Below are 66,345 nucleotides of genomic sequence, written 5' to 3' on the forward strand. Positions count from 1 at the left end.
TTTAAACCCCCCAGGCGTGCAGTCATTTTTACCATCTATCACCAGGTTGCTATCAGTTGAAAGAAAGTTGCTTTTGCACAAAACAGTTTGATAATAAATTGAATATCTGTTAAAGTGAGCCTTTAAACAGACAGAATTTTTTTGTTTTTGACGTAAAGTAATCTTCATAATAAGATTTTGCTGTTCAAAGTCAAGATTAATTTGCTTTATATAGATTTTCTGGTTGTTTTTGGTTTGATGACTTGAGATACTAATCATGTAAAGTACAACGTGGGGTCCACTTCTGTGGTATCGGTATGATCTCAAACTGCACGGGCTTTAGGAGCATTTTAACAGCATTTGGACATCGTAATAAGATATTAAAGTGAGATTAAAACATTTGTTTTCTACAAACACTCATTCAAACAGTAAAGCCTTGAAGGCCTTTCTTAAAATCTGGTCATCTGGGTTAAACAAAAACAAAAATTTGAGAAACTTCCTATCAAATTTGCTCTGTTTGTTTAACTGAGATTCCATAAGAAATGGTCAGTAAAAAGTGAAACGTTGGATAATTAACAAATATTCTGTCATTTATTACATTTAAAATGATTCGTTTGTATCAAATCAATATTTTGTGCCAATGGTTTTCGCAACTCAAACATTTAATTAGATAAAAACTCATATTTTTTAAGTGTTACTAATTATAGAAGTTTTGTTAATTGATCCATCTTTTCACCTTTTACAGTGTAAGTCAGAGTAAATTATTGGGATTGTTGTGTTTTTAGCTATAGTCGGAGTACTTTGCAACCCTGTGGTTTATGATGCCAAAGTAAGCACACACTGTGGATCGTGCAGTGCTTACGTATTGATCCGAAACAGTTTTTTTAAAGATTTTGAATATTTGATTTTGTTTCAAAGAAACTCAATTTAAAACGTCAGTATTTACACAAACCTGAGAATAATGACTAGCAGTTTTGAAAGCAATGTGGTACAAAGCATTCTAGTTAATAAGAGGAAGTTTTGTTTAAGTCTTAACACTTGAACGGTTGATTAGATTGCATTGACCTCTGTAGCAGGTTACTTCTTGTCGTCTGTAAGACTTCTAAACTCCATCCTTGAAGACTGTAAAATCAAGAGAAAAGGGAAAATAAAATGGCTATCCATCTTTACTTGCAGCTTTTGCTACAATACTTATCATTTTGCTTTTATGAAAACTATTTTAAACACATGTCAAGCCAACACTGCAAGCATTGATTACAATTTGTACAGAGGATTAGTAAAACTGAAAGGGCTTGACTCTTTTTTAATTTCTGCACATCATCAGTGGATCTCCTGGGTTTCCATGTATCTGTGTTGCCCTGACATCATCCTCCCTCTGAGCTGAGGTTGCGGCTGCACATGTTGCCAGAAGGCATCGGTGCTTTACCCTTCTCCCTCCTGTAATGTCTGTTAACACAATAATAAAACAACTTTTTGCCTTCGTGAATCTTCGATTTACTGACAGACAACAGTTCCTCACTTTCATCATTGCAGCAAATTTCCTGTCTTTTTATGTGTTTGTTCTATTGTGGTCATTTGGCTAAAACGTGAACTACTGCTTATATGCTGAGTGCAAGAAAACTGGTTTGTGTAGCACAGGGGTGTCAAATTCATCCGCACATGGGGCCAAAACCTAAAGCACACCTTAGGTCAAACAGGATAAACATTTATTGAACTTAAAAACCGTAACTTTTTAACATTATTAAGAACTAGATATTAACCATTACCTGTGATAATGCGAAATCCAGAATAATGTTGGATTTTAAGTTTATGAACTAAAACAGAGCTGAATGCTACTTTCACCAGAGTAAACAAATCTTCGTGTTGGTGATGCTTCCTGTTTTCAAATTAAAACTAGAGAGTGCTTTTTTTCTCCATTTAAAAATTATACTGAAATTCCGCTCACTGACATAAGGTCTAAAAAAATGAATTTATCACCGGAGCGTACATTCTTTTGGTTTTGGTAACTCTTTAACAGTTGACGCAAATAACGTAACTCCAGCGTATTCTGAAGCAGAGAAACGCAGTCTTGGGCTGATGTGCTGCTCTGCACAGCTAAAGGGCGGATATGGTCAACGTAAATCAGCTGATTCTGTCACGGGAAAAAAGTGGACTTTTTATGCTGGATTTGCACCAATATGTAATGCTTAGATTATAAAGTGATGCAGAGCTTTGAGGATGGAAAAACTGTGGAGAACATTTTCAGGATTTGTAGTGAAATGATCAAAAACAACAAGGATTTTTAATGTTTTTATGCTGTTTATGTTACCACTGAACTTAACCAGAGGGTTGACAGACAAAAAAAAAAGAAAACTTGTTTAAATTGACAAACACCATTTCTTTCTACTTAGTAGTAGAAACCCCTAGTAGATAGTGATTTGATGATATAATTTTAATTTTTTTACATCTAGTAAAAAGACATACCCAAAGTAACAAATATATTAAAAAGTAAGAATCGTGGTTCGATTTCCACCTAAGAAAGAATCCACAGCCCTAGTCTCCTCTCTTCGTTACCCAGGATCCACACTGAGTCCACTGCTGCTCCTCTGTCCTGGAATAGCACTTAGAACTCTATCTGATGCTGATTGTAATAAAGAAAGGGGGATATGGTATTCTTGAGCAGATTGTAAATTTGACTTATTTTTATAATTGTATGTTCTTATGTGTGCTAAAGTCTCTTGGCCAGGTCTCTCTAGAAAAGCGGTTTTATCTCAAGGATCTACCTGGAAATAGCAGCTGGATGGCTCAGTTGGCCGCTTGTGGGACTGGTGCATTAATACTGGTGGTATCAGGGTCAGAGTCTTTGTGCGGGTCTCCAGCCCAGATAAAACACAGGGTTGTTTAGGAAGGGCATCTGGCGTAAAACTTTGCCAAACCAAATATGCGACTCAGTGGAAACAGTTTCACTGTGGTGACATCTGAAGGGATAAGGTAAACAACAACATCTCAAGAGACTTCATGATACAATAAAGAATTTTTTTTTTATTTATAAAAGCAATTTTAAAATATGACACATGAAGAAACTCGTTACCTTAAACAGAATAGGTTCTCCTCTTTAGCGAGAACATGGCTCTGAATCAGAAAGGATGGAAAGACTGTAATACAACTGCAAACACTCCAAGTGCCCTGCTGTAAACACGGTGCACCAAAATAACAGGGAATGAAGTTTTGATGGGTGACTGAGTGCAGCCATTCATCTGTCTTGGAGGATACACACATACTCACACACACACACACACTCTGTAGTGTTTTTTCCCCCCGTCTGACCTTGTGGTCCTGATTTTGGAATAAACACTGGCCTTCCATACCCTATCCAGGGATAAACCCTGTCATTAGGAACCCGGCAGTGCAGTGTGCATGATACACATTTAGGTGAAAGCTAAGCAGACAGAAAAAGAAACTTCAGCATCTCCGCCAGGCTGTGGTGGAGTGGGCAGCAATGTTGGAGCATCGGAGCCAGAAGTTCAAGGGAGTCGAAGCATCTTATAAGAAGAGCTGTTCTGTGCCTGAAACCTCATGGACAACACTGCACTTCTATTGCGCACTGCACAAAAGGAACCACAAGACTTTTTTATATACTTATTCCTTTTTATACAAAACATGACAAGTATATAAAAATGAAAAGATTATATAACGAACATAACATAAAAAATAGAAAACAAACAGGGGAAAAAAACAGAAAGAAAGAAAAAATCTCAGTTCATATATTTGTTAATGAATAGCAGTAAGGTATTTGTATATATATATGTATACATAGATTAATCGCAAGTTAACTATGGACAATGCGATTAATTGCATTAAAAAATGTAATCGCCTGACAGCTCTAATATATATATATATATATATATATATATATATATATATATATATATATATATATATATATACGTATATATACTAGAGAAATACAGACATAAACAACTGTCAAATTAGAAGTAATATACAGAAAAGTTACAATTCAATTCTAGAATAGGTAAAAAAATATAATATATTATAAATAATGATATAATATTATAATAATATAAATTAATATTATAATAATATAGTATAAATACATTAAGTTAATGCATAAAAAGTTAGCGCTCAGATAAAACTTAAAAAATACTTGAATCCAAATGTTAATTTTAATTTCAAGTGAATAATGTACTAATGTACTGTTTGCATTGAATAAAGCTGAGAAGAATAAAAAAACAAACAAATGAAAAAAACTCAATCACAATTTTAGATTGTAAGAAAACCTTTTCAAACCAATAATACACCAGTTTCACTTCTGGGCAAAGCCTAATTGAAGAGCACCTTTCATAAAATATCAGTTCTATCTCCATGATGCTGCTCACATGAAATGTAGATTACTAAATCAAAACTAAAGTTTTTGCTTTGCACTACATCTCTATTTTAAAACAATCTCCATAAATATGCATGTCTGAAGTTCAAAATCACTTGAGTGGGTCAAGCTTTACTCTCCTCTTTAATTCGATGAAAGAAAGTTCATCAAATTAAGTGCAGCTGTTCTGTTCCTGGTCATAGTGATTCATCTCCTTTAGCTCTGAGAGCTTTTTGACACAAGCCTGGTTTGTAGCATCTATTCCATAAGTATATGTAATATATATATATATATATATATATATATATATATATATATATATATATATATATATATATATATATGAATTGATGTCTTGTCAAGTTTTGAAACTATCAGGTCTATGGAGTATTGGGGGCTGATTAATTTTTTTTTTACTTAGGCTGTAAACATTTGATATTCTTGACACAGATAATTTTGTCTCCTTGCTTGTTGTTATATTTTCAATGCAGTGATGTTACTATGAGAGACGGAGTCAAACTGGTGCAGTGCCAAAGTTGATGCTTGCACATAAATGAGTTTACCATTAGAAAACCTCGCGCCATACGCTGTTTTATGAACTCGCTCTACGCTGTTTTATGAACGCGCTCTACGCTGTTTTATGAACGCGCATTACGGTGTTTCACGAACGCGCTCTACGCTGGTTTACGAACGCGCTATACGCTGTTTTGCGAACTTGCTAAACGCTGTTTTACGAACGCTCTAAATGCTGTTTTATGAACGCGCTCTGCGCTGTTTTATGAACGCGGTCTACGCTGTTTTATAAAACCGCTCTACGCTGTTTTATAAACGCGCTCTACGCTGTTTTATGAACGCGCTCTACGCTGTTTTCTGAAGGCGCTCTACGCTGTTTTATGAACGTGCTCTACGCTGTTTTATGAACGCGCTCTACGCTGTTTTATGAACAGGCTCTAATGCTGTTTTATGAACACACTCTATGCTGTTTTATGAACACGCTTAACGCTATTTCATGAACGCGCTCTACTCTGTTTTATGAACGCGCTCTACGCTGTTTTATGAACGCGCTCTACGCTGTTTTATGAACGCGCTCTACGCTGTTTTATTGAACGCGCTCTAGGCTTTTTTATGAACGCGCTCTACGGTGTTTTATGAACGCGCTCTACGCTGTTTAATGAACGCGATATACGCTGTTCTTTGAACACGCTCTACGGTGTTTTATTAACTTGCTCTACGGTGTTTTATGAATGCGCTCTACGGTGTTTTACGAATGCGTTAAACGCTGTTTTACGAACTCACTAAACGTTGTTTTACGAACGCGCTAAACGCTGTTTTATGAACGCGCTCTGCGCTGTTTTATGAACGCGCTCTACGCTGTTTTATGAACGCGCTCTATGCTGTTTTATGAACGCGCTCTACGCTGTTTTATGAAGGCGCTCTAAGCTGTTTTATGAAGGCGCTCTAACTGTTTTATGAACGCGCTCTATGCTGTTTTATGAACGCGCTCTACGCTGTTTTATGAAGGCGCTCTAAGCTGTTTTATGAACGGGCTCTATGCTGTTTTATGAACACGCTCTATGCTGTTTTATGAACACGCTAAACGCTATTTCATGAACATGCTCTACGCTGTTTTATGAACGCGCTCTATTCTGTTTTATGAACGCGCTCTACGCTGTTTTATGAACGCGCTCTCCGCTGTTTCATGAACGCGCTCTACGCTGTTTCATGAACGCGCTCTACGCTGTTTTATGAACGCACTATACGCTGTTTTATGAACTTGCTCTACGCTGTTTTATGAACGCGCTCCACGCTGTTTTATGTACGCGCTCTACGCTGTTTTACTAACGCGCTCTACACTGTTTTATGAATGTGCTCTACACTGCTTTATGAACGCGCTCTACGCTGTTTAATGAACGCGATATATGCTGTTCTTTGAACGCGCTCTACGGTGTTTTATGAACGCGCTCTACGGTGTTTTATGAACGCGCTCTACGCTGTTTTATGAACGCGCTAAACGCTGTTCTATGAACGAGCTCTACGCTGTTTTACGAACGTGCTCTACACTGTTTTATGAATGCGCTCTACACTGTTTTATGAACGCGCTCTACGCTGTTTAATGAACGCGATATACGCTGTTCTTTGAACGCGCTCTACGCTGTTTTATGAACGCGCTCTACGGTGTTTTATGAACGCGCTCTACGCTGTTTTATGAACGCGCTCTACGCTGTTTTATGAACGCGCTCTACGCTGTTTTATGAACGCGCTCTACGCTGTTTTATGAACGTGCTAAACGCTGTTTTATGAACGCGCTAAACGCTGTTTCATGAACGCGGTCTACGCTGTTTCATGAACGCGATATACGCTGGTCTTTGAACGCGCTCTACGCTGTTTTATGAACGCGCTCTACGCTGTTTTATGAACACGCTAAACGCTGTTTTATGAACCTGATCTACGCTATTTCATGAACACGCACTATGCGGTTTCATTGTTATGGTTGGGTGTTTTTTCCTTTCTTGGTTCTGGTTTTGTTTCTTTGTGCTTGTTTTTTCTTTTTCTTTGTGCTACTACAGGGTGGCGAAGGGCAGGAGGCGTGACTTCCTCTACCTGGTGCCCTTGGACACCTGCTTCCCATCTTTAGTTTATGCACCTATAAAAGCCTATCCCTGGCTCCTCCAACCTCCCACGTTATTTTCGTTCAGTTCGACCTCTTCCTGGTTCCAAGTAAAGCTTTTGCTGGCCTAGCTCCCTGCCTCCGCTGCCAGTCTTCTTCACTTGGTCATTTTTGTAATTGTGAGGCTAATCAACCATCACTGCTTATCCATCACATCTGATTCTGCTCTGGGATCTGACTACTACTTACCTTGACATTCAGGAACACACTCCACGCGGTTTCATGAGCATGCTCTACATAATTTCCATAACAGCCGGTGGTGTACACACCGAACCAGCACCAGACAATCAGGTTGCCGCAGGAACGGTATTCTTCTTCTTTTGTGTTTTTACTGTTTACTAGCGCTCGTCCGCCTGTTACAATTGGTCATATTATTCCGACCGGGCAACAAACTGCAATTATTAATTTCTCCTTTATGATTATGTTTACAACACTTGGCACTTCCATGTTTTAAAGCGGACATCACTCACACGTCACTACCAAACCCGAGTCCTTGATTGGTCACAGTGACAAGTTGCTACAATTAAGCATGAAAAAGTCAGTCTGACAAGCACTTTTGGGATGTGGTGGAACAAGAGATTGTTATCATGGATGTGTAGCCGACAAATCTGCAGCAACTGTGTGATTCTATCATGTCAATATGGACCAAACTCTCTGAGGAATGTTTCCTTGTTGAATCTAAGCCACCAAGAATTAATGCAGTACTGAAGGGGAAAAGTGGGTCCAACCAGTACTAGCAAGATGTACCTAATAAAGTGGCCGGTGAGTGTATTTATATTCTTTTGTCACATTCTACGTTCTGTTTTATGTCTTCTAAGAAGCTCCAAAGACCAAACAATCTGATTTTGTTTAGTAAAATCAGCTTCCAGTCAAGACAACTTCAGCATGGGTGAAAAATGACTGCGTTGGCTGTGGCAAGGCCTGCCATTATAGTGCTTTGTTTTTCATGAATCAAACATTTGTCAGAAAACTGTAAACCTGCAAAGAAAGGCTGTCTGGAAGGAAGGGTGGTGTTTTGCAAGTTCATTGAACCTTTCCAACATTTGGTTTAAAGTTTTCATAGAATTAAAATGAGTTTTTGTGGAGTCAAAGTGAAAAAAAAATACAGTGTAACACTAATAACAAAAGAGTAACTTAACTGACTTGTCAAAGGCTGGTAAAACTGATACAACTAAACTTTACTGTTACATTTTAAAGTACAAATAAAGAGTTTTTAAAAGACTATTCAAATATTTAAACTAAAAAATAATGTTTATTTAAATATGTTTAAATAACAATTGTTTATGTTGCTCAATATTACCACATAAACAGGATTCACACTGGTATTTGTCCAATAACATAAAATCATAAAATATGAACAGTAGTTGGCTGATTGCTAAACGAAACTCAACAGAACTAAACTAAACTGGGCCTGCCTGCCTTTAGACCACATGTGTCAAAGTCAGGGGTAATTCTAGATCATTTTATGTTATTAATGGCCCAATGTTATCTTGCACTTATTTCCGACTTGTATAATTTTGATCAAATATATTTTTGTAGAGAGTAAAATCTTGACGATTATTTAAGATTTAAGTGGATTTATTCTGGAATAATATTCCTGCCTTTTTATTATTCACAAATATGTTAAAAAGTTGCGGTCTAAAAGTTTTAAAAATTGTCATTCAGCTAGCTTTTTGGATTATTTTATATTTTCTAAGATTTTTTAGGCCACTCTGGAGTATAGCTAGCAGTTTTTGGTAATTTAGGCTTTTTTTTTTGCAGTTTTTTAAGTTTTTAGGCTGATTTGGAGTTTAGCTAATATCTATGCACTAGCTGTTTTGGCTAATTTAGGCTTTTTTGCAGTTTTTTAATGCTATTTTTTCAGCTACATGCTAGCTGTTTTGGCTAATTTAGGCTTTTTTTGTTTTTAGGCTGTTTTGGAGCAATTAGCAATTAGCAATTTTATCAGCTACATGCTAGCTGTTTTGTCTAACCTAAGTTTTTTTATTTTAGTTTCTTTTAAGCTATTTTGGCATTTATCTAATATTTTAGCTTGCTATCAGCTTCAACATTTCAGCTATCAACTTCAGTGTTTTCAGCTTACAGCATTCACACTAGCATTCTCTCAGGTAATGATATATATCTAGTTTATAATTATATTAAAATGAAAAAAAATGTTTTAGCGTTCAATAAATGTTTATCCTGTTTTTGGATTGTGGATTTCGGATTTAGACCCTCCTTCTCAGTAAGGAAAAGCTCCTAAAAAAAAACCAACCAAACAAAACAAAAAAAACATTTCTAGGAGAAAAAAGGAAAAACCGTAAAAAAAATTAGACATGTGTCTCATTTTTGTTTTACAGAATTGGACAAATAATGAGTTCTTTTGTTGCGCAACCTTTTTAGTCAATAACTGATCAAATTCTTAATGTTGGTGAGATGTTTGTGACTTCTACGGGTCCACTCCTCATGATCAAACTGCTCACACTGTCTGGTTTGAAGGGTGTCTTCTGTAAACATTTTTAGATCAGATAATTTTAGATAATTACTGACTGGTATGATGATGATGTCACCTAAAAACCAACATAGAATTAGTATGTTTGTTATGAAGCCAAAAAGCTTTTTAGCTTTACATTTCTAGAGAAGTTTTATTAAATTGTGATACTTGTGGTCTGTTTGTGTTTTCAGCTTTGTATTGTAGTTGTAGAGTCTGAGAGTGAGAGAGTGACTGACGGTACTCGCCCTCTCCAGACCTGAAGAGTTTGTTTCTGTGTTTTGCGGTTGATGGAGGGAACTGTGTCTTCTGGAGCCAAAACGCGATAAATGAAGATCGGATGCATCTGTGCCTTCTCTCAGGATCCCTCTGGGTGAAAACTGATGAACCGCTCGGTGTTGTTTGCAGGCTAGCACACACACAGCTGCAGCTGAGTCCTCCCCTCAGACTAAAGCTGACACCCCCCTCTCCTCCCTGTTTTAGGTTTGGTGCCAAATGAGATTGATAAGTGTCTAAATAAAGATGGATGGAATGGCGTTTCACTTAAGGATCGCTGAGCATCCTCCTCAGGCTGAGTCATCTGTCCTCTGCAACACTGCAATCCATCTTCTGCTGTCCAAAGCACACTCACCGTTCCTGTGAAATATGGAGGACACCTCACAGTGTGGGGGGGTCACGGTATCCAGGCCAGGAAAGGGAGTCTCTGCTGACTTGTTTCAGGTACCGGGAGTTTACTGATCACTGTACTTCCCAATGGCCGGATTATTTCTCTCAAACATAAATCGATTAGTTCAACTTATCAGCAGAACAATAAAATCGTCTGTATGACCTTAATGGTGATGCTTCTATGTTAAGGTCAGCCATGTTTGTCTGAGTAATGCTTTTATTTCAGATGATTCAGATGTAAGAAGGTGAAGGGCTCCCTGGAAAAGTCAAAGTAACTTTTGCTGCCTCAAATTAAATCAGATGATATTCAATCAAATTACAATGATTTAAATTAAATGAAATTAAATAAAACTAGATCAAATTAAATTAAATCAAATTACACTGAATCAAACGAAATAAAATTAAATTAAATTAAATCAATTTACAGAAAATTAAATTAAATCACATCAAATTACATTAAATCAAATTAAATTACATTGAATCAAACTACATTAAATAAAATTACAATGAATAAAATTAAATCAATTTACAGTAAATTACTTTAAATCAAATCAAATTAAATTGAATTACATAGAATCAATATAAATTACATTGAATCAAATTAAATTATATTGAATAAAACTACATTAAACTAAATTTAATGTATTTTAAATTAAATTACATTAGACTAAATTAAATTAAATCAAATGGATTTAAATGTAATTAACTTAAATTAATAAATAAAATACATTAATTTAAATTAAAATAATTGCATTAAATCAAACTACATTAAATCAAATCAAATGTAATTTAATTATATTACATTACATTCATCAAATTAAATCAAATCCATTTACATTAAAATAAATCAAATCACAGTGAATCAAATTAAATAAAATCAAATTACATTTAGTTTAATCAAATTAAATCAAATACATTCAATTTTATCTAATTAAAGTGATTTAAATTAAACAGAATCAAATTACACTACATTCAATTAAATCAAATCAAATGTATTAAAAAAAATCAAATTAAATCAAACTCTATCAAGTCAAAACAAATGTATTTATTGTCCCAAAGGAAATTTGTCTTGGACTTAAAGTGTCAGTGGCTGCAAACCACGTTTGCGCACAACTCTGTACAACAGCAAACAACACGATCATAAGTACACAAAACACATTCAGGATATTGGATGTGCTGTGCTGGAGTTACACACCTCAAAGAAAAAGTTTTTCACAGTAGTTCAATGTGACAAAAGACAAAAATAACAATAAAGTCTGAAGGGGTCAACTAATATTAAAACTCCTGCGCAGGTTAATGCATCTGGTATTAAAAAAGAGAGCTTATTTAACTTCAGGAGACATCATGAAAACTGCTGAGCAGACAGTCAGACCTGTGAATTTATTAGACTCAGTGGTCTATTTTACTTCAGTTTTTGCTGCTTTTAAACTGCTGAATGTGTCACATTGACTTCAGCCATACAAAAACAGTTAACAGATGAAGCAGCTATTGTTTTCTGCAACACTTTTACAGAGGAGACTCATAAGTGAACTCCTGACAGGCCGCCCGGACTTCCACTCCACATTATGAACCTGTCTGGATGACTTAGGTGTTGCAGCAGTCGTGAGGTGTGGGGGGGGTTGAGTTTCACAGCCACAGAGGTACTCGGTCGGAAAACTGCAGGACGAACATTAACTCTGAAAAGAGCTTTTGAGTTATAAGATCCAAATCAACCCAGTTAGAGAAAAAAATGAGTGAACAGCTGAAATGAATGTTTAAGAAATCCTGATGTGCTGTTTCCATAAAGAGACCGAACAGCTGCAGAGACTTGGTCCTGCTATCATTAGGCGTTGCTTGTTTTTAGTTTGTGTGGATACAATAGTGAATGCATCTGTTTGCTACTGGAAAAACACTTAGAAACAAGATTAATCATGTTTAGACCATTTAGAATCATATGTGTCAAAGGAAATTAAACTATTCTTATACTATAAAACAGCATTAGTGAGCAGAGTATCTGATGTCTCAACATTTTTATGCCTTTTAGGCTTGAAAATGTAAAAATTGTTGCAGTTATCACGAACAGTCGCAATTAAAACCGACCATTGTGGTAAGGACGCAATACGATTGATGCAATGGCTGATCGCCATGAGGTCTAGACATAAGGACACGTCATAAGTGAGTACAACGTACTGTATGTTAGCCTTACAAAAACTTCACGATACACTTACTATACACGGCAATACTAACTTCTATTTTCAATGAGGCTCAAGGGTAGGTCCTAAACTTCAGCTTCCAAACAGTCCAGCAGCCGAAATGATCTGGAAAACGCAGATCAAACCCACGTTTCACAGTCCTGCACATCCGCAAGGCGTTATCTCGCACTTTGTCAATTTTACCTCGTATTCTTCCGGGGCATAGGCGACTGCCTATAGTGCCGCCTACTGGAAGGGGCGCAAAATTACAATGATTATGCCATATATTTATGTTTTTTTTTTTTTTTTTTTTTACTTTTTGACACACCATTAATTTCCTGTTAAATGAATAAAAAAGGTAATAGCTGAAAACAAGAATAAATTAATTCAAAAAATTGACATACTGATTTTGCACTCCTTCCTGCCTGATACTGTCACCGTCTAAGCTAGTGGGGGGTAGTAGGCCGTGTTGTCGCTGTTGGTACTTCTTATAATCGTTAAGGATGAAAAAGCAACAAAACAAACCCTCGTGGACAGCTTTAAGGCCAAAAAAGAAAGGAAGAGGAGAAAAAACTGACTTAATTTACATTTGATTACTTGGAAATTCACCCCTTTCCTGCATTTCAGTCGAAAAATACTCTCGTTTTTGGTTGAAAGTATAACTGTATAACTGCCGATTTAGGTATTTTTTCTTCCTATTTTTAAAACCTCAACAACATAAATCTTCAAACCTTTAACACTGGAGGTGCCTCCAGCAAACCTACCACACAGATGAGTGTGTGCGTAGTGGTAAACTCTTCAGCCTCTCTATGTAAAGGTTGTTGGTTCACATACTGCTTTAGGGGAGTACTATGCTTAACAACTTTAATTTTGTAGAATAAATACATATTATCGCAACATATTCCAGGATTCTATGTTGTTTCTTTTTCCCAGATTGAGAGGGGGACAACAAAATTCCCTTTTCGCCTAGAGCACCATGCAGCCCAGGGCCGGCCCTGCTTTAGGCCCAAAGTTTCTGCTTTTTTTACATTTTAGAAAAGCTGAAGAAATGCTTTAAAGTTACCTCGAGTGTAAAAACTTCTCATTTTGACTGTGCTCATTTCCAAACCTTCATAAATTAAAAAAAATTAAAAAAGATGATTTAGTTCAACTATTTTTTCTGAAAACACACAGATGCATCCTGGGAATTTTATTTTGACTATGACTATGTATCTATCAAATACCTGCTGGGACACCAGGTATTGAAGTCTTTGATTGTGACCCTGTTCACCATCGTATCCCTGTACTCCTCAAATGAGTGAGTTTATCCATGACACTTCTACTATTAGACTGTGGTGTGTAGAAACACAACAAAACATATGATTCGTATATTTTTTATTAACATTTGTTTTATTTAAAAAAAAGGAAATATTTCTTGGCAAGGCAAAATGATCAGAATTGCAAAATTGTCATCAAAGTTTCTTACAGATACAGATTTTTGTTTTTTTTTTTGCATTGTTGATTAATAATAAGAAGACACACAGTAAACGTACACACTTTCCAAAACAGTTTTGACAATCTCATCATTTGGATTAAATACCCCCCTCCCCTCTAAACTTGTAAATGTTCAGTCTGGAAGACATAAGTGCCAACAGGTTTGCTGTGAAGAAGAGAGCTCCCAGCATCCTTCATAATCTGACTCAGGATCCACCAGCAGGTTAATCATTTGATCAAAATATTAAAAGTTTAAAAAAAAAAAAAAAAAAACAGCAGATATAATATAAAAGTCATGACACTTCTTTATTTTATTTCCATCAGTAAAGATCATTTGGCTTTTTTTTTTCTCCTCCGTGTCAAAAAATATAATAGTCTCCTGAGGCGTTGAAGAAATGCTTTGACTTTGGTCAAAAAAAGATATTCAGATTTCCTGTCACAGCTTTGCCCCTTAAGACTTAAAAAAAAAACAAAAAAAAAACAGATAAATGGGAGAATTTGATATTCAAAGGAGTCTGAGGTGTCACTATGAGCAACAGATCAGAAACGCTGACTCAGCAAGACACTTTAATCATGAAAAATAAAAAGTGGCTATAACAAACTTGGAAAGATAATTTTACTATTTTTATGGTTCAAATTAATCACAAACTGATCTGATTTGAATGTAGGGGTGCTTTGAAGAATCTCCTGCTGAAATTACACTTTTGTAATATTTTCATTATTAATAACATTTATTTTTTAAGAGTTGACTGAATTAAAAGATTTTATAATCCATGAGAAGTTTCCTCCAACCTCCATCTAGTAGATGGGGCCTGTAGAATAACTAGTATTCAATGAATAGAGAAGCGCTTTGGTGTAAATCGTATACACTTGTACCATACAGAACAGATAAAAGAAAGCTAAAATAAAGTTTTTTTTTTCACGAGATGAAAAAAAATAATACAAAGTTTGGGTTCATCTGGTTAGCATTCTTCTGGTCAGGAGGAGCTAATGTTCCCATCGTCCCTGAAGGTCGTTTCAGTCGCCCACGTCGCCGTCCTGGTCCCCGATCAGCCACAGGAAGTGGAAGCTGAGGGCGAGCAGCGCCGTGCCCAGCAGGTCGCCCAGAGCGGTCAGGTACGGAATGGAAAAGCTGTCTGGATCTTTGCCGCTGCGCCACATTGAGTGAACCATCCAGTCTGCTATGCTTAGAAGCAGCAGCACCTGGAAGAGAGGAGGTTCAGAATACAGACATGATCCTCACCAGCCACCGTTTGTCTGCAGACTAAATGCAACATGATCTTTTAATCACAGACAATGTGAGGACTATCAGTTTTTATGACAAATATGGGGTAAAAAGGTATAGATTTTATACCGACTCTAATAGTTTGTCAGATTCCGTACCTTCCTTGCCACGTAAGAACTTAAGCACGCTTTAAGCAATTACTGTAATGTACTTTTGCCATTCACGTCTTTTATGCAATTTAAAATTTTACGCAATTTTTTTTCACAAAATTCTTTAAATTCTTTGTGCACTTTGAACCTACACAATATTGGTATCAAAACCTTCAGAACATTCAGGACATGAATGCTACTGAGGTTTTAAAGGCTAATTATCTAATATTTTAGCAACATGCTAACGTTTTTGGTTAATTTGGCATTTACTGATGTTTTTAAGGCTAATTTGGAGTCAATATAATATTTTCACAACATGTAATGTTTTTGGGTAATTTGGCATTTAATTAGGTTTTTTTGTCTATTTTTATGTCAAGCTAATATTCTTGCATTAGCTAACATTTTTGGTTAAATTGCATCTACCAAGTTTTTTTTTATTTGGCTATTGTTGAGTGCAGCTAATATTTTAACAACAGTTTTTTTTTTTTTTTTTTTTGCTACCATGACATCTACTCTGGCTTTTTTAGGCTTTTTTGGAGTTAAGCTAATATTTTAGAAACATGCTAACATTTTGAACCAACTTTGCATTTAATGAGATTTTTTAGGATAATTTTAGGATCATTTTGAGTTTGGCCAATATTTTAGCAAAATGCTAGCATATTTGGCTAACTTGACATCTCCTGGAGCTTTTTTAGGCCTTTTTGGAGTTAAACTAATATTTTGGAAATATGCAAACGTTTTTGGCTAGTTTTGCATCTACTGATGCTCTTTAGGCTAATTTAGAGTTAAGCTAATATTTTAACAACATGCTAACGTTTTTGGCTAATTGGACATCTACTGGGGCTTTTCTTAGGCTTTTTTTGGAGTCAAGTTAATATTTTAGAAACATAATAACATTTTGAACTAACTTGGCATTTACAGAGATTTTTTAGGATAATTTTAGGGTCATTTTGAGTTAGCCAATATTTTAGCAACATGCTAACATTTGTGGCTAATTTGGCATCCACTGATGTTTTTTTAGGCTAATCTGGAGTTTAGCTAATACTCTTGCACTATATTGATGTTTTTGGCTAATTTGGAGTTCAGCAAATATTTTAGAAACATGCTAAGGTTTTGAACTAATTTGGCATTTAATGAGATTTATTAGGATAATTTTAAGTTCAGCCAATATTTTAGCAACATGCTAGCTTTTTTTGGATAATTTGACTTCTAACAGGGCTTTATTTATTGAAATACTTAAGCAACTCTTAAGAACTCTCTAGAATTTTTAGCAAATCCCCTCAACAATTACAGCAAATTACTTTAGTATCCTATGGAACCACAACGCAACATTTCTAGTTAAAATAAGCATTTTTTTTCCCTGGCTGTTCTCATAAAGTCCCCCTTCTATAAAATGAACACGATAATGTCAACACAGCATAAATATGCCTCAAACAAACAAACCTCAGGAGGCACCTGAACAGCTGCCACCTGCAAATGGATGAGATGGAAGTAAAGCTTTTTCTGTTTGTCAACCAAATTTGAACTAAACTTTATGGAAATTAAGCATCCAAAACGTGGATAAAATTAACGTAATTAAACGAATAATTAAAGCCACGAATGGCGCTAACCAGCCTTTAAAGCGGCCTTACATGCTAAGTAGCTTTTAGACTGACCCAATTTTACAATTTGATTTAAAAACAAAAACAATTTTTTTTCTAAATAGAGTCTTTTCTGATGGTGTCATCTCCATAGCAACCATTTTATGCTTTGCGCGCCTGCGGATGCTGAACAGATCTTTGAACGTTTCAGAAGAATCGGCCAAAGTAAACTTATGGATTTCCTTAGCAACGGAGGTAATTTGATAACCATGTCCACATTCCTAATATGATCCTATACTATGTTATTTTTTCAGCTCTAGCCTGGGATCCATGCATTACATTTTCACAGTACTCCATTAGAAAATGTGCGAGTTACAGTAGAATTCCACTTTAGCGAGCTAGCAATGAACACGTCGTTAAAATCTACAACTTCTAATTGCAACATTTTTTCTCCAACTCCTTCCTAATGATGTCAAACGATGATTAGTAGTTGGTACTAAAGATGTTTTTTTTTTAATTCAAGATGGCGGCCTCTTCTCGAGGTCAAAGGTTAACAAAACTCCAGAGGTCGTTGTAGACTTCACCTGGGGGTATATGTGTGAAATTTTGTGACAATCACTTGAGCAAAAGTTCCATATTCATTGCAATCCCATCACTGGGACACAGTTCGCTGGATTCAATGTGAATTGCACTAAGCCACTGTTCCCTAACTTCAAAGTCCACTGGAACGTTGTGCTAGCCGGTAGATTAATTTGACAACTGAAGGCAAAACATCTACAAGTCATGCTAAAGCTAACATGGTAACGACCGACTGTTACAGATTCAAAGATGGGCAGGGCTTCTATTGGAGCTGCAGAGCATGATGACATCAAACTTCTGGGACTTGCACCAGTTGACCAATCACAAAATTAAACTGTAATATCTTAATTTAACCTGTAAGGGGCAGCACACAGACTGTTTTAGACTATATTTTTGGGAATTAAATTGTCAAAAATGTGGCAAGGACAGACAGACAGAAGTTATAAAGGTCAACAGCCAAAAAAAGTTGATTTAGTGTTTGGTTACCCTTTAAGTTTTATCATAGCTTTAGATGGGTTTCTATTCTGTAGTTTTATATTACATCAAAAGGACTTTTTGGTATAAGAGACTATTTGGGGAGTTGAGTTGAAGTGTTGGGTTAATTTTAGCATCAGTCCAAACTTTGGGAAAACTTTTTTGAAATGAAACATCCGTGTAAATGAGGACGATTTAAAACTGGAGCGATTCCTATCAGGAAAAACTCAAAGGTTTGGTTTAATGACACTGCAGAGATGGGTATCATGAAGCCTGTGGTTACACGCTGCCATAAACAAAGCTGCAGACTTGTTTTGTTTCCCCTGAAATAGACTTAATAACGGCTATTTTGTTGGTTTTGAAACAAGCGCGTCCTAAAACGTTTCATTTGCGTTTCCTTCACTAATTACTTGGAAACAGAAAAGAATCAGATATTATTCCCTTTTGGGAGTAAGTAGGAAAACTTTGTATTGTTACATCTGAATGAAGTTACTTCTATGAAACTGTTGCTCAGACGGCATAAATACTTGAGGAGCATATGGAAAGCTGAGGGTTTTATCATTCGAGCATCCACACATGAAGGGAGGAGTGTCCATAGAGAAGCGGAGCTTATTACAGACAACAACTCCTTCAATTAAAGGGAAATGAGCTGCTCAGGTTCAGCACTGCAAAGGAAAAACAGTTTATTTTCAGGCAAGTAGAGAATAAAAGATGGAGGCCTGTGTTGAAAAATCTCAATGTTTGTGTTTTGATGGTGCTGAGAGAGTTGCTGTCTATGAACACTTTGTTTTTTCACATCCTGTCAGGGAACGGTTAGCTGCAGTTTTATTACCAATCCAGCTTTAGATCCAGGGTGTCAGACAGGAACACATTGGGTTTGTCTTTGATTGAACTGATGGTCTTGTCTCTTGGTAGACACTCTTCCGTAGACGCCGAGTAAGACTTCAGCTCCCCTCTTGCTCAGACTACAGGATCACGATCAACAACCAGAAGAGAATTCCTCTGATCTCGGTTGGCCTCTGAAGGCCTGAATCACCAGATCTGACTTAATCAGTCAGGTTATCATAGATTTCATCTGAGCGTCTATGGCGCTTTTAATGAATTGTTCACTGGTCATTTTCCAGTCATTATAAGAGAGATTGTGGCTCCAACTCGTGTCTGTGGATCTAACCAGGCAGATTTGACACCTTGGTTGGCTGCGATTTTGCTGTGTGCTCCTCCTCCTCCTCCTAGGTACAGTGGCTTGAGCTGACGGAGTAAAGATAAATCTGCTCCTTGGATGTCGATTCCTCATCTGCAGAGATAACGCTGATAAAATCTGACAACCAACCTTGACTGCATAATGAGATTCCAGCTTCAAAGATGTTAATGTTTGCTGAAAGTGCCTTTAATACTGTTATCACTGATCCATATAATGACTTATGGACATTTAAAGTTTGCATACGATATCTGAGAGTTATGATCCTCGTTGATGTTCAATGAATATGCAATTGTGCCTCCTGTCTTCAGAAGATGGCGTTGTATTTTCTCCGATGTGTTTGATTTAGCTTTGCACTGACTTCTTTATTCAAGATAACACACCATGTAGCCACGACGGGGGGCCTGGCCAGGGATTTATTGCGCCGGTGCCAAGCCCAAACAAGGACATCAAACATAAAATCTTGTGCAAATCCGATATCAGATACCGGATCAGTCAAGGCAATGTCCACTGACAGGTGCCGGTGGAATTTGGACTACCATTATTCAGGGAAGGAGAGGAAGAAGTCAGGTTTGTAGGAAAAGATAGAAGAGGAAAGTCTTGAGTGTTGGACTGAGAGTAGAGACGTTGAAGGTATACAGGATGTGTGTAGAAGGTGACCATAACAGTGGACGTAGAAGCACATAGACTACATCTTGTCTCGACAGTGAGTACAGGGAGATGCAGCGTAAGGTGGAAGTAGAGGTATCAAAGGCTAAACAAAGAGCTTATGGTGACTTGTATGCTAGGTTGTGTAGTAAAGAGGGAGAGACTGACCTGTACAGACTAGCAAGGCAGAGATACTGAGATGGGAAGGACATGCAGCAGGTTAGGGTGATCAAGGATAGGGATGGTAATGTGGTGACAGGTGTCATTAGTGTAATGGAAAGAATACTTTGACAAATTGATGAATGAAAAAATGAGAGAAAACAAAAGAAGGGGTGACTGTTGTGGAGCAGGGAGTAAGGCAGTGAGGGCTGTAAGACAGTGGTGAGGTGTGCTGTACGGGTGACAGGAGTTCAAGGTGGAGGTGGGATTACATCAGGGATCAGCTCTGAGCCCCTTCCTGTTTGCAATGGTGATGGACCATCAGCCAAGATGTTTGCAGACGATATTGTGATTTGTAGGCAGTATTTTTTTATTTTATTTTAGACGGTGCCTAAATTTTCTAAATTCAATGAACAATATTTCCTTTTTAGCCCTGCAAATCCTTAACGAAAACTCTTCTTACCTCTTTCACCCAGACAGCTCCGGCTCACCTCTGCTGTGTGTTTTATCAAAGCCTGACCTCTGCTCAAAGCTGTATCGATGATGACACGACAGATGTGTGGGGGATCTGCTCGGCATGTGAATCTTTAATGACTCGAAAGGTTTAAGGCGAGTCAAAGCCCACTTCTACCAGAGAAGAAAACAGACCCACTAGGTTCTTAACATTCCACACGTGAAGGCAGACCAAAGAAGTAAAAGCGGGCATTCATAATTCAAGCAGCTGCTGCATAATTAACCGATGCCAAAACAAAAGACCTACAGAAGTCAGACTCCTCCAGGCAGGGCCCAAAACCACAACGCTCAAAGGCTTTGAAAGATGCACACCTGCTTCAGTGAAGCTTTCCTCACAAGATCCCTATTATGACAGAAATCTGCAGTGTCAGAGTTTAATGACTAAAAACACAATCGGGATATTTTGTAAAGGCTCCAAACATCTGTTTTCTGCCATTAGATGAAGTGGATTTAGGATCGGAATCTCCAATTCTCTTCTATCACAGCTCACTTTTGGAGGTTTAGTGAAAAAAAGTGTCTTTTGAAGCGTTCCCTGATTCCGGCCACACTTGTTGATCTGTCGATGTTATGGTTGTGAAAACACAAATGCAACATTTTATTGCACCTTTCTTTCTGATCAGGAACATGACCCAAATAAAACTACTTGAAAAATTCAAGCTGAAATATTGTTGTTAAGCTACAAAAGAAAAAAATAAATTAAAGAGTATGAAGTTTTCTGCAATTCTAATATAAACTTAATTATTTTCAGCTTAGAATTTTCAGTTTTTATCCCCTTAACGCTTGAATGTATGCCCAGCTGTGAAAAAAAAAAAAAAAGTTGTGTTTTTTTCTTTTAAGTAGATGCTACATTTAACTAATTTTGGAGCTGAAGTGGTTTGTTACACATTTGCAACAACAGGCATTAAGGGGTTTCAAAAGTTTCAAAACATTTTATTTTTGTTTCAAATCTTTTTACCACTTTTAACTCTTTTTTTGAGTTTCAAATCTGAAGTTTTCAGGTTTTAAACTTTTGGCCCCATTCTGGCGTGTGTGGGCGGGGCTAAAACGAAGAACCAATCACAATCAGTGAGGGTGGTACCCTCAGTCCTGGTGCATTCACTGACTCTGGAAACTTGGAAAATTATGGTCAGAAAACGCCTGTAATGTCTGCCCTATGGCGGCAAGAGAAAGGCGTCATTAATTACCAGGAAAGCGACGTAAATATTGGTGCAGTTACAGAGTTTTTTTACGCACGTTTAAAAAAATAGCACGTGTTGTTGCAAGACGAGCGTAACTTCCGAAATTTTCCAAGTTCCCAGAGTCGGTGAATGCACCAGGATTGACCCATTATCGATTTTGATTGGTCCTTCGCGTTAGTCCGCCCCCACATACAAAAATTTGGCCAAAAGTTTTAAACAACCTGAAATTTTCTGGTTCTAAACCAGAAAAAAAAAATGTAAAATGAAATTTTGAGTTTTGAAACTTAAAAACAGAAAATTTGAAGCTAAAAATAATCAAAATTGGATTAGAATTGCAGAAAGTTTCAGACACTTTAATTTTTTCTAACTTAACAACAATATTTTAACTTGAAATTTTCAAGTAGTTTTATTTTATTTGGGTTTAAAATCTTTATGGCCTTAATTTAGCTCCATACATGTCGACTGTCAAGATTAATGTTTTAATTTTAAACGCGGACAGTCTCTTTCTTTCCTAGCACCATTTTTTTTTCACATATTTTATTTTGGACATATATATATATATATTTAAATTTTTCCTGTTGTTTTGCATAGTTTATTACTTTACCTCTTATATGTCTTTTCCTGCTTCTTTTGCTGCTGATTTTCATTGTATACTGTACAGCGATAATAAAGCTATTCTGATTCTGATCTGATAATAATATTGCGATGATGATTTCAATGAACTTCCGTTTCCTCAGCCTCCTGTGCATCTTCTACTACTCTTTGCTTCTAAGGCAGAGTTCTCCACATGCTACAAACGTGTGGATAAACCTGCATCTTTCCCCAATGAATATGGCACCTCTGAAACATGGCAACAATAATTGAATCCGAGCAGTCACTGCGTAAGCCGTCTTTCTGCGACTTCTCATCACTAAGATCAGCTGGAGCAACCATGAGTCTGTCTAGCTGACAAACTGGAAGTATTTAGCGTTCTGTCCTCACAGCAAAGACTGCTTTCCAGCAGCATTAAGTCCTGATGGAACACAGAAAGCAGTCAACTTCACTCTGTTTATGCTGCTCCATAATGCTTCTGTTCTCCGACAACAATAAATATGTGCTTGTTAACCTGCACTCAGAAAGCAAATGTTGTCAGAGCGAATGCTGCAGCAAATACATTCAGTAATGAAATAGTGTGTTTGTGGTGGAACTACATTCAGTTTTAGGACAGCTGACTGGACATCCGAGGCTCACCTGCAGCATAGCAGCGGCCAGGTAGACGGACATGAAGATGGGCGTCAGAGTGGTGTGGCCGCTCTTCATCAGGTGGATCGTGTACAGGAAGATCAGGTGACCAGGAATTACTAAGAGAACCAGCACCTGAGCGGAGCGATGGTTTGCTCCTGAAAGGTCAGAAACAGGACGGAGACGTCAATGCAGAACATGACGGATAGTAAATAAACGTACGACTTCTCAGTGTCAAATATTGTTCTTCGCTTTTGGAGCAGATGCTGCTTGTGAACTGAGGGAGAACACTCCAGTTTCTGAGGTTTTCTGGTTTGTCTCTGACAGCATCTTTGCCAACCGTTCGGGCATTTGGGAGCAAATCAAGGCCAGGAGTTTAGAAAACTGAAATACACCAACTTCAAACTGAAAAACTGGTGTTGAAACTCAAAATACATAAAACCAAAAACAGGCTTTGAAAATGCAAATGATGATTTCTGTAGGGGTTGAATATAACCTTGATTTTTATCTGTTTTGAATTTTACGGCTCATTTCATAACTCAAAATGTATTTTGTAATAGGGCTGCCACGATTAGTCGTTACTTTATATTATATGGAGTCAGAGTGTAGTAAAGTTAAACAAATTCGTGAGCTTTCACCAAAAAAAAAACTTATTATACTTTTTACATATTTGAGTCAGTGAGACCAAAACTTTATCCTTAGTGAAAAATAGTTCCTTGTTTCAGAAGCCAACCTCATTAGAGAGATCAGGAATATACTTCCATCAAACTCATTTTGACAGGTGACCTTTGACCCTACTTACCCTTCACATATAAAACTGATATTAAATTGTCATCTTGAGGGGCGGGGCACCTGTCAAAACAAGTTTGATGGATTGTGTAGGGTCAAAGGTCACCTGTCAAAACGAGTTTGATGGATTGTGTAGGGTCAAAGGTCACCTGTCAAAATGAGTTTGATGAATGGTGTAGGGTCAAAGGTCACCTGTCAAAATGAGTTTGATGGAAAGTATATTCCTGATCTCTCTCTCATTTGATTTAATCTTGTTTAATCAAAGGAACTAATGAAGGACAGAGGCTGAACGATTCATTAGAAGTTTAATAAACTATCATCTTAATTGTCTTTATTTTTAGTCAGTTTAAACCTAATGATTTTTAGCCCCGCCTCCACGTGCCAGAAAGGGGCCAAAAGTTAAAAAAGATTTGACTTGAAAATGAAAAAGAAAAAAAAATGAAGGGAAAAACTGAAAAAAATCTGTTTTTCAAAGTCTGTTTTTGAGTATTTATTTTGAGTTTCCAGACTCAAGTTGCTGAATTTGGGTTTTCAAAACGTTAAGCCCCCATCTGTCTCCATTCAAAATGTCAAAGCGGGGAAGCTGGTACTGACCTGAGCCACAGAACGTGCGGCAGGGGTAGTAACAGCCTTTGGCCTCATCAGGAACTTCCCCAGGAGCGCAGTGGAAATGGAGGTGAGTGGATATCCTGCTGGACTGAATGGCCACTAAATTTCCACCAATTCCTGTAAAAAACAAAAAACAAAAACAAAAAATTAGCATCCAGTAGATGAGTATAGTTCAAGCTGCAACAAAACGACTTCATTCTTTCAGCTTTACAGCTTTTTAAAAACAGTAAAACGAGCAAAAACCAAACAAGAAGAGAGAAAAAATAAGAACCGTTTCTCTCCATCAAAAAGGTTTTTAGATTCTAAATCATGAGGAGCTAAAAAAAAAAAAGCATAAATGCAAACTCCATAAAAAGGCCTCAAAGGATTTGACCCAGCTGTGAGACGAGAGGGTTAACCACTACACCACTGAGCCGAAGCAAATGAGCTCATAAGAGATAAATCCCAAAAACACCTGCAGACAAACAGGTGCTGAAGGAGTAAATTACCCAGCACACCTCAGGGTAACGTCCATTTAGCTCCACTGATGCTCTTCATCAGGATGCGACACTTTGAAGGCGTTAACCTTGTTCCTGATTAGCCTTTAGCCATAAACAACAAATCTATTTCTGCTCTCAAACAAGGACTGAAATGCTTTCAATGTATAAATAAATAGTGGTTATGATTGTCCTTAAGGGCGTCTTGGGTATTTTGGGTTAAAAGGGGAGTTTTTAGAGGTAATTTGAGAGAGGAAAATCTGGTTTGTTCAGGTCACTGAACTCTGGGCTTCAAAATGTACCAGCAGGTGGTGCCGAAGTCACAGACATTTAAAAAAAGAACTTTCTAAATTGAAAAGATGCAGAAAATACAAGCTAACAAAAAGATAATAATCAGTTTTATTAATTCAGTTTAAAAACGAGGGATTTCATTTTTACTTTCTGTCTTCTTTTTCTGGAACATAATTTTCAAACACAAACAAACAAACAGAGAGAGAAGGAAAAAGACTGAGAGCCGAGAGTGACAAACCCCAAAAATAAAAATCTCATCTGTCTGCAGTAAACAAACATCTGCCCACTTCGGAGGCAGATCAAAAGCTTTCTGAGAGCCTGAAACTCAGTTTCAAAAACTAAAAGCAAAGAACATACGGTGATGCAACGAACTGCAGACTCACACAAGAACAAAAACAAAGAGGAATAGAAAATCAAGGACAGAAACGCCTGAAGACATGGGAAATAGAGACAGAGTCCACCTGCTAATAGTGCCGGGCGATATGGAAAACAATTATTTATCATGATATAAATTACTCTATATCAAAATAACGATATATTTAATTAAAGCTTATAGAAAATGATTTATGTCGTGTTTTTTTTTTTACTATCTCTAAACACTAAGCTGTAAATAGTGCAAGAACTGTAGCATCAGGTGTTACAGCTACATAAAGCTAACATAACTGTCAATCATAAATCCAAGCCACACCTCTGCCACTCAGTCCGGCTTCACTAGCCCCGCCCCCCTTTTGGGGGGCATTTTTCAAATCTGGGTTGAGAACGGAGTCAGCCTTCAACTGCCCTGTTTGGTTACCCTTTAAACCGAAGCAGAAGCCTGCCCACTGTCTTCCATATAGCTATTTTTTGTCTTCTCACAGGATATACAGTCATCTGGAGTTTTTCAGACAAGCCTCCATGTTCGGTACATGAACAGTCCTTTCACTCAACAGCTAGCCAAAAGCTGCTCCAATTCATGCCAGTTAATTAGGACTATTATGTTGTTTGTCCCAGAGCTTAAGCAATCATGGATGAGTCTATTTGCAAATAAGACAATGTGGGGAAAAACCCAGAAACATATTTGTGCCAGTGAGCATCTGGAGGATTTTATTTTCCATTCGGAGCTCTTTGCCAATCCATGGAGTGATTATTGGGTGAAAGAAATCCCAAAGGTCTGTGCTGAGCGATACTGTGTGTCCCTGCCATCCATCATGTAAACAGCAACCATCCTACATTAGAAACGTTCAACATTTAGCAGCAAGAATCCAAACTTTGTTTCTGTTTATGTATACAGTATTGCATCACTTCCCTCTAAGGTTTCATCAGACTCCTCTCACCTGCTCCTGCGTCTGGACATCGAGACTGTAAGGGCAGCAAAACGCTAAATATGAAGTAAAAAACTGCAAGACTTACTTTATAAAAATGCCCGTTCAGGCTACATCTTTCATAATGATGTAAGATCAAAGAAGCTGGTAGCTCTCTCTGACAGTGAGATGTTTTTTTCTGTTAATCAAATTTAACAGTTTTCTCCACAGTCTTCTGCCAGTGAGGCTGAAGTGTATCGGATCAGTAAACCGTTACTTCTTCAGCGCTGTAACAGACTGTGGACACAAATGACTGGCATTTAGATCCCTTATCAAAGGGGGCGGGAAACTCGATGCCTATTTTTACACTGGAACTAATAGCTCTTAAACATGTGGAAAATCGTTCTTAATAGCAGATTCAATCTGACTTTCTGTTTAGAATTTGCATAATTCTGCCTGTGACTGCAGCAGGGACCGCACAGCAGCAGCATTTGAGCTTTAAAGTGGGGCTCAACTGTCATTTATGACGGCGAAAAGAGGAGAAAGTGGTGATTGGAGATGACGTGGGTGAAGTGTGCAGACTGAGGGATGCCTCAATGTGGGCGGGGTGAAACGCATTGAGCTCCGCCCACTTTTAAATCTCTCCATGGTGGCTCCTTGGCCAAACATGAAGTAAGTCAGGAAGAGCTCCCCGTAACCAAACTAACTACAGAAAATAAATAAATAAAGCCAGCAAACTAAGACTACCAAGGTTCAAACTAAAATAACAAAACCCAGCAGCTGAGGACAAAGAAGACAAAAATTAAATAAGACAGCAATTTAATTCTGCTGCACAACATTAATTAAAAAAGAAAAATAAAATTTTGAGATGCAAGGTTTTTTTTATATTTTTGCTTTAGTTCATGGCAAAAAAATAGACATAATTCATATTTATTGTTAAAAAACAAAAGGTCATGAATGCAAATCCTTCTCGTTTTTGATCAATAGAAATTGAGCCCAAATGGATCTTTTACTGTTAAAGATTGCAGATCCCTAGTCTAAACAGATCATTAGTGCCAGAAGAAACCAGATCAGCTCCTTAAAGCTGAGGCACTTCGTATTTTTGAAGGCTGATATTAGGTTGACCAGGGGAAAAAATGCAAGAAAATTGATGGAAATCTGTGTGGCTAACATGTAAGCTACAGTGACTATTCGCACATATTTAGAATATTACGTGGGAATAGTCACTTTCTTCATTTTTTTTTTCTTAGAATGCCAAACATACAGTGGGCAGGTATGATGGTTTGCAGCTTGTACATTCACTGTATCTCTCAGATACCTGCTCTCACATGCTAACTGGCATATTATTGTAGCAATACTGATCGATTTTTGGTGAAAAACTTGAGGCGATTGTTCTGCTATTAACTCATCAATGACAGTAAATATCTTACTTTTTAATCTTTCCAATTAATCTTTTAGCTTCGGTTAAATATATCCGAAATTTAATAAGCTCCGTTAACAAATGTGGACTTTTCCCTTTTTCCCTAAAGGTTCAAAGCACATCAAAGAGGGGAGAAGTTAGGACTCACCGTTGATAACCGGGGTGTACACCACAATGCCGACCAGATTGGGGTCAGACACAGTTTTATCCAGAATGAGGCCTCCAATGCTGCAAAACACAAATAAAGACAGATTTCTATCAACACAGCACATAGATGAGCATAGTTAGCGTTAATCTATGAGGCTGAAATGCTGATATTACATGGCAACAACAGTGAAATCACTGCAACAGGGTTATACACGAGAGAGACGCAGAAAGAGGTGATGTAGGAGAACCACATCTCCACAGGATGACTCATCGAGACTAAACACACACCTGCTGATGACCATGGCGGTGATGACCGGCTCCCATCCGGAGTACAGAAGGGTGCGGCTGGCCGGATGCTTGGAGGAGATGACAATCCACACCGGAGTCAGACACATGAAGAAGGCGCAAACCAACGACGACACATATGGATAGGAATCTAAAGGAGAGCCAGTTACTGAGCCTGAAGCTTAAAGACTATTCTTCATGACACAACCGACAATTCAAAAGGTTTCTTAGAAAGGGACACTCCGACTCGACTTAGTTTCTGTTATTTAGTTGTGTGAATACCAGAAATACTTCATTCTAGTAATATTCCGAGCTCACTAAGTGGAAAAATACAGAGAAAACCCTTCTCATTTGACTGAAGGCCTCGTCTTTGCACAAAGATGAAGCCTCTTCACTCCAGCTTTGCTGCTACACCTTCTGCTCCAGCTAAAAAAACAGCAGCATGGTGGGAAAGGAGGCTGCCTGGAACCTTGTTCTGAAGGTTACACATGAAAGGAGAAACATTGGCACAAAAAGTGAGTTTCTGTTTGCCGTTCCCTTAAGAATGCTGTGAATCTGGTTCTGGATGTTGGAGTTTAAAATTGTTTCTTAGCATCTATGGAGATATTCTGACCATCTAAAGAAGCACTAATTTCCCAGAATGTTCCAGAAGTTACTTAAGAGCTGTCATAAAAAAAAAACAAAAAAAACTTTCCTCATCATTTTAAAGTAGGGCCGGGAATCGGAAAAAAAATGAAAAAGGCGATTAATCACAATTAATTTGTTCCAGATTTGCGATTAATTTATTTTTTAAATTGCAAATCTGGAAAAATTTAATCATGATTAATCACCTTTTTTATTTATTTATTTTTATAATATTTTCCAGCCACTTATCTGCAAATAATTATAATATGAAATCATATGCAAAATTGTACATTTAGAACTTTTATTAGAATGTAAAACTTAGTTTTTGTCTGCCTTTGAATTTTCTGTATTTTTTATTTAAAGACTACCTGCTTTCTTATTTGGCATCATTTGAATCAGCACAACCTCTCCTATGCAACACTATCTTTATTTAGTAATTATATTTAGTAGTTATATTCACCCACTAGACATAAAATAACGCAATAAAAGAGAATTCCATCTGGAAAAATTGGATTCCTTTTGCTGTGGAAACAACAAAAATGTTAGTTTTTACAACACAGAAGGACAATTTTAGGTGTAATTTAATAAAAACAACAAGAATAAAGTTTGTCAACAAACTAATAAACATTTTTTTATTTGACATTTTTCCTGGAATTCTTATTTTTATTTTTTTTTATTTTTTTTTAGTATTTTCTTTTTTTCTCATTAATTGTTTTTATTGTGTTTGTGAAAAATAGCAAAACATTTTGTTGGGAGACTTCTGATCCAGCTGGGTTTCAGTTCGGCTCGGAAGGAGTCCGCTCTCAGGTGGGGGCGTGTCCGTCTATTCTGAACTCCTAGCCTTCCATGGCGTCGGTGGGCGGGACTTTCGCGGTGAACCGTGGAGTTTCCGCAATTTTTAGACAATGCCGGTACTTGTTATTGTGGAAAATTCATGTAGGTCCCCATCCCAAAATAAAATAATAGTTGGTTTCCTCGTTGGATTTCTCATAGCAGACAGCTCGGTTTGGCTCCGCCCCCCTATAATTGTTGCTGCATTACAGCCGTCAGATTGACGTTCGTTCTCCGCCTTATTTGTTAAAATAAATGATCCCGTTTGTCCAAAAACTACAAAAAAATGCTATTTTATCTCTGTAATTCGAAGAAATTTCAATAACAGAATGTAAAAAAAAAAGTCTATTTTAGACAGTTTTATTACGCTGATCTCACAGCGGCACGGCAAGATAAAGATGAATAAATATGAACAAGTTAATTATGTCTGATGGATCGCGTCCGTAAACGCGCCCTAATTTAAAGGTAAAGACAGACATGGGTCTAGGAGAAGCTAACACAGTTAGCAAAACGACGTGCGGATTCTAAAACTAACTGCAGCATCTCCATCTACTAAAAATAAATCTGCAGCTTTATTTACACTTCGATAAGGACTTTTACCCTTTTAAGGGGGCTGAAACATTTTCTTCAGAGTTTAAGCTCAAACTGAAGAGAAGCAAGAGTTTGAGCAGGTCAAAACAACGGTGTCTCTGTCTGGTGTCTGAAAGTATGACCTCATTAGTGTTTACCCACCTGAATCCTAAAAAGTCTCCTCAACAAAGAAGACATGCTTCTTTTAAATAAATTAAAGAAGGTTCTAAAGGAAATTTACTCATACTATAATGTGGTAAAGTGGAAGATTACTGGTCTACAGTGACCTAAACCAAACAGGAAGTACAGTTCTTGAGAATAGCACAGGACAGCATCGCCATCTGCTGGCAGCAGAGAACAGGAACTTTTTTCTAAACGTTAATACATTCAAAGTCTGTTTTGGTTCCACACTAAAGTATAAAGAAACTGTGAAACAAAAGAAAATCTCTGTAATGTTTGACATTATGTAACTTTTTAACAATTAAATTAATTTAACAATTAAATAATGACAGTAAATCAAAGACTGGAGCTCTGGTGTTAAAGCGTTAGAATGCTACTCAAAACAAATCCTGTATTTAGCCAAAAATTGTCTGGATTATACAAAAATATCACTTTTATTATTATTTTTCCCTAAAAAAAATCCAGTTAATAAAAAAGGTGGAAGCTAAAATTCTTACAAGAAACCACATTTCTACTGTTTGTGTCACTTTGTGCCAGTTTCATTTAACAAAATCCTTTAAGAAATTTAGATTTGCATTCATGACCTTCTTAATAAATATGAATTTAACTCCTCTAAATTAAAGAAATGCTAATTCAAATGCTATTTTTTTGTTCTTTTTCTTTTTATGTGAGTCGGTTTGTGTTTATTCTCATAATTATGATTTATTGGAAACAGTGTAATTGGAAAATTGTGATTTTTTTTTACATTTTTAGAATTTCAACACAGTTTTTCTCATTCTTTAGTCATAGAAACCCATCTAATGTGAGTGGAGGTCCAGTGCAGTCTAACACAGGGACTGCACACTCACATTAAGGGTGGTGTGTTGTATGTGAAAGCTGTTCTTGGTATTACCCAGGCACTTGTAGAGGCCCTGGCTAATCCACGCCAGGATAGCCAAGGTTATGAGGTCACCAAAACTGGCTGCGATGGGTGTGGCCACATTGTCTGGATTGATCCCAGTCTTCTTGGAGCCCACGATTACCCCCACCATGATGATACCTGAAGAAAGATGAAGACATGGGACATATAAAATGTCTAAACAAATAATATATCAAAGCTTGGCCAATGAAACCCTAAAAGGAGGTATAAAAAGAAGAGATTTTAGTCCCTACAGTCAAACATGAAGGAGATTCAAAGATGTTTTTGGGTTGCTTTGCTGCTTCTCATACTGAATCTCCCAACTGAGTGAAGAGTATCATGAAATCTGATGATCACTGAGGAGTTTTGAAGCACAACATGGAGACTTGAGTCAAGGAGTTGCATCTCCACCAAAGGCTATGCATGGGTCTTCCAGCAAGACGATGCTGGGACACCTCAAAAACTCAGGAAATGGTCCCAAACAAAGCTAAACATTCTCACTCAACCACTCAGCACTTCAAAAAACGACAAGTTAGGATCACCCAAAATGTCAATTTTTGACGTGGAGGGGTCCTTAACCAAACAGCAATATGTGACGGCTTGAGGAGTCCTGAAATTAATCCAGATCTGAATCCAATAGAACAGCTGAAGAAATGGGAATGACCTGGAAAAGTCTGCAGAAGAAGAGTCAAAAAGTCCAGAAGAAAGTTGTAAGATACTCATTCATGGTTACAGGAAGTGATGGATTTCAGATCTTTTTTCCAAAGGTGGGACCAATAACTTAGTCCAGTTCCTTTTTGAAATGAAAGTATGAATTTTTAAGTGTTGTTCCAGTCCAAACATCAGAACCATTTTCTCTTAAGGGGGCCAACATTTCGTGTGTGACGTGTCCTATATTTTTTTTATTTTTTTTTTAACCGTTTTCTTCAGAACATCTTTCAGATTCTCGGGGGTGGGAAGTAAAATCCATGATAAATTGAAGTTTTTAAGCCGGAGTCAAAGTCAGGTCAGAACTATCGTATTTGGATGAAGCACCCCATGGTCACAGATACTTATCTCTCTGTGTCCTTCTGGTTTGATGGTCGCAAAGAAATACTTTGGTTAACTTCTGCACGTGTGTGCATGCATGAAAGTTATTGTGTGTGAGTGTGTGTGTACACAGAATTGTCTGTCATACTAATGGTAGGTTCCTTTGAAAAGTAGGAGATATGAAATCACAAAGTAATCCTCTTTAAAGAATTGATATCAAATATTTGCATTTCATTGAGGGAAATAAGTATTTGAACCCTTTTGCCACAAAGAACCTAGTAATTTGTGGCAAAACTCTTATAATTAGCAGAGAGGTGAGATGTTTCTTGTAGCTGATGAGGTCTTTACACAAAAGTTTTCTGGTCCAAATTACTTCTAAATCATTATGGTTTGGTGGCTGTTGCTTGTAGGGCCGCCACGATTTGTCGACTAATTGACTAGTAAAATAGTCGACAACTAATTTAGTAGTCGATTAGTCATTACTTTATATTATATTAAGTCAGAGTGTGCTTTAGCTCTCTCTACTGGGTTCTCTATAAGACTGAGGTCCAGACACTGGCTGGGCCACTCCATGACCTACGGATATCTGCTTCTTCTTTAGCCACTTTGGGTCATGATACTGTAGGAAAACCCATTTACGACCCATTTGAAGCCTCCTAGTGGAGGGAAGGAGGTTCTCACTCAGGATTTGACGGTACATGACTCCGCCCATCCTACCATCCACCAGGTGAAGCGCAGAAAAACACCACCAATGCATAATGCTTCCACCTCCGTGCTTGACAGTGGTGTTGTTGGGGCCATAGGCAGCACTTTTCTTCCTCCAAACTCAGCAGGTCGAGTTGATGACGAGTTTAATCAGGCTCTAAATCATGAAGGTGTTCATTGGCTAACTATCCTATTTTATACAGACAAGTACTTTATACATTGATAAGACGATGAATGCAACTGAGGAAGTCATAACTAAATAAAAACATCATTAAAAACAACTTTATTGTTTTTATTTCTACAGAAACATTAACCCTTTAATGATTTCTAACCAGTCTTTGTTCTCCTTTATCTCAACTGTTTTTGTTTCCTTTAGTACAGCAGCATGACACCGTGCTGAAAAAGCCCCCACCCTCACAAATCCCTTATTTCCTCCACTGCATTCAATCTTCTGTTTGTGTCCGTGTGTGTGTGTTACCCTGCAGTAGTGAGGCTATAAAGGCCGTGGCCACGCTGCTGGAGCACAGCAGAACAGCGTGGCTCATCTGGAACTTTCCTTCTGGGATCCAGCCAAGAACCACAGCTGCAACAGCTGCCAGGAAACCCACCACAGTGGCCTGAACCTGCAGCGGGGGCAAGCACAGCTCTGGTGAGAACCATCTGACGGGAAAACAAACAGCAGTCGATGGGTGACATCAAGGCAGGTTAAACACACAGTTCGTGTACCCTGAACATCATGACCAGCTCGATTTTGGCTCTGTCATCACTGACATCACACCACAACACACACAGCTCAAGGTTGCAACACAAAATTGTTGTTATGATGTTTCCATAATTGGAGCTTATCAGTCTGATCTCTGTGTGGAAACCACTCAATTAATGTGTTTAAAAGCTATGATTACCTCAGGCAGGAGTTACATGGGATTTAGAGGCTGCTTTTATCCACAGCAACTTACAGATGGACGTTTGAATTTAGGGAACATGAGGTTGAGGCGTCTTGACCTCAACGACTTTCTAGCTATGAACTAATCAACTGGCAAACAGCTGCTAAACTCTGAGAGATACAGCCAGCTCACTAGATCCAAAACCGTGATAATCATCTCACAGTGAATGCACAAAAATGGCTACAGAAGTCGCTCATTTTTATTAGGATAAAGAGTTGTATTCAAGTTTACCTGTTTGAGTGCCAGGTTACCAATGATCAGATTCCACTTCTCTATAGGAGAGTCCATTTTCCCCACGTTTACCTGGTTTCAAAAGAAGGAGAGTAAAAAAAAAAACCAAACACATAAATCGGATTGAATGAGCTTTCAAAAACCTATACGTTGGGATAAGGAATGATAGATACTCGGCCGCAAGATCTCCCGTTATTTCTCACAGAAAAATTTCCTGAAACTAGTAGCTGAAATTGTTGAAGCTGATAGCCAGACAAAATATGAGTTAAAGGGGAAATTAGCCTAAAAAAAACGAAAAAAAAAAAACTAAGTTAGCCAAAACAGCTAGCATGCAGCTGAAATATTAGCTAATCTCCAAAATAGCCTAAAAAAACAAAAAAGCCTAAATTAGCCAAAATAGCTAGCAGAATGCCATTAAAACTTTATTAAGTTTACTACACTCTGACTTCATATAATATAAAGTCACAACTAATCGACTATTAAATTAGTCGATTAGTCAACTATTTTAATAGACCACATGTGGTTACTTAAAAAAATATTTCCTTAAAATAGTTTAAGTGAGTTTATAAAAATGTCCATTTAGTCACCAATGTATGTTTAGATCAACAGAGCGTTAGCATCAGCCGTCTCATGGGAAATCCCATTATACGTTAGCATCAAGCTAGCAAACTTAAGCATCATGTGTTGAATCGATCTCTACTTTTATGGATTGATTATTAATCTATTGAGCTTACATAAATTCAGATCAATTTTATCCTATAATTCCATTCGACGTGGGTCTTTACTGGCTTCAGTGCCCTTGAGCAAGGTCATAGTCACCATTTGAATCTTTTACAACAGGAACTACCAGAACATCTCAAAGAAAACATGTTTGGACACACTTAAAGTTCCTGCTTGACGTTTAATTCTTTAACTTCATGATTTGTTGGGAGTGGACGACTAAACAAAACCTTCGAAAGCAAAAGGGGGTGCAGTCAGCTGCTAGTGTGCTGCCGAGCAAACGCCCCACAGTGAGCAGCACGTGGATAAACTTTATGTGAGGGGAACCGCTGCCTCACGCTGAGCCCATCAGTCCATGTTGACACAGGGAGCCAGTTTGGATGCAGCAAACTGAAGGTCAGCGTGAAGAAACACACTGAACCCAAACAACAACCAAGTTCTGCTGCTACCCTACAGGTTTTGTTCTGGATTAAACATTTCGAAGCACATCTCAGAGTGGGCTCTAGTGTGGACCCTTTAAAACTCCAAGGTGGAAGGTGTGCGTCTCTCACCGCCGTGGACAGCCTGGAAGCCAGAGTCATCTCCAGGTTTCCCTTCAGGCCGAGCAAGGCGGGTACCAGGATGAAGATCTCTGTGATGTACTGGAAGGCCTCCCAGTGCTGTGGAGCACCACATCACAGTGTCAACGACTCCATTACGCAAACAGTTCACAGAGTTGGATAAGACGTTTCTGTGAGCCAACAGAGAACGAATCCTCGGTCAGAGTGAACAGAGATTATTCACATCTGCAGTGAGATATTAATATAATAAATCAAAGAGTGCACAGCTATGGTTTGTAAAACAATGTAGGAAACGCTTCAAAAACTGATAACTAACAAATATATATGTGTAACTAAAATATCGCACATTCTTAGCTCCAAGTCATGCGTGACGGAAGGATTTATGCTTTACATGTGTGTGCTGTCATGCATACAGTGCCTTCCAAGTTATGACATGTTTGTGTAAGAAGGTGTGTTTGTAATATTGGAATGTCTTTAGACAGGCCCCGCCCCTTTTGACTAGCAACTACACTGACAGGAAAGATAATAAATCTCCAGCAACTTGTTTGTTCTTAATCATCTTCCAGCTTCCTTATCCCTCGTCTCAAACATAAATACGTTTGAGACATAACATACAAACATAATATAGATAAAAGGGGTTTATACAAATATATGCCCTGTGTATTTGAAGATCCATAAGCCCCTGTTGTCGCAGTAACATATGTAGACTTCAATTCTGATCTGTTTGCTCAGCTGCTGGACAGGAAAAGTTAAAAATGAATAAATAAATGTATTAAAAAAGACAACTGAATCCCCAGCCGTCCCTGCTGAGGTCTTTAACTGAGCCGATGTGACGTCCAGCTCACCTGAACGATGTCCAGCACCATTCCAGCTGATACAGTTCCAAATCCAGCAAGAAGGAAAGGCACCAAAATCTGTAACGCCATAGCAAGAGGCGACTCCTTGGGCATATTCAGCGCATCCGACCGGTGCCCCTCCTCTTCACAGTCTTCCTCCTCTTCCTCCTTATCCGAGTCCTCTCCGGAGAGCCTCCGCTCAGCCAGCATGGGCTCCATCTCGGAGTAGCCTCCATCTCCACAGTCAGATAGAGTCACGGACGAGCGAGAAGCTCGGTCGAGGATCCGCCTTCCTTCCAGGTGAGAGGTCTCCTGCCTGAAGCAGTTCTGCAGTGAGGCCGCCTCGGGCTTGGCGCCGAGGTCCACCATGGCCAGGCGCTCCTCCTGCAGTCTGGTGTAACCTGTAGGAACCATGGTCTGAAAAACAGAGGCCACACGCACCGACAGAGCACTCCACCCGCCTCCTGCCCCGCTCATGTGCACCGTCAGGCTAGAACCAAGGGACTCGCCCAGAGCTCCTCCCAGGTTCTGGATGCTCATGCTGTGACCTGAGGACGCAGAGCCTCATCTCCGGACATCAGTGGGAGCCTGGGAGCTCCCGTCCACGTCCATGTTCCCTTCAGAGGGTCAGCCTGTCAGTGAGCAGAGACAAACTTATCTGACGGATGACGAAAAGCAGCCAGAGAGACCACAAACACACGGAAATGACCGCAGAGACCAAATCAAAGCAGGAACAAGAACCCAGCAGGCCTGAACTGACAGACTTTTAGTAGTAATTGTGGTGCGCCTGCGCATTACGCACATCCTGTTTCAGGATCAAACATCATGAAAACGCTTCGTTTGATTTTGCAAACCTCTGCTACGACTAAATCTGTAAATAATTCCACAAAAATAAATAAAGCCCTCTCTGGTGGAACATTAACTTCACCAGCTGCTAGCTGGCGCTGCTGTTAGCTAACAGTGACAGTAGGAAGCAGGTAACCTCTGACTTTCAGTTGGCAGAAAACTGATTAAAGTTACTAAATAAAATGACTAAACGAAACCAAATTAAGTAAACTTCTCTATTTTTATATCCTCGTTACCTTTCCGGTCAGGTAGAAGTTCCAGACAGCAGAGAAGATGCGAAAGATTCTCCACAACCATCCGCGAGCCGCGTCACGGCAACACTGCCCGTCAAAGATCGTCTATGAAGACAACCCTTCCACGCATCTCGAATTTGAAATCATGAAATTTAGACTAAATTGGAGTCTGTTTGTCCCTCAAATGTGACGAAACTGTGTAGGATATATAACAATACAAATTACTTGTCCAAATACGCATGATTGATTGAAATGTCTAATTGATAACAAAATCAATGTCAAGTGTAACCCAACACTTTCTTTCAAATGCAATAAATTAAATATTTCAAATCATTTCCTGACGGATATATTCGGGAACAAAAAGTAGTGTTTAGATGCGTAACTATATACACATTAGAATGACGACAGAGGAGGGGGATATACCAGAAATATAAATGGATATTGAATTGAGAGTGAGACATCTCGCTAAACATTTTCTTAAAAAAAATGCCAAGATGCCAACCATGGTTGTGACCAATGCGCAAGCGCAAATCCACTCTTTTTTTTTTAAAAGAAAATACATTCTCTATTGCTAAAACACATATGCCAATTAGTGATTCATATATTAATTATTATACTATATTAATATATAGTAAAATTAATATGAGTTTTTTTCCTTTTTTCCCAAAATGACATAGATACTCCGAACCAGTAGAGGGCGCCAAACCCTGAAACTTTGACTTGATTTGAGTCAACTCAGAAGCGGATGTTGGTTTTTGCCTCATGCAGTCAGTGCATGTAGCTGCGAGCTGACAACAACAAACTTTTTTACTCTTAGAAAATGGATTTAAATACCAATAAACAGTGTTCGCCAGCTTTATTGTCCTGCGGAAGCGGAGCAGGTTTGAATTGTTTTCTTAAATTGTCAAAGTCGAGAGTTTATTAATAAAATGTGAAACGGAATTTAATGTTACGCTACAGAAGAAGCTAGCTTTAGCTTCCACATCCAGGGGTTTTTACCGTAAAATGTGATTTTTTAAAATTATTATTTTTGTGACTTACTTAGTCGTGTAGTGTTTACATGAACACAATCTAACATATCTGAATAAATAATAGATTATACCCCCTCGAGAAGTTTGTTTCATGTCCTTTCACAGTGTCTGATCCAGCTTTTTTAGCCCTCATTTTGATGTCTTGTTTGGTCATAGCTATGGTACTGCTAGCTTTCTCAAATAATAACTAGCAGGACTTTTCTGCCAACAGCTTTTAGTGACAAACTTCTTCTCAAGCCCCAAACCCTGCAAACAGAGCGAGTCCCCAGAAGCAGCGGTGAGAGGTCGCCTGATTTTTTTAAGTTGGAGTTTGCTCTCAGCAGCTGATGTGGGGTTACTCTGTGGTTCTCAGTGCTGGAACGGCTGCAGGGTTTCTTGCCTCAGATGGCCGAGGCCAACAAGAAGCTGAAACAACAGATGGAGCAAGGTCCTGCTGGAAGCTTTGACATAGAGAGTGTGGAGGAGGACGAAACCGTCATAGAAATGGTGAGTTTTTCTCTGCTGGTCTCCTTCATTGACATTTTCCCCCTCAAGTCGAAAACTCAATGTTTGAAGTCCCACTTTACACATGCACAAATTAAAACTACAACAGCTTTTAACTACTAACACACAAATCTTTAAAAATAACGCATAAATCACTTGTTACACACACACAAATGTGAGACTTATTTCACGTCTTTTCACTTATAGTGTGAATAATATCTTGTAGAACTTGACATTTTCCCACTTTCTTAAACAGATATGCCTGATAATTAATCTAAAAAAGGCAAAATACGCGTTTTAAGAACATTTATCACTTAAAAAAAACCCAGAACTGATTACTTCCTCTCTGCAGCCCCTCCACTGACAGCACCCCCGACACGGGGCTCTGTCCCAAACATTGGTCACCAGTCACAGAAATAGTAGGCGGCACTGGACCCTTCTAAACACCTGCAAATGAGAGTGGGCCAGTGCTGCCAATAATCGCCACGTTTACTGAGCAGAACTCCATGCATTGACTTTATAACATTTAAAAATTGTGATTTGTTCGTAATTTTTAAAGATTTGCGTGTGTAATTAGTCTTAATCTGTTGTCATTTTAATTTGTGCATGTGCAAATTATACTTTTTTTAATTTTGCACTTATCCACATACTGTATTGTATGAGTTACAAATCCAGAATTACGCACAAATGAAGAATTAAGCACGCATACATCAGTGTGATACTTATTTCTTTCCATATTTAAAGGGTAACCAAACAGGGAAGTTGGAGGCTGACTCCGCCCACAGCTAAAATGTGAAAATCCAGTCAGAGGGGCGGGGCTTGGGGCAGCACTGTTATCATTACTGGAGCTGCAGATCATGACATCAGACTTCTGAAACTTACATGGTTTGACCAATCACAAAATCCAACTGTAATACCTCAATTCAACCTGTAGGGGGCAGCACCCAGATGGTTTTAGACTATATTTTCAAGAATTAAACTATTTTATTTTAATTTGTCAAAAAATTGGCAATGACAGCTCTTTTAAAGACCCATTTATAGAAGTCAACAGCCAAAAAAAAGTTGATTTAGGGTTTGGTTACCCTTTAACTACCCTTCCTCCCTCCAGGACAAGTTCAGGAACTTCTGTGTTAAACACGACCAAACCTAAAACGTGCAGACACAATTTTAGATTTTTAAAACTGTCCTTCGAAACACTAAAATGTATAGTTATCTGCATCCGGGTCAAAATGTCCTCAAAGGAGAAAATAATTTTCTGAAGATTTTTCCTTTTATAAAGGCTGACTCAACTTCTCTGTAACAAAAACTGCTCTAGTCAACATCTCAGTCTTCAACTTTTCTCTGTTTTAACTTGAGATTTTCTCCTGGTGTCTCCAGGATGTGGCCCTGGTAGAGCTGGAGTCGTCAGACGAGTCTGACGGCGAGGAGGAATCGGACTCTGAGGAATCGGACTCTGAGGATGACAGCAGTGAGATCACGGAGCAGAACCTCAAACTACCCGGACACACAAACAAGAAAAAGAACCCTGTCATCCAGGTTCTCCATGGGGAGTAGAGCGTTAAGAGGACATTTTTTAATCCAAACACTGCTCAAGGAACTTTTTTTTTTCATTCTGAAAGAGGAAAAACGGAACAGAAACATCCTCTCTGGAGATTTTTATACTTTTCTTATCCCTATGGGAGAAAAAATGTCAATCTTCTTTTTGTTTTCTTTTCTTTTTCCTCCTTTGACTCACAGCTGGAAGTAAGAATACATAAAAAGGAAGATGGCCGCTCTGTTTTCTTCCTCAGCAAAGGAAGTGCTGGAAAAATATTTCTTTGAGAACTCACTTTGTAGCAAAAAAAGTCAGAAAGAACAAATATAAAGTTGATAATGTTGTACACTTTTGTAGTCTCTACAAGTGGCTGAATCAGAGTGAGTTTATCCCACCGGTCTGCACTTCTTCTCCTTTTGTTAGAAGATCTTCTGTTGACTTTGAAGCCTGTTGAAGATCCATTTTTGCTCAAAATAAATAAATAAAGGGAACAACTAGACAACTCAATGTTACTCAGACATCTGTGTCATCAAGTGTCAAACCAGGAAACAACTGACTGATGATCTATTTCTGGTGTTTTTGTGGAATAGACAACAGGTGAAAATATATTATTGATAGATGAGAACGCTGAAGCTAGCTGGAAATGCTAAAGCTGATAGCTGCAAACGCTGAAGCTAGCTTGAAACGCTGAAGCTGATCTCACTGAAGTTGATAGCTGTGAACGCTGAAGCTAGCTGGAAATGCTAAAGCTGATAGCTGGGAATGCTAAAACTAAAAGCTGAAATCACTGAAGCTGATAGCTGAAAATGCTGAAGCTAGCTAGAAAATGCTAAAGCTGATAGCTGCAAACGCTGAAGCTAGCTGGAAATGCTAAAGCTGATAGCTGAAAATGCTAAAACTAATAGCTGAAATCACTGAAGCTGATAGCTGAAAATGCTGAAGCTAGCTAAAAATGCTAAAGCTGATAGCTGCAAACGCTGAAGCTAGCTGGAAATGCTAAAGCTGATAGCTGCAAACGCTGAAGCTAGCTTGAAACGCTGAAGCTGATCTCACTGAAGTTGATAGCTGCAAACGCTGAAGCTTCCTGGAAATGCTAAAGCTGATAGCTGGAAATGCTAAAACTAATAGCTGAAATCACTGAAGCTAATAGCTGAAAATGCTGAAGCTAGCTAAAAATGCAAAAGCTGATGGCTGAAAACACTGAAGTTAGCTGGAAATGCTAAAGCTGATAGCAGAAAACACTGAAACTGATAGCTGGAAATGCTAAAGCTGATAGCTGAAATCACTGAAGTTGATAGCTGAAAACGCTAAGTCTAAATTCTGAAATAATAGCTAAACTCCAAAAAACGTCCAAAAAACAGAAAAAATAGCCAAATTAGCCAAAACAGCTAGCATGTAGCTGAAAAATGTGCTCAACTCCAAAATAACCTCAAACATCTTAGTAAATGGCAAAACATTTCAGCAGCAAAACAGAAAAACTAGAAGAATGCCAATTTTTAAAACTTCAAAACTGTAACTTTTTAACATAATTATGAATAATAAAAAGGCAGGATTATTATTATAGAATAAATCAACTTAAAACTTAAATAACACGACATCTCACACAATATATTTTGTCAAAATTATACAAGTTAGAAATAGGCGCAAGATAACATCGGACCATTAATAACAATAAAATAAAATGATCTGAGGGCCGGATCCGGCCCCCGGGCCTTGAGTTTGACTCATGTGGCTTAAACACTTCCAAGTTTAAATCTAAAGATAGTTAAGATTTTTGTTTTACATCCAGTATTCAGTCTTTAGTAGCCTTTATTATGTCAGCACATGCAACAATGTAAAGGCAGGAATATAGAACAGAATATTTCATTCATGCAGGTATCAGATGTGTTCTTATAATGTTCACTTAATTCTTTTGAGCTTTGTACATCCAACAAACGTCTCATGAAATCTCAAGGTTTGTTCCTTTGGAAACCTCTTAGCCTCAGTTCTGACTCTGCACCACAAATGAAAAGGAGAATTTTCTTTCAAACATGATCATTTTATTCCGGTGACACTTGTCGCTCTCCAGTTGGTAGCTCCACAGCCCTCGCTCCTCTTCCACAGCTTTACATTCACAGTTTTGTCACTACAAAGAAATAGACTTTTACAAAATAGGGGGAACAATATCCAAAATATCTGGAATATTTATGTCCTTGTTTTGATTCTAAAAGCAGAGAATTTACAAAAAATTGGACAATTTTGTTTGAAAAATCATAGTGTTTAAAAAATGTAAAAAAAGATTTTACATCTGCTACAAATGACACACCGTGAACTCTAACCGACAACATTTAGAAACATTTTCCCCAAAGTCTGATGAACGGGAAAGTGGCTTTATGCACAGGTAACATTGGAAGGCACGCTGTTTTCTTCACAATGTGATGGAGCGGGCTCAAAAAAAACATAAAACAAAGAAGTAAGACTTGTGCTGCAGTGTCTCCTGGTCGAGTCAGATGCTTGAATGTACCGATATGAATCTAAACCCTGCAAAAATTCAGGAAGCGTTGCATCTATCAGCTTTGTGTCCATGCATTCAAGGAGTGATGCGGTCTTTTTTGAAGCCCACTTTTGTCTTAAAAAAAGGGGTTGATGACGCCCAAACTGAAATATCTAGCACTCACGGTCCAGGATTTAAGGGTGGCCAGTATTGTGTTCTTCTGTGTTGAACCTCAAACGCCCCACATCCTAATAGATGTGTAGAAGTCCACTGAAACCTGGAGGTGTAGTTCAACCTTCTGATCCAGATGTGGCCTGAGCTTCAATACTCCACCGTCACTGCTTTGGTCTTCAGGTATTCTGAGAGGGCGTCCTCTCCTGAACACAGAGAACAAGTAAATCTACAGACCTCCATCTGCACTGTTACGCTCTCGAATACTGACCCAAGTCTTTGCCAAAGCCCGACTGCTTGAATCCTCCGAAGGGTGAAGCCACGTCGGTTTTGTTGTAGGTGTTGACAAAGACGGTTCCGGCCTCCAGCCGCTCGCTCACATACATGGCCTTGTTGATGTCGCGGGTGAACACCCCAGAGGCCAGGCCGTACTCCGTGTCGTTGGCTCTCTGAAGAACACCGTCCACGTCCCTGAGGTTTGGGAGGGGGTAGAGTGAGACGGCTGCTGGCTTCTTTACAGATAGGAGTGTTACTGTCTTACCCGTCTTTGAATTTGGACACCACCATGACGGGACCAAAGGACTCCTCTTTGGCGATGAACATGTGGTCTTCCACGTCGGTGAACACTGTGGGCTGCATGAAGAAACCTGGGAGAAATGATGGTATAAGATGGTTGATCTGTGTCAGGAGATGGTTTTCCTCAGACAGTGGGGGGCGTCTTCTACCTGGCCTGTCCACCTGTTTGCCTCCATACACCAGTGTGGCTCCTTCCTTCACCCCGATGTCGCAGTACTCCAGGAGCTTGTCCAGGTGGGCCTTGTGGTTCTGTGGGCCGTGATCGGTGGATCGATCCAGAGGATCACCGATTTTCATCTTCATGATTTCCTCAACCTTTAAAGAACGGAGATGGGAAACAGTCCAATTATCATAGATCTATCCAACCAGGCTAAAGCAACTGGATAAATTAGTGTCTCCGCTATGCATTTCCAGTCTGATTGGCAACAACAACTGCAAAGTTTCTTGTTTTTCTGACATAAAGAAATCTTGAACACACCCAGGAGGCCACAGGAAGCGGTACAGAAGTGAAACCAAGAACCATCTCTATCAGCAGCAGTGGAAGCAGTTTATTTTTTCCAAGGATTTTATCTGTTTAAAGCTTCACAATCCTAGTTGAGGCTGTGTTGTCTGTTCAAGCATAAGTGAAACTTCGGTATGTTGACTCTTTTCAGTTCTTTTCAGTCACCTTATTGAATTAAATAGAAATATCTGCAAAATGGTGACTTTTGGCTTGCTTTTGATCGCTATCATTCTTATTTTATCACGTCTGTAAAAAAAAAACTATACTTGTACAGGATGAATGGTCGTTGTTTATACAACTGATAATCGTCATTTCATTGCTTGCACACAAAATTGTTGGACAGGTCAAATACTTTGTATGTCCAATTCAAAAGTATTTTTATTCAGAGTTTCTACTCATTTATTCAAATTAAATTTGAGACTTTGCAAATGTAAAATTAAGACCTTCTTTCTAGTCTTGGCTCCTTAAGCTGGTCCTTCAATCCTTTACCCTTTAGGACCCATTGGCTTCTGTCTCCATCTTCTATCTTTCTAAGTCCAAATGGACCTGGTATCTGGTCCTGGCTCCTTAGCTCATCAGTAGCTGTTTAGTACCTTGGTATACAGTTGGAAAAAGGGATCAGAATCCACATAGTTGGAACAGCCAATAGTGTCAATAGAAGATTTGAGAGGATTATAATTTTCTTGCAGAAGGCCCAGAGTTCAGGATAGGTCTTCCTGATTACACTGTTTAAGAAAAGCTCCAGCCAAACTTTCATTCATCATAATAATCATCACGTTTCTGTCCTATTACAACTATGATTTTGGGAAAAAAATCCCCTTTTTAATGTTTTAGAAACTTTGTGGATGTTATATTTGATTTGCTCCCCAAATCATTGTTGTAGGACAGTAAGGTGATGGTTAGTCACGACTGAAAGTGTGGTGACTGTAACTTTACTCTCTCAAGAACAGGCTCTTTGTGATGAAGGCGGAGCCATGATGTGGACTCAAAGAAGGATAAGGCATTTTGTGACGGAGCAGAGTCGGTATTTTTCGACTCACCACTCGGCGGATGTACTCGTCATGGATGGACTCCTCCACGAACAGACGTCCAGCGGCGATGCAGTTCTCTCCTTTGTTGAAGAACACAGAGCTCATTCCCTGTGGAGAAGCGTTTCATCTTATTGGAGAACTTAATGATCTTTAAAACCAGCCGTTTGTTTACATGAAGCTAACGTGATTTGATTGATGAAAACCGTTGAGGTGTGTACTGGCAAGAGTCTGGTGATACCAACCATTGATATTACTAGAGATTACATGCTAGCTTGTTGCATACGGAAAGTTGGACTCCATATTGGTATTGTTATAGATGTTGCAGCGTTGCCGCCAGACTCTGATAGAGGCTGACCTGTGGAACGTGAACCCCCAGCCTGCGTTGCCACATTCACTAACATACGTATCCTGATACATGTGTCGCAATACGTCTCCCGATATTTTTAAAAAGATAGTACCTGGCAATATTTCCCTTTTTTTTTGTTTTTTTCGTAAAACATAAGTAATACGCTGAACTACGTTTGCATATACATAACAAATTCAATATCATCTTGGCAGAATTTTAAATCAATACAAGTATCGCGATTTTTCACTGATTTGATATTTTCTTTCACCCTTAGAAAACAGCATGTTTTCCAAGTGACCTTACACTAAAACAACATGTGGAATTTAATCAAACTTTCTGAAATATTGTCAGAGCTGCAGAAGGAGCTTTGGTTACTTTTGATGACACAAATGCAAAGAAAGAACAACAAACATGGCAAAAGACGAGCTTCCTCACCATGCGGACGGCCTTGTCCATGTCACAGTCACTGAAGATGATGAGAGGGGATTTCCCGCCCAGCTCCAGAGAAACCTTCTTCAGGTTGCTGAGCGCGCAGCTGAAGACCCCCAGATAAAGAGGATTAGCAAGCAGCTCTGAAGACCAGTTAGCAGACCAGCAGGCTGTTACCTCTTCATGATCTGCTTGCCGATCGGCGTGGAGCCGGTGAAACCCAGCTTACGGATGTCGGGATGGTCGGACAGACGCTGCCCCACCATGCCACCTGAAGAGGAGAAATCCCTTCAGTGTCTGATCGCAGAGGCCAACACAAACACATAAGTCAATGCTAACAAAATCCATTGACCTTCATCATAGGTGCAGAAATAAGCAGATATTAGCAGATTTAAGCAGGAATCTGACCAAACCACTTATTTCTAAACTAACTCAAATACGTTTGTGAAAAATTATTTTAGCTTTTAGGAAGATTTTAGCAACACAAATCTTCTGGGGTGATATTTGTGCCACCATATTGCAAGGAAAAACATAGTTTTGAGATCAACATTTTCTAAGCTGCAAACAAAATGTAAATTATTTAAAAAAAAAACATAATTTGCAAATGAAAATGTTTAATATTTTATTTCAAAAACGTTTTTTCTGCATTTGCAAACTTTTTTTTCTTTAGAAAAATATTTCTGCGATTGCAACCCAAACGTTTTTAGATGTGTAGTGCCTCATCTTTCGCCCCATCTTTGAACTTGCGTTTAACGTTTTCTTTCAGCGTTGCGTTTGTGCCACCCCAAACAGCCAGTTGATTGGTCTAGATTCTATCCAATCAGGTGTCTCTACCTCGCACTGCCGTGCTAGGGGGCCGAGGAGGACTCTGGTCTTTCTATCGGCGCTGTTCGGTCTGAATTCTACAGTCTTTAACCATGTCAGAAGCAGAAAAAAAGCATCTCAGCGTCGTCTCCATCCATTACGGTTATGATTTGTATGAACAAGCTATAGTATTTTTCGTGAATTAAAAATAAAAAAAATAAGAGACAGCTGCATTTTTTCATGAATATGTTTAGACAAAAGTAATCAGCAGGCTGTTTGGTTGGCACAATCATAATGCTGAGAGAAATTTTTAAACACAAAATCAAAGATAGGGTGAAAGCGAGATGAGGCACTACGCATCTAAAAACGTTTGAGCAACTGCAAAAGTACTTTTTAAAGAAAAAAATAATTTTGTAAATGCTAAAAAATGTTTTTGAAAGCAAATATTAAATATTTTTATTGGTAAATTATAATTTTTTTCTTAACAAAGAAAAGTTTGACCTCAAAACTGGGACTTTTGTTTGCAATACGATTGGAACAAGAATCTGAGAAACTGCCTTTTAGACATTTTTAGTATTTATACCAGAGCCTGGTAGAATATTTATGACTCCTTTAGGGATTCCAGCTTTCACAGAAAGCTCAGCAAACTTCAGCGCCGTCAGAGGAGTCACCTATAAATGACAAACAAATGAACACAGTCAGATGAGAAATGTCCTGAACACCTGATAGTGTTTTGACGATATATTCAACCTTTAACAAATGCAGATGGTTAATATTAGAGTTAAAATCCTCACCTGAGCTGGCTTCAGCACTAGCGTGTTTCCAGCTGCCAGACAGGCTGCACTTTTCCAGGCCAGCATCATGAGGGGGTAATTCCAGGGGATGACTATGGCACAAACTCTGCCGCACAAAGAAGCAGTCGGTCAGAAAACAGTGGATGGGTTCAGGGCTGTTCAGCAGCCGCAGAACTTCACCCCAGAGGCTCTTTCTTTGTGAAGGTCAGGTTGCGGTTGGGCCTGGCTTGGTTGATGGGGATGGTTTTGCCCTGTATGAATGAAGAAGGTTTCATTGGTCTGGTGAAGGTTTATCCAGCTGTGAAAGTGAACGTTGTCCCACCTGAATTTTGTCACACCAGCCAGCAAAGTAGCGGAACGTCTGAATGGACATGCCGACGTGAGTCTTGAGAGCGAGCGTGTACACGGCTCCAGAGTCGATGGACTCGATGGTGGCCAGCTCTTCCTGATGCTCTTCCATCAGGTCTGCAAGCCTGAGGGAGGAAAGTGACTTCTAAGTTTATAGGCTTTCTATAGAAATTAGCAAAGATAAAATTGGGATTTTAAGTGCAAGGTTCCTATGACTCTAAGACATGAGTGTCAATCGTATGGCATTTAATCTGACCCAAGTGTGAAGAGAAAAAATGATAAGGATGCTAAAAAAAACACTTTCTAGCTCATTCAAGTTCTGATTATTTAAAGAAATAATTATAATTCTAGCTTGATATTTAACATACTTTTAACATACATAATTTTTACTAAATCGGGTTTGAACCCGTTTTGGGGAAGCTCTAATCCAGTATTGACCCTCACTGTAAACAATTCCTGATAACTACACCTAGAATCAAATGAAATTAGTGGTTGTGTAGCTTTTTATTAGAAATGATTACAGTCATTGTGCTAAAAAAACCTAGCTAGTAGCTAAAAACTAGTCATTGGTTGTAATCTCATGTGAATACTCTACCCTGGTCACTAAAATCATCCAGACATGTTTGTTTTTTGTCCTCTTGAACCTCGACTCACTTGTACAGGAGACTCCCTCTGTCTCTGGGGTTCATCCTGCCCCACGGTCCGTTGTCAAAAGCTTCCTTAGCAGCAGCTACGGCCCGGTCCACATCACTCACCGCTGCGTAGGACACCTTACAGATCACCTGCATGAAGAATCTTCTATTAAACCAAACACCTGAAACCCTGAATCCTAGGTGAGATCAGATAGAGTGAAAGGACGAACAGGTTAGTGTGGACCAGACTCACAGATCCATCCGTGGGGTTGATGGTGTTGTAGGTTTTTCCATCTTCTGCATTCTCAAACCTCCCATTGATAAAACACTGGTATGGCATTTTCACTGTCATGCTGTTCACTTCTTTGGTTGCCTAAAACCACAATAACAGAACCAGAAAGTTTGCTGAGAATAAAAGGACGTAAATTCACAGATTGCTTTTCTTCCGACATTGCTTCCTGTCACGGTGACGACTTGTTTCTGCGTTCTGACTCTTTAACACCTTTCACTCAAGTGCTGGCTTTCTGACTCCTGTCTCCTTAGTCTGCATCCATTCATCTCTAGGAGTCACCGGTCTTCCTCCACCTGTGTGTAGGTGGAGAACCCGGGTCTGTGCTTCACCAGTATGGAGAGAAAATAGTCACACTGGATTTGTCTGTGTGATGCTTCATTTGTGATGTGTGTCTATTTTGTGAGTATCTGCATCCATCCATGCTTCCATCCATCCTGTATCCATCCATCCATCCATGTTACGGCCCTGGTGTATCCGGCACTCTTTGTGTATGGTTTGTCTGGTTGTGTGCTTGAGTTTTGGGTAAAAGAGTTGGCGTGAATGAGTTTTCTTTCTGTAGGAGTCTAAGCTGAGAGCTGCAGCTCTGCAGAGTGTGGACCCGCCCATCTACACCTGATCCTCATCATGCTATCAGCTGAGGACCAGTGACAGAGGATCCACACATGGATAAAAGAGCTGACTTCCCCATCCAACGTTGGCAGCTTTTGTAACGCCCTTTCTGGTGGTCAGCTTGCCCATGGTGTGAACTCCAAACTTTAAGTTCCTGTCCTCTTTTGTGGACTTTGGTGGTGGAGCTTATTGTTGAGAGCCTGTGTCGAACTTTGACAGTTATACTCAACAGACCTGGTGGGTCTGAGTTTGTGGCTCCCATGTGGAGATGTTTTCTATTTGATGTGCTGTAAAAATTAACCCTTGTTCAACTTTTCTTTCTTTGTTGCATTCTGTTTGTGTTCATTGTGCAGCAAATTAAAAGCTGCACACCACCACAGTGCTCCAGTCTGGGTTTTCTTTTTTTATGTTACACCTTATTCTCCCTTCCCCTCGGTTGGGATCGTAACAATCCATCTATCCATGCATCCATCCATTTATCCATCCATCATTGAGTCTTGAAACCTCTGATTGGACTAACATAGTCAACGACCAGCTCCTCCTCCTGGTCTTCTCCCCTCAGCTTGCGCACAAACATCTGGATGAAGTCCTGGAAGGTGGTGGCCATGTAAACGTCCTCATTCTGCAGCTGGACACCAACACACTTCTGCTTCACCTCCTCCACCAGCCTGCACACAGTCAAACCAACTCCACTTTAGCCGCAGAAGTGGACTTCTGTGCAACAGACCGATGACCTCACAGAAGACGTGAGGGGTCTGGAAAACCAAGAGGGATCTGACATAGTTCCTAAAATGAGAGACTGACCAGACATTATTTTTGAAGGAATGACTGCTAAAAATAGATATTCAAGCTGTCAAATTGTTTCTGGATTTAGACTTTTTTTAATTGAAATAAACTCAGTTACTAATGGAGACTATCTTTAGATCTCAGTAAAGAACAGAAAATGTATCATGTATTTCACATGGTCAGTAATAAAAGTTAAGATGAGTCATTTTGAAATCCTTCATCCTCACCTGACAACATCCATGGAAGCAGCTCCAGACTTAAAAAAGTCTGTGGTGTCCACAATGGCCGGAACGTTGCTGAGAATGCCCTTCCAGATGTTCTTTAAGTGGAAAGAAAAGGGAATTATTTTCCTTTGTTAGAAACTTCTGTTAATTTGAGAAACACAGAGATCTCCTTGCCCTGATTTCCTCTGCCATTTTCTTCTCCTCGTCGGTCAGCTCCACAGACGAGCTCTCTCCGGAGGAGAAGTACTTGGAAGCAGGAATCATCTTTCCATCCTCAAACTGCAGGTTCTTCACTAGGAGCTGAGCGTAAAACACACTTAGATTATTCAGATCTGTTCCAATAATCCAGTAGTTTGCACACAGATGTGACACTTACAGCCTTCCCGTCAGTTCCAAACAGCACCAGCCCTTTCTTTGAGATGATGCCGGGTTGGGACGCTCCCTCGATCTCCAGGGGCTGGCCGGCTGGGACCGGCTCGCTCAGCATGGATGAGCCATAAAAGGTCACCGACTGCAGAGACGGTAACTTTAACCACTTTATGTGAGTGAGAAAGCACTCCAGTTCTGCAGCTGCTTTCTAACTTCTACAGCAAATGCAAGGAGGGCAAAGCGGAGGCATCAGTGCCCAACATAAAAACATAACAGATCTGATAGCTAGCTAGATAGCTGTCTATCTATCTACCTATCAGATCGCGGTCTGTCTGTCTGTCTGTCTATACAACATTATTGGAATAATGTTCACATAGTTTGTTGTTAGTGGTGTCAGCAGACTCTTGTCCTTGTCAGAAAACACACCTGACCACCTATGTGCGCCCAGGCTCCGGGGACTTTGTCGTGGCCACGGATCCAGTTGTGGATGGCTTTAGCCGGCTGAGCCAAGTCAACCTGGGAACCACAGGGAGAGGCTGGTTATGCTCAGTGCTATCTAAATGACTGAGAATGAGGGCAAAGTCACACAGCTGGCAGCTCCTAGGGGAGCAGAGCCAGGAAAAATTACAGAGGAAAGTAAACGTCTCCTCTATGAACCGCACATTGACATGAGGCTGCAGGAGACAAGGACATAGGAAATATGGAGAGAAAATAGTCTCAATTTGCAAAATTTTACATTTGTAGCTTAAGTCTGCCTATTTGTGTGTAACTTTGGATTTTTTTATGTGGGTGATTCTTAAATTGTTACTAATACAATAGATTTAGTGTGTAACAGTGTGCACTTGTAATTGTGTATTCACATGTACAAAAATTACAAAATACAATAAACGCACAACTTTAAATGATAACAGCTTAAAACTAGCTACACATACAAATCTTTAAAAAGTACACAGCAAAAAACCTGATACGAAAACACATTTATACATAAATCAGTCTCCTAGCCGAGAGGGAGCGATGAGTTCTAAAAAAATGTTGTGTATTTTAGAAATGGTTTCTCTATTCTCGTTGCTTCCTTGCGGCTGTGATTCCTCAGAACCTGGCGCTGCTATCGCCGTGACTAGGAACCGGCGCTGGTGGAAGAGCTCCATGCTGGCAGGGAAAGCGCAGCCGAGAGGGAGCAAGGTGGATAGAGAAACTTTACTCCTAAAAATACATATTTAGACTTTTTCACATTAATTATTGTGGCATATTTGTTGAAGAAAATGTGAAAATGTCAAGTTTTACCAGATATTATTAAGGGTTTTTTTAGGCTATTTTGGAGCTTAGCTAATATTTAAGCTGAAAGCTAGCTACTTTGGCTAGCTTAGTCTCTTCAGTTTTAGGCTAATTTGTCATTTAACTAATATTTTCACTGGCTATCAGCTTCAGTGATTTTAGCTATCAATTTCAGAATCTTCAGCTATCAGCACTAGCATCTTCAGCGGCCTAATTCAGCTTAAAGCATTCATACTAGCATTATCACAGGTAATGATATATCTAGTTTTAAGCTAGTGATGGTTAAGATGTGTGTTTTACATCCAGCTTGCAAATTATCCAATTAGTCGACTCATCAGAAAAAGTAATCGTTGATTAGTCGACCATTAAAATAATCGTTTGTGGCAGCACGACTGATGACGCAGAATTCTAGCAGCATTAAAACGCACACTTTACCCACAAAAATTTGAGACGTGAAAAGAGTCTCACATGAGATTTGTGCATAATTGCGGTTAGGGCTGCATTGATAAAATCAATTTGAGCTTATAAAATCAATAATCGATTCTTAAAAATATAAATGGATTTTGCACATAATGCTAAAGTCTGCTAGCTTGATGCTAATGTTTAATGGTATTTCCCATAGGACGGTTAATGGTAACGATTGGTTGACGTAGACATACATTGCTGACTAAATTAACATCTTTATAAACTCACAGCCAAGAATTGTCCAAACTCTTTTAAGGAAATATTTTTTAAAGTAACCATTTGTGGTCTAAAACATAATTTGTTGCTCATACTTTTTCTTCTTCTGGAATTAAGTGTAATGCTATAGCGCGATCGCCATCTAGTGGCCAAACTGAAACTCCCTCCAGGAGAGGCAGAACAATGTTTACAATGTTAATGAACATTTTAGTTACAACTTCTCTTTTAGATAATCCATGCAACACTGTATGATATTAACAATCTCATTATTTCATTAATACATTTTACAGTATGTGAACTGTATCAGATTAATATAAATATATTCAAAAACACATAGTAGATTATTAAGGTATTTCTAAGCAAATGTGTATAAATGTGTAAACTCAAAATTGAATTGAATTGAGTGGATTGAAAGAATTATAAAAAATAAAAAATCGGAATCAATGGAAATTATAATCAATACCCAGCCCAGTTTTATGTGTGTTCAACAAGTGACTGGTGCATACTTTTTAAAGATTTTTGTGTGTAGCTAGCTTTATGCTGTTGTAATTTAAAGTTCCGTGAATTGCATTTTGTAATTTTTGTACATGTGAACACACGGTTACACCCAAAAATGTTTTGTATGAGTTACAAATCAAGAATTACACACACACAAATCCAAAGATTGTATTTTCTCTCTATAAGGAATTGATTTGTCCCATGTATGAACTGATCTGGTCGGTATCACCTTGGCGTTGGATTTCCTCTGGATTCCCTCGTAGCTCGCACCCTCCTCTGGCTGAGGAATTCTGGGAGCCTTTCCATCAGCTATGAGCTGCACAGACTCCACCTGCAGCAGGACAGACAGCTCAGTCTGAGAATCCTTCCAAGAAGCTTTAATGAAACACTTTCTTCAAACCCATCTTCCAGACAGTTACCATGGCTTTGATTCCCTCCGGGAAGAGGAAGCGGTTGTACAGCGTGTCCACGGTGTCATCCGGCTCCACGGCACACTCCCTCTGCAGCAGGATGGGGCCGGTGTCCAGTCCATCGTCAGCCCAGAACACGGTGAAACCAGCTTTCTGATCTCCATGGATCAGGGTCCTGAAGGCAGAAACAGGACACCTTTCTCTCACTAAAATGCTATGCAAAAAACTAAAAGGAAAAGATAAAAAGGAACTGGAGGTGTAGAACCCAGAATGCAGGAGACTGGGCTTGGTTGTTAATGATTTAATAAATAATCTAGGACATGACAAAAGCAACAAAAAGGTGAAAAAGCAAATAAGCTGTCAATGACCAACTGTAAAAAGGCCCTTAAATAGACAGGATAATTACCAAGTGCTGTGGATGATTAACATGAAGCCGGAGTGACTGAGAGGGGAAAACAAACAAAAAAAAACCTAAAACTAAACTGCAGAATCCATGCAACAGGAGAAGAGTCAAAACACCACATTCATTCTGTTTCCATTCATTCACAAACTCACAATTCCATCCAAATGCTTCAAACTGATCCTAAAAACAGCAAAACCTGCACAGAATTAACCAATAATCACAATGAAAACCTCAAAATGTTTTTCTTCAGTAAAACCTTCATATTTCAACATGAATACTGATTCGTTTGGCGTCTATGGATGGGAAAGATTCCAGGTGGCTTGTCGGTGTTCCTGTTCTTGGCAGTGGACCTCGTGACTGGCTCGTTTCGTGTCTCGGAGTGGGAGAGATTCCAGGTGGCTTGTCGGTCCTTAGCAGTGGACCCTGCCTCTGGCTCGTCTCACATCCCTTGCTGTCCCCCAGCTAATCCGGATGAAGCCCTTCTGCTACACTACTTAACAATGTAGCAGTAGAGTTAGAAAAGTTATTTCTTCTTTACCGGTCCTGGTAAATCACCTGTCCATCCTGGGATAGGATCTCTCCCTCATGTGGGCATCTCTCCTTAATTCTTAAGTTTTTCTTTACCGGGAGAGGGGGTCTAAGGGCAGGGATAGCCAGTTTTATTTAGTCTGTTTAGTTTAGCAATTAGCTATTGTTTAGGTCTTATGACCGACCTTCTGCTCCTGTAAAATTATAAATGAGGCAATTGTTTTTGTGACATTGGGCTATATAAAGTGAATTGAATGATCTCAAGAATCATGTAGACGTGTTTACTGATGCTTGTGCAAACCCTTTTTGTAAAATAAATACACCTGATCTCACAACAACCTCTATTTCTTTCATGTATTGTGAATGAGATATACACAGACACTGCTCCATGTAGCGATTAGGCTAAAAACATTTGGTCGTAGCTAAACCTACATGTTTATTGCCAACACCAGTGGACTATAAAGAACAGTAAACACATTTAAGAAACCAGGGCCCCCCCCCACCTCACCAGTTGATGGCAGAGGCTCCTCTGTGCAGGGGCAGGATGGAGGGGTGATAGATGATGGAGCCGTGCTGAGGATGGTCAATGACAGTCATAGGAATGAACTGGGAGCAGAAGGGCATGACGTTGAGCTCCGCCCCCACAGACTTGTACGCCTCCACCACCTCTGGGAGGGGCTGCCCCTTGTTCCGCCACCGGGGAAACTTGAACAGCGGCGTCCCGTCCTTCTCCGCAGCCACCGCTAAGAAGACGAGAGGAAAGTTGAGGAGAGTTGCAGCGAGTGTCCACAAATCCCACAAGTTTCTCAAAGCCAAAAGTAAAAAGAAGGGAGAAAGTTCAAGTCAGGGGAGATGAAAACAAACTTTTCCTAGTGTTCAAATATGCTCAACATCAAACTGGAAGTCCCCAGATTGTATCAGCTGCTAGATATGAAGAGTAAACAGTTGGGTCAGAGGGTCATTCACTCCTGGAACCAAGCAGGAAGTGGCAGTCTGAACCAGAGATTCCAGTTCATACCAGGTCCACCCTGTCCAATAAAGTGCAATAAACCTGGCAGAGTTCAACGTTTTCTTCAGTCCCACAGCTGCACTGCAGTGATGAAGCAGCAGAGACCAGAAAAAGCTCCCGAGCACAAGATAAGGTTCTGTAAACAGCCCTGACAAGAGAAAATGAGGGGAGAAGGTGGAGAAGTGACGATGCTTTGTGGAAAGATTGCATGCGGCTTTCATCTGTTGTCCACACAGAGCCTCCCTCTGCGCAGACAATGGAGCCACTATCTATGATCTGACACGGATGAAGGCCTGTTTTGTTCAGAGGCACAGGGGAGTCCACACACATTTACCTCAGCCAAAGCACGGCCCGTGGTTACACCGAGGACCAGGTCAAACGTAGGGAGCAGGAGTCCAAGCTGCTCTCTGGGAGGACTGGAACTACCCACAAACCTCCTGGATCTGCATACTTCCAGTCTAGACACTTATCTGAGCTTTTAATAAAAGTATTGGAGTGGAGGGATTCTGTCAACATTTGTGCCACATTCATGTTGGTTGCAGGTTGTTGAGCAATGCTCTGTCATGTGAAACACTAAACTGCAGAACTGGATTATAAACACTAATGCTTTATTTATATGATTTTATAAACGTAATCCAATCAGATCATTTATCTCTTATGGTTTGTTGGAATTTGTACCTTTAAACTTTGGTTCAGGTTAGTTTTTGCCAAAAATCTATGAACTTTAAATCTATTGAGAACACATATATACCAAATGTCATATAAATAAAGGTATAATTCATCCTAAAGGTTTAGAAAACTCTGAAGTATGAAGTTTCTTAGATTTTGCATTAATTTGTTTTAACACGTGTTCAGACTGGACACATCCGGTCTGAATACACCCTAAAATAAAAAGCATCTGTATTGATTTGTTCCGGACTAAAACCTGAACCTTGCGTTTGGTCTGAATTCAGACTGGGAGATTTCTGCTCCAGACCAAAGCTTGTAAACAAAACCATGTGACTAAAGATCTCTTCAGTCATTGGCCAACAGTTAAGGGGGCGGGTCAAAACAAAGATGGAGATGTTGCAAATGCTTTTCAAGATAGTTTACTTATTCAAACCTTTTATTTTCGTGGTCCATTTTGAACATCTGTTTCAAGGCCCGGTTCAACACTTTTTATTGCTACTTGGGTACGGCGGAGGAATGCTGCAAGACTGTTACTGGAGACACTACGGCTACGAGGTTGTGGGGAAAACTGTGAGAAGCACCGTAAAACTTAAATTCATCTGACTACATTTCAATGAGTTGCTGTTGCATCGCTGCTCCACATTTGTACGCCAAAGACCAGCTACGGAGGCCGTTTGGTCCAATTGTTTCACGCTCGATGCAGATCGTATTCAGACTGAGGAATCTCAGAGCAAACCAAAGTTCAGTCCGATTGGAAAAGAACCGAGACCACTTAGAAAGATGAGTCCTAGAGCGGTTCCTAGTCCTGGACTAGAGTTTGCTTGCACGTATTTAGACTGAAACTTTGTTTCGCATCGTCGGGGGAAACAAACTCTGGTTCACTTTAAGCGGACCAAGTCTGAATAAACCCTGAAATAGAACCATAGAACCAACTCATAAATTTGAATAAAAAAGTGCATAAATGAGCAAACTTTAATTATTTATTCATGCAATCTGTTCATAAACAAAAAATATTTTTTTAAAGACAAAAATGGCAAAATAAGAAATTTTGATAACACTTTATAATAAGATTCCTTAACAAGAATTATTAACACATAAATAAACATTATTAAGGTATTAATAAGACATTTATTAGCACAATAAGGTTTATTATCATACTTAGTAAGATCCATTATCTACAAAGGCCATAAACTGCTCAATGTATTAACTATTTTTTGACTGTTTTGCAGCACCTCATCTAAAGTGTTAATGAAATGTTTATAACAGTTTTACAGAGAAACTATTCACTGAACTAAAGAGGAAGAGGATGCTGAAGGACCGGAAGAAATCAAACCCTTCTAATCCAGTTGTTTCTCCAAATCCACTGGAAGGGGTGAGAATAAAAGTGGGGAAAGCTCACCGAGGGGGTCCGCTTTGCCGTCTTTGTCAGGGACCGTGAACACCCCCACGACTTTGTGGCCCTGCTTCCTCAGGCTGCTGTACACCTCCTGACCGAAGACACTCTGACCGATGATGGCTAATTTCAGCTTCTTCTGGTAATAACGCTGTAATGAAAGCAGAGATGAGGTTGATTCAGTAATTACTGAACTATTTACTAGTGTATTTTGCAATTAATTATACTATCATATGTTTGCCATATCTTTGCATAGATAAAAATGTATGTTGATTTTGTATTATTTAACTCTGACATCTAATGAATCAAATGTAAATGACATCATATATTTAATTTTAAAGGGGAATTTGGAACTTCATCTTCCAGCTGAGGATCAGATATATTTCTAGAGGTCTTCTGATGGAATGTAAAAAAATAAACGCCTGAATGGAACTACTTATCCATGATTTCTATGACCAAAATGTTACATAACTATGGCGGTTCGGTTTATGTCTTCTTCTCTTCCTCTCAGCCGGCGTCCGAGCGGCGCATGTGCGAGAGTGTCGGGTTTCCTGCACATGTGCGCATGTTTCTGCCTGGTGCGCAGGCTTACATGACAGTTCCCACCAGGCTCCGTCATGCCTTCACGTGAGGCTCCTGCAAGACCGGACACGCGGCAAGACGGCGGCGGAGGGTGGAAGGGGGGGGACCTGTCATCCACATACCCCCCCGTACCCTTTAAATAAAAAGCCGGCGTGTTCTGCATTAAATTGTCAACTGCTTTTATCATGCCTTCTATTGAGCGGGACCGAACCTATTATTACCCAGCAGCCCCTTTTTTTCTTCTTCACCGGAATGATGGAGACACCGAGAGTTACTCACGGAGGACGTGGAGAATTTCCTGATGACTTGACTCGCCGTCAGCAGCATAATGGCGGTGTTTTTTTATTTTTATGAAGAGATTTAAAGCAGAAAAACCGTTAGAGAGGGAGCAGCGCGCGCGGTTGACACTCTGAAGGCGCTGCGGTCGGCTTTTATCCCGGACCGGGCTCGCGGCAGCCAGATTATACTCGTCAGCAACCAGTCGACGCCGTACGTGCGCGAGCACGCGGGGATCCCGGAGCGCGCGCTCAAGACCAGCCTGCTCCTGCCCCGACGGATAGGGTTATGATAGGAGCTATTTTGGGGTTATGGAGACATGAACCCACCACCCCCAAACACGCACACTCTCACGCACACGCACATTACCTTATACTAGAGCTGGGTATCTGTTATTATTTCCACATACGATTCGATTCACAAGAGCCTGAATCGAACGACGCTGAAGCTGGCTTCCGATTCACAGCTTCCGATTCGCGAGAGCGTTCCACTGTATTTTTCGAACTCAGACCACCTAAAAACAGGTCCTGTTCGAAAACTACTTTACATAGACAGTTCAAACCAGGATTAAATTATGCTTTAGATAGTAAAGAATAAATTAAGCTTAGTTTCTGATTTGTGAAAGCTTTTGCTGATTTGTGAAAATGTGAAATAGGGTGATTTTATCGCATTTTTTGCACACTGACCAGTTAAAAACAGGTCCTGTTCGAAAACTACTGCATCTAGACAGTTCAAACCAGGATTAAATTATGCTTTAGATAGTAAAGATTACATCAAACACAGTTTCTGATTTGTGAAAGCTTTAACTGATTTGTGAAAATGTGAAATAGGATGTTTTTTATCGCATTTTTCCCCCTTGATCACCTAAGAACAGGTCCTGTTCAAAAACTGCTGCACCTAGACAGTTCAAATGATGATTAAATTATGCTTTAGATAGTAAAGAATAAATAAAGTATATTCTCTGATTTGTGAAAGCTTTTACTGATTTGTGAAAATGCAAAATTGGATGATTTCATCACATTTTTTGTAATCTGACAATATAAAAACAGGTCCTGTTCAAAAACTGCAGCACCTACACAGCTCGCATGGATTAAATTATGCTTTGAATAATAACAATTATGTCAAACATAGTCTCTGATTTGTGAAAGCTTTTATTGATTTGTGAAAATGTGAGATATAATGATTTTTATCGCATTTTTTTTACTCTGACCACATAACGAACAGGTCCTGTTCAAAAACTGCAAAAAGGTTTATTTTTAAATCTCCTAAAATTATATTAAAAGTAATTTGCTTTTCTAAGTTACTTTAAGAGTGCATGCCGACAAGATTCTTTTAAAGATTAGGATTCAAACACATTTCAAAATATGTTATTTTACAGTTTTACATAAGAAATGTAAAAATCTGAAACATTACTAAATAGGCTCACTGAAATTGATATTTATGGATTATTTTAAGACTTTTGTCATGATATAAAGCACAAGACGAGGATTTATGAAGAGCATAAAGTTTCAGACAGCTAAGACAGAAAGTGTTTAATTTGGGTGTAGAATATGTGAAATGGTGAAGTGTCTAAAAAAATTGAGTGATCAGAAAAAGAAGACCTAAATGCACAGTTAGAGGGGCCCATAAAAAGAGAAATTACATCTTAGAATAAATAATCCTGGATGACATTCTGCACCTAAATGCACAAGGAAATTGTTACAGAGAGTATATTTCAGTGAAACAGTGAATCCGGGGAAGAGCTTCTGCTCCTCAACACAAGTGGATCTACAGAAGTGGACGGAGGTATCATCAGGAGTCAGGAGGATGCGGTGTTGGCGGTGTTGGCGTCAACGGCAAGCCTCCTGGTGGAGGAAGTGGAAAAGAAGAGGAAAAGGGAGACAAAGCCCTCCGCTAACCTGTATAGACTCTGTTCACGTGATGTCAGACAAAATGGCGACAGGACCTACAAAATGAAAAGTTACTTCCTGTAGTCGCATTTAGAACAGCAAAGCTGAACGCTGTTGGACACAATTTTACGTAAATAATAATAGGTAAACGTACCTATTTCAAAAGAAAATTGTACAATATTTATTTTACTAGAGTCCTGCTGTATTTTAATGTTGTGTCTTAGATCGTTCACAAATCTAAATACAAATTTGAATAATGCTTGAATATTGGATGTCCTTTCATTTGAGCAGCAGATATTATTCTAATGGTTTCTATTTTGGTTGATGTTATTTCTGCGTATTTTCAGTGCAATCAAGCACAAAAGCCGATTGAAATTCATGTTGGCCACATTTAAACCTTCAGCAAAGACGCACATCGCCCGTATGCATTTTAATCACTTTCCAGGAAAAATGTATTTGTTGTTTTATGGAATATTTTTGGGCATAGTTATAAGTACTATTCAGAAGAATAATTAGATGTTAAGAGGAACATTCCTTATTAAACTATTTTTCCACAGAAGTGAACACAACTTGAGTTAAGAATCCACAGCCTGACTGCATGTCTGTAATTAAAGGTGTGAAGTCTCCTGCTGGTTGTCATTCTTCAGTCTGCAGCTTTTCCTCCAGCCTCTTGATGGTCTCATTAATCTCCGTTTCACACATCCTTCAGTAATACGTATATTCTCCAGGCTCGGGCTCCTTTTAAGGATGTTAGACTGGTTCTGGGAATCCACAACTGATCCTGTGAAAACTTTCCTCTTGACGATATCTTGAAAAGTGTTACCTTTCCTTTTAGTTTGGAATCTATTCAAAATAACAATAATTTGTCTTATACCCTTGAAACAGCTATTTTTGATTAGGTAGAGCAATTTTATTTATATCTATCTAGACATTATCTTTGAAAAGGAATTTACTTAACCGTTTAACACTTAAGCGCCAGTGTTTATGTTCTTTGATTGACTGTAACTTTAACAGCTGACCGATCACGGGTAGAAAAAAATCACGAAAAATAGCTAAAATTTCAGAATTGCTTTTGTTTTTTTTAGAATTCCAAAGGTAATATACGATCATGGATATGGATATTTTCAAGACCAATCTATTTTTAGGTTTAATATTTTTCTGGAACAGATATTTCTGGATTTTGTTTTTTGTCGAAAAGTATAGCTCTAAACTAAAGTTCCAGTTTAGTCTTGAAAAAAATAAAGTTTGGAGGAAAATTCTTCTGAAAATTGTTACCAGAATTATTTTTTTTCCTTTTTAGCAAAATAATAAAGGCTACTGTTGACGGCTAAGAATTTTGCTGTAATTGTATTATAAAGAAAAGCTTTATATTAAAGTTGCTCAAGGTGAGAGTTCTACAAGACCGAGTCTGTCTGCTGATGTGACCGAATCAGGAGCTGACCATGGTGCTGCAGGATGTTCTCGTGCAGACCCTGACATGAACCCTCCACCATCAGTGATTGTTGTCATAGCGACCACAAGTCAGGCCTCGAAGAAGTTTGGAAAGAGTGCTAAAAACAGTGTGTGGCCAACATTTCTGTTTGAGGATGAGAACATCACCACTTCAGACCTCTTTTCATAATTAAAGATCCATTAATAATTTATAATACAATAGTAAAAGAGTAATATAAAAATGCAAAAGCAATAAAAGAACAGTTAAAAGAGCAGCAAAAACAGTTAAAATACAGCATAATATAATGAATTGCAATTAAATTCAGGATAGATAAGCTAGTTGAAATAAGTGAGTTTTGAGATTAGAAATAAAATTGGGGAGCGAGTCCATGTTCCGTAGGTTGGAAGGGAGAGAGTGCCATGCATACAAATGAGAATGCATTACACCAGAGGGGCGATATTTTGCAAGTTGATTTGAGTTTTGACCATTGACTGTAAAAATAATGGACCGAGCGAGCAATGAGGTCCCCCCAATGCATATGGAACACGGAAGTAGGGAGGGTTGCTCTGTCCTGTTATTTTATATACAGTCTATGGTTTTGACACAAAATGAGGATGTAATATTGAATTATACATTTGAATATTGAATTCTAATTTGCAAAATGTATTTTCATGTTAAACGCCTGATTTGAATATTGAATTGTCAATTGAAAAATGCATTTTCAAATTGCATGATGAATTTGCTAACGAATTGTCAATTGAGAATTGCATAATGCTTTAAATTATGGCTTAAAAAAACGTCCATATTATACCACGGTCCGGCTGAATACTCCATTCTGATTAGCTGCTGGGTGTGGATTAAAAAGTGATAAACAAAGCTGATAAACCAAACCTAAAAAAAAAGTTCCGGTCACACAACCTAAATGTTTGGTATCACTGCGCAGCCTTCTTTAAAACATACTTTTGCATCATCATCTGGACAAAAACAAACAAAGCCTCTAGTTTGATTCTGAAAGTAATTATGATTTTATTCTTTAAATCTGTGCTAATGCTAACACTAGCATTAGCTTTGGCTATGAGACGTGGAGCTGCAGAAGATCTTTTCTCACCAGTTAACAGTTTCCTGAATTTCCATTCTCACATAATCCTGTAAACAGATCAAAACTCAGACAATTCCAGCGTGTCTGAGATTAAAGTCAAACTTATTCCTGTTGTAATGTTTTCTACTGCGGTCAGTGAGCTGCTGTTAGCTCAGCCGTGGTTCTAACATCGCTCCCCTCTGTTTATGTTCATAAATGTGTCTGAGCTCCGCAAAGCTAAAGGTAAAAAAGGATCAAATTAATTTTAAAAACTGTAGCCAAAAATATGAAAGTGACATGTAGATTTTCTGTGCAGACCAGCTGAAGCAGAACATGACAGAGCTGTGAATGCTTCAACCTTTGCTGAGCTTTTGATTTCTGAGTAAAAATAGAGATTATGAAATGTCGGCATGAATAATTAAAAAAATTCAACAATTTATATTGTCAAACCAATAGATAAATTAATGCTATTGGCATGAGAATGGAACTCAGGTCCCAGTACATGAGAGAAGAAACAGGTACAATATGACACAAGTTACAAAACGATGCAGAACACAATATTCTTCTATTTAAAAAAATGTAAGTAAATACATTGTTTTAGTGTTAAAATAAATACCTAAAATAAATACCATATAACTGTATATAAAATACTCGACTTTGAATTAAATTATGCACACACACAAGGACACACAAAAGCAAAATCAGGACACATCATTCACACCGTGCAACAATTTCACGTGCCCCGCACCTCTTTCGCCTCGCCACAAATTTGCTGCCGCCTGTCAAAAATGTGTTCCTGACGCCGCGGCCGCATGTGGGAGGAGCTACCAGCTCTGTCTGTGGATATCTCACTTAAAATGAATGGAAGACCCAAATAATTTTGAGGAATATGGTTTATTTATTGTGAAGATAGCATTGGGAAACGTGTCTCTATGTTTGGGTTTTAGGATTAATCCATCCATCTTCTTGACCGCTTCTTCCCTTTCGGGGTCGCGGGGTGCCGGAGCCTATCCCGGCTACTGATGGGCGAAGGCGGGGTACACCCTGGACAGGTCGCCAGTCTGTCGCAGGGCCTCAATCACACACTCAGTCACTCACACAGTCATACCTAGGGGCAATTTAGAGTCACCAATTAACCTATGAAGCATGTTTTTGGACGGTGGGAGGAAGCCGGAGTCCCCGGCGAAAACCCACGCATGCACGGGGAGAACATGCAAACTCCACACAGAAAGGACCCAGCCGGGATTCGAACCGGGGCCTTCTCGCTGTGAGGCAAGAGCGCTAACCACTTGCGCCACCGTGCAGCCCCCGGTTTTAGGATTAATGTTAAAAGATTATTCAAATAAATATAATTAAAAGATTTTCCTGGTAGAGGGGGCTGTGTCTGTATGACAGCCGCTTCCACAGTGTTTCTATGTCTCTGTGGCTGAGCTTGAATGCTCACTGTCTCGTATTAACCCGAGGGGGGAAAATAATTGGGTTTTATTTGGTTCCGGGGCCAAAGCGGTTCTTTTGTTTTGCTTCTGGTCCCTTATCTGTGCTTATTTTGGTATTTCAGTAATAAAAAAATAATGCCAACAAATCAACACATTTTCATTCCTAAGTTATCACATATTGACGCATATTTAAGACCTTTGCGTCAAAAATTGACGTTTTTAGGTGTCATCGTTTTTTGACTTGCTGACTGTTCCAATTAAATCTGACCTCCCCAACCTCTGAGCCGCAAACAGGTGGCCCGCCCTTCTATCACCACGCGGCAAATCAGCTGATCGCTGCTGCTTGCCGCTTCTTGCCGCCTGTCAAAAATGTGATCCTGAGCTAGAGACTGCGGTGTCTGCAAATGTTAGGGTGCACACACACCGGCTGCTTTGGCTTTCATTGCAGCGGCTATCCTCAATGAAAAGTCCATGCAAAAGCGAGAAGTCCGGAGTTCTGCTCTACAAGCGTTTGAATGGAACCCCCACGAAAAGCGGTCACGAATTTACACCAATGCACCCAGCGCATGAGCTCCCCCAAACTTCCAATAAATGGAAGATAAATAGATTGGATTTATTTATTGTGAGGGGCTCTTCAAAATCTACAAAAAAAAAAGAAATCCTTTAAAGATTTTCTCGGTATTGGAGCTTTCATCTCACTCTGGGAGGGCTGCACGGTGGCACAGTGGTTAGCGCTCTTGCCTCACAGTGAGAAGGCCCCGGTTCGAATCCCGGCTGGGACCTTTCTGTGTGGAGTTTGCATGTTCTCCCCGTGCATGCGTGGGTTTTCACCGGGGACTCCGGCTTCCTCCCACCGTCCAAAAACATGCTTCATAGGTTGATTGGTGACTCTAAATTGCCCCTAGGTGTGAATGTGAGAGTGAATGTGTGTGTGATTGAGGCCCTGTGACAGACTGGCGACCTGTCCAGGGTGAACCCCGCCTTCGCCCTTCAGTAGCCGGGATAGGCTCCGGCACCCCGCGACCCCGAAAGGGACAAAGCGGTCAGGAAGATGGATGGATGATGAATGAATGAATGAATGAATGAATCTCACTCTGGGGTGTGTCTGGATGACATCTGTGGTGTCTGGGTCTCTACGACTGACTTTGAAGGCTCTCCTGCATTAACCCAAGAGGGATGGGAAATAGGGGATATTTTTTTCACTATTGTCTTGAGGAAAAAAATAAATATTTCACAGTTCAAGAGACCCAACTAGGCTGTCTCTCTCCCGGCGTATTGAGGGCTCAGATGAAGTCTGGCTGCAGTCAAGGAACCGTCACGGTGTGAAAGGACTAAACGCTCATATTAGATTAGTATTTTACTGTTGATTAGGTTACTAAAAACGTCACATGTCCAAAGCTGAGTACCTGATTGGCTGATGTGACGCAGCAACCTTTCAAACTTCAGGTATTTACACTTTGGCTGTGCCACCCAGTTTAGATCTTGCCGCTCAGATGGAGCTGCTGGCAAACTGTTGCGCTGTGGCCATGGCTCAAATCGCGCCACAGGGCTTCAATTCGCCTCAGAGCGCGCCAGTATCATTGATTAACATTGCAGCTGGCCGCCTCTGCAGCGCGAATTGCATGCGGTGTGAATACCCTTCAAGGCCCAGTCCCACTGGCTTACACAGCCATATCACCTCTGGAGCACGGAAGAGATTTCATCCCTGTGGTATAGTGTTACGTCCTGCTGCTGCTGCCTGACCTCCTTTGTATCCAGTTCTCTTTGGCTCACCTGGCAGGTGTGGCCAATATGCCAAAACTCCACTCACATATGTTCACACTAAACCCCTTTTGCTCGCTGCGGTTCAGCTGCGTCGTCCAGTGAAATTTGAACCAATTCAGATTCGCAGAGGCCTGACCACAGACGCAGGACGTGAACGCCTGCAGTGGGATTTCCTCTCGCATTTTTAAAGTTACGTATAGACTGCAGCGCTCGCATCGGAGCTTTAACGCTAGACGTGTGAGCCCGGAGTAAGGGAGCACCCAGCTACCCTATGAAGGAAGTTCCTTTCAGCCGCTTGTGACCAAAACCTTCCACAATGTTAAGCTGGTGGCTCACAGAGAGGCATCTGTCTAGCCGAGACAGTAAAATT

General features: G+C 39.2%; 3 protein-coding genes across 4 annotated transcripts; 1 reads left to right on the plus strand and 2 right to left on the minus strand.

The window, feature by feature from the left end:
- Window positions 1–13,674: 13,674 nt before the first annotated feature.
- On the minus strand, window positions 13,675–37,357 carry slc41a2b (solute carrier family 41 member 2b). Of its 2 annotated transcripts, none has more exons than XM_024288723.2 (11): window positions 37,222–37,357; window positions 36,149–36,771; window positions 35,295–35,402; window positions 34,024–34,095; window positions 33,327–33,471; window positions 31,109–31,255; window positions 28,015–28,162; window positions 27,728–27,807; window positions 24,098–24,229; window positions 22,724–22,872; window positions 13,675–14,993 (listed from the first exon to the last, which is right to left on the minus strand). In XM_024288723.2, exons 2-11 carry the CDS (start codon window positions 36,677–36,679, stop codon window positions 14,808–14,810), a joined length of 1,698 nt encoding a protein of 565 aa, XP_024144491.1. In that variant the 5' UTR covers window positions 36,680–36,771; window positions 37,222–37,357; the 3' UTR covers window positions 13,675–14,807. The 2 variants fall into 2 exon arrangements, with proteins under 2 accessions (XP_024144491.1, XP_024144484.1); XM_024288716.1 differs by lacking the exon at window positions 13,675–14,993 and adding an exon at window positions 18,464–19,091.
- Window positions 37,358–37,611: 254 nt separating this feature from the next.
- Window positions 37,612–40,768, plus strand: lg23h12orf45 (linkage group 23 C12orf45 homolog). Its single transcript, XM_024282662.2, has 4 exons — window positions 37,612–38,099; window positions 38,461–38,526; window positions 38,602–38,735; window positions 40,110–40,768. The coding sequence occupies exons 1-4, from the start codon at window positions 38,039–38,041 to the stop codon at window positions 40,284–40,286; spliced, it is 438 nt and encodes a 145-aa protein (XP_024138430.1). The 5' UTR covers window positions 37,612–38,038; the 3' UTR covers window positions 40,287–40,768.
- Window positions 40,769–42,151: 1,383 nt separating this feature from the next.
- On the minus strand, window positions 42,152–58,628 carry aldh1l2 (aldehyde dehydrogenase 1 family, member L2). Its single transcript, XM_024289808.2, has 23 exons — window positions 58,380–58,628; window positions 57,525–57,669; window positions 54,956–55,190; window positions 53,526–53,691; window positions 53,336–53,437; window positions 51,079–51,168; window positions 50,660–50,794; window positions 50,458–50,583; window positions 50,287–50,378; window positions 49,794–49,941; window positions 48,626–48,745; window positions 48,395–48,522; window positions 47,715–47,865; window positions 47,573–47,643; window positions 47,393–47,498; window positions 47,182–47,269; window positions 45,972–46,065; window positions 45,801–45,900; window positions 45,029–45,127; window positions 43,636–43,801; window positions 43,452–43,557; window positions 43,182–43,381; window positions 42,152–43,116 (listed from the first exon to the last, which is right to left on the minus strand). Exons 1-23 carry the CDS (start codon window positions 58,425–58,427, stop codon window positions 43,061–43,063), a joined length of 2,772 nt encoding a protein of 923 aa, XP_024145576.1. The 5' UTR covers window positions 58,428–58,628; the 3' UTR covers window positions 42,152–43,060.
- Between the last annotated feature and the right edge of the window lie 7,717 nt (window positions 58,629–66,345).

This window comes from Oryzias melastigma, linkage group LG23, assembly GCF_002922805.2.
Source record: "Oryzias melastigma strain HK-1 linkage group LG23, ASM292280v2, whole genome shotgun sequence".
Taxonomy (NCBI): domain Eukaryota; kingdom Metazoa; phylum Chordata; class Actinopteri; order Beloniformes; family Adrianichthyidae; genus Oryzias; species Oryzias melastigma.

Excerpts from the sequence above, each read along its gene's own strand:
- slc41a2b (XM_024288716.1), bottom strand. The coding sequence starts at position 36,679 with ATGAGCATCCAGAACCTGGGAGGAGCTCTGGGCGAGTCCCTTGGTTCT. Across the intron at positions 34,096-35,294 it reads CTTCCAGGCTGTCCACGGCG|GTAAACGTGGGGAAAATGGA; the intron begins GTGAGAGACGCA and ends TTTTGAAACCAG. Across the intron at positions 24,230-27,727 it reads GTACACCCCGGTTATCAACG|GAATTGGTGGAAATTTAGTG; the intron begins GTGAGTCCTAAC and ends TGTTTTTTACAG.
- lg23h12orf45 (XM_024282662.2), top strand. The coding sequence starts at position 38,039 with ATGGATTTAAATACCAATAAACAGTGTTCGCCAGCTTTATTGTCCTGC. Across the intron at positions 38,100-38,460 it reads GTCCTGCGGAAGCGGAGCAG|CTTTTAGTGACAAACTTCTT; the intron begins GTTTGAATTGTT and ends TTCTGCCAACAG. Across the intron at positions 38,736-40,109 it reads ACGAAACCGTCATAGAAATG|GATGTGGCCCTGGTAGAGCT; the intron begins GTGAGTTTTTCT and ends TGGTGTCTCCAG.
- aldh1l2 (XM_024289808.2), bottom strand. The coding sequence starts at position 58,427 with ATGCTGCTGACGGCGAGTCAAGTCATCAGGAAATTCTCCACGTCCTCC. Across the intron at positions 51,169-53,335 it reads AGAGGAAATCCAACGCCAAG|GTTGACTTGGCTCAGCCGGC; the intron begins GTGATACCGACC and ends TGTGGTTCCCAG. Across the intron at positions 50,379-50,457 it reads AAATGGCAGAGGAAATCAGG|AACATCTGGAAGGGCATTCT; the intron begins GCAAGGAGATCT and ends TTCCACTTAAAG.